We start from the raw sequence: 72,089 nt of genomic DNA, 5'->3' as shown, positions 1-72,089 counted from the left end.
TTCAGGTGCCGGCACAATTTCTATTGAAAATGCTCTCAAATTCAATCTTGTATCATTCAAATTCCAGTTTCAACAATATTATTCTTTCATGCATGTAATTGTGAGAGGATGCATCATGTACTTGGTTGTCTAAATCTACCCAAACCTTTCCATTAGCAAATGCTGCAGAGAGCCACATATATCTAAAGGCAGTATATAAAATATCTACAGGCAGAAATATGTATTTCATGTGGAAATGTCTCCAAATTGCAGTATTTTAGCATTTATTTTTCAAAATTTTCCTGGAGGGGGGGGGGGGGGGGGGGGAGGCGGCATGCCCCCAAACCCTCTTAGTTCCAGCTTTGCACACCTCCACCCAAGAGATTATTAGTACCTTGAGTTAGCCCCTCCCTTTTATAAATCCTAGATCCACCCCTGCATTCAAAGCCTTTTAAACAGCTTCTGTTTATTTGTTTTGTATCCATCCTTGCCATGCCTACTTTGACTTTGGTCAGAGATTACTGGGGTCTTTGTGGTCGCATGTGACCGAGGAAATATACATTTTATATCGGTACTTCATCGATATCTAACCTTCACTAGTATTCGGGTATTACGCAAGTTTAATATCGAGTGCCATTGGACGTCGACTCGTGGTTCTGGTCGTCAGTTACAAGCGCGTATGTTTTCCGAAGTTATGAAGCCCTGCGCTTTTAGTTCAGCGCAGGGCTTCATAATTTCGGAAAACGTAGGCGCTTGTAACTGTGACGACCAGAGCCACGAGTCACCTTCCACTGGCACTCGATATTAAACTTGCGGCGAGATATAATAACCGAATACTAGTGAAGGTCACTTTTTTTTTGGAACCATCACATTAAATATCGATGACTGAGCCGGAAACGGATTGATGACTGTGTCTGGCGAAGCAAACAAAGCAGTGAGATTGATCAGGTCATAGATAATCAGGTGAAGTGCGGAAACCTGAATGACGAGTGGCAGCAGTGTAAAACGAGAATTACGGCAAGGTGAAGAGACAGCCGAATGGCAACATATTAGGGAAGAAATAACTTGTTCAATCTGTGGAGATATATTTACTGATCCGAAGACTATCGTCCCGTGTTTACACACGTTTTGTAAGCGATGTATAGAGAACAGTATAGAATCCAATAAGAAAATGGCGGCAGTTGTTTGTTGCCCGCTATGTCGTACCCCACTTTCACAAGGCGAAATAACGTCTATTCCCTCAAACTTTACAATTTGTCGTTTGGCAGAAATATTTATACAACGCGAACAAGAAAAAAAGGAGGCGTCCGTGACCATCAGTCGTTTGGTTAAAATTTTTGGCCGACAACGAAAAGTAGGCACGACTGCGTCAGTGGAAACAACATGTGGTAATTGCGAGGAAAATTTGCCAGTAACCATGTGGTGTACGGAGTGTGAAGACCCTTTGTGCCATGACTGTAGTGAATTACACAAAAAGATAAAAGCTTACAAGTCGCACGAAGTTATACTGATTAATCAATTCCTTCGTGATCCTAAGCAATTTCTTAGAATGGCTATATCAGAAAAGGTAGACTTTTGTAAAATACATACAAATCAGATGGTAGAACATTACTGCAAAACTTGTAGTAAGTTGGTATGTCAAGAATGTGTTTCACAGAGCCGCCCTCTTGGCCATCATTATCATACTGTTAGCTCTGTTGAAGATGTACTGGATGAAAAACGAGAAAGAATAAAAGAAATCCTTGTTTCACTGAAACAGTTACTTAAGCAAATGAGAAATGGAGTAAAGAAAATTGAACGTTGTGAGGATCAGATTGACAAAGACAGTGAAGCTAGTATTGAGGAGATACAAGCTACATATGATGAGCAATACAGAATATTGAAACAACAGGAAGAAGACGCAGTTGAAAAGGTGCACATCATTCAAGATTCACTTAAAAATACCCTTGCATTACAAAAGGAAAATGTTCAGTTGATGGAAAGTCAAATGGCAAGTTGTATTGACTTTTATGAAAACATTGTAAAAATTAGTAGAACAAAAGAATTAATTCATTATAATGATTGGATTGAAAATAGAGTAGTTGAATTAAATAACAAAATAGAACATACTAGCCTTGATCCACAGTGTAAAGCAAGTCATATGGCTGTTAAATGTAAACCGGTTGTCAACGAATCATTGTGTGATGTATCTAGTGTTCCGATTTGTAAGGTGATAGAGGGTCCTGCAGTAATTGATCGTCTAATCAAACTCACTGTCACACTGAAAGATCACTCTGCAGCTGCAGTTCCTATTGTCAACCAATCAAAAGATATAGAACTTCACTGCAACAAAGAGAAGAAGTTTTTGCAGAATAAGCAAGTTGAAGAACAATTAGAAGGACAATATAAAATAAGGTATAATCCTAAAAGAATGGAGTGTCATTTATTATCCATTCATTGGAGAGGTATAGCAATGAACCATGAAAAAATCCAAGTGATAGTGAATGTCCGAGACTATAGTAGCATCGAAGAGGTGGTGATGGTCATTAAGAGTTATGGACCAATAGACATTGACCCATATGGAGGATGGCTAATGAACAGACATGTACAATTAGCAAACCCTTGCGCCTTGGCTAAAGGACCTGACAATAAACTATATGTTCGTGATGCTAATTATGATGTATTGGTAGTGTTTGATGAACAATATCAGTACTCACACATTATTGGTGGATGTGGTTGTGGATTAGGGAGGTTTTTGTGTATGACCGGAATAGCAGTAGATAAGAAAGGGTATTTGTATGTTGCAGATCGTGCATTGCACTGCATTCAGAAGTTGAATCTAAGAAGTGGAAAATTTATTTGCCAGTTTGGCAGTAAAGGTAGTGATGGTGGAAAATTCAATTGTCCTTGTGGTCTACTGTTTTCTCAGTCAGGCTTACTGTTTGTGTGTGACCTTGACAATCACAGAATTCAAGTGTTTAAAAATGAACAATTCTCTTACTGCTTTGGAAAGCGTGGTGCAGAACCCGGTGCTTTCAATCATCCTATCAATCTAACAATGAACAACAATGAAGATCAGTTGTTTATCACAGACGGTAACAATCACAGAATCCAGTTATTCACTCCAAAAGGACAATTTCTTAAAATATTCTGTAACTTTGCTGGAATTCCCTACAAGATATTCTATCCAAGTGGGATACACTATACACCAGATGGACACCTGTTAATTTGTGCTGGTATCATTAATAGTGTGTTGGTGTTTCAAGAAGATGGAAAGTTTATATCATCCATTGATGGCTTTCATCAAGATCGAAGATATTTTTTCCCTCGTGAGGTGTTGATGATGGATAATGGACAGATAGTAATTGCTAGCTCTTCTGATCACCAACTGGTTATTTTTTAATTATTTAGCTGTACTTTTTATTGGATTATTCACTTGTATATATAACCATAAACAATCGGGTTTTTTTGAAAATCATTGATTTATGTGTGCCTTTGACATTGTGATTTTTAATATTTCTATATGCAGTGGCAGATCCAGGGGGTTCCTAGGGCTCCCTGTAACCCTTATTTTGGAAGGAAAGCTGTCAACAATGTGGCTGAGGAATTCAAAACATGCATAATGCTTTACAGGCCGAATCACTCTTGTTTAATGCAAAACTACTACAGTTCCACCTCTAAATTTATTTATTGTTAATTATTCAGTCCTGTTAACCGTAACTCTTTTAAGGTAAAATTAACTTACAGTTTATCATCATCATTCAAATAGTATTTCATGATTCTCCTATTTTTTACTGCTATTTTATCATATTATAATACGTCTTGAATTATGTGAATTAATATATTGATGTTTTACACAGTAGCTAGTACATATTTCACAATATTGTATACACAGTAAAAAAATAGTAGAGAATTTCACTACTAATTAATTTTGTGCCACAATCCTCACTATTTTTGTGTAGTGACATGTTAGTGAATGTCAATGTCACTATACACAGTGGTGACATTCACTACAAGAAAAAATGTAGTGACCAAGAGTATTGTGGCAGACTTTACCACTGTTTTTTACTGCTGGACTAGCATATATAAAGAAATAGAAAAGGTGGTTATGTAGCTGAAGCTCCCAAACATGTACACATTAGATTGTACATAATATTGTTGAAATTAATACAAAAAGGTTAAATTTGAAATAATAAACAATGATATTGGCTATTGCTGACTTAAGTTATAGAGAACACAGAACAACGAAATTATAAACAATTTTGATTAAAACAGTAAACTATCTACATCTGGCAGGCTCTGGAATATTCTTTAATTAACCTTGGGCTGAGACTATATATAGAAATAGGCTGCATTATCACTGTATACTGTCTGCTGGTGAAATTGTAATGCTTTTCTTTTATTATTGCTGCTAGAATGTAATGCTGCTGTACTATTGTTGCTGTATTCTCATTAATATTATCTAATCAGCAAAGTTTGAGTAATATAGTGCTTTTGGGTAATATCATGCTCAAAAGCAGAGGATGGTTTCTGCTGAAAGTGTTTCACGTGCAACATCGGTTAGAGTCTATTTCATCGTCAGCATTCTCTGCAGTTCTGCTTTTCTTGGCCCTAGATGTCAAGGAGCTATCTACTTTCTTTTTACTACTTTGAGCCTGTTTGTGTTGTTGCTTGCTTGCCTGCATAGCTCCCTTTTTACGTTGTTTTGCTTCCTTTGTTGCAGCCGTTCGTGCCTTTTCCTCCTTCTTACATTGCACCTCCTCTTCCTTCTGTCTTTTTTTCAGTTCCCTTTCTGCTTTCCTCTTCTGTTTTCTTCTTGTGCTAACCGTTTCTGCTCTTCCTTTACTTCAAACGCTCTGATACATTCTGGGTTGGTCAGAACTCTTGCATTAGCAGTTTTAGTTCGCTTATCTTGAGTAATCCTTGGAGTATTGACCAGTTCAGCCAAGGGTGAACACCTTGGTGTTGACACGGATCCTGTTGAACTTGGTGTACCAGATGGAATTGGCTCATCTGTCAATGCTAGATGGGAAGAAGACTGTGGCACTGAACGACGAGGTATAGAACTCTCAACAACCCTGTTTTCCTGGTCAGACTGAACGAGTTGCAGATTAACATATACTGGTGTCACACTGGGGCCTTCAAGAAGACCTGTCATTAATGCCTCAGATCGTACACTTGCAGCAATAGGATGATGTATCCTTAGCCACCTCTCATATTTTGGGTCCGACAAATCATATCCATTTTCAAAATGACGAGTATACAGCTCTTCTTCTTCTGCTGAAAACCTCGCTTCTATTGAAACATTGCTGCTGAGTACATCAATTCCTTCGACTTCCTCCTGCTCATCAACCTCTAAAGTACACATATAAAGTAGGCTACTATTGATACTAAACATACCCTGAGTCATCATGGTATCACTGAATTTCTTGGCTACATGAAGCAATACTCTCATGGTCTAATTCAGGATCTGAAATTGAAGCACTAAAATAAATGATTAATACAGGTATACTGTATGTACCTTCAGTCACATTGCCATTTCCTTGAATGTTTGAAGTAGCATCACCTTGACCTTCAGAAACAACATCTGAAATAAAAATAATCAATTATTGACTATCAATATGGTAATGGACATACCTCTAGTCATCACATCCTCACCTTCTTGGCTGATAGAAGCAGCAGAAACACTTGCACATGATATGGCATGTCGATTAAGAGGATAAACACCAGTTTTTCTGAAGCTAGACACAACATTTGCTGGTGTAATAGCATTCAACCATGCATTTCGAAGTACAAAGTTGAAATTTGGCTTGCTGATGACTGTGCCAGGACTCTTACAGTAAAATTTATGGCATTCTTGTCTCCAATGATCCTTCAGTGGCTTAAATAGACTGCAATTCAGGGGCTGGCACTCATGGGTTGTATGAGGAGGCAAAAAAAATATTGTCACTTTGTGGTCTTTAGCAAACTTCTATGACATCAAGTCTGAGTGGGTGCTATGACCATCTAACATTAACAATAGTGGGTGCCGTGCAACTACATGTGCTAAAAAATGCTTTTCAAGGAAATAGAAGAATAGCTCATGGTCAATCCACCCCTTTTCACTATATGCATAGCTGGTCCTACTCACTTCATTCCTGCACCACATGTGATTTAATTTCTTCGCAGCAAAAATTACAAATGGAGGTAAGCACTGTCCAGTGGCACTAGCCAGCCAGCCAGTCACCGTTATCTGTTGCTTTTGTCCAGATGTTTGATAACGGACCTTCTTTTGCCCTTTTTTGCAACAATCTTTGGTGGACGAGGTTCTAGTGGCATGCCAGTTTCGTCCATATTGTAAATTGCTTCTGGGTGATTCCAGAAATCTCCATCATCGAAAACCTCCTTTAACTTGTCAAAATAGTTATTCATGTTTTCCTCATTTACAGCGTCCAGCCTAATTGCAGCAGTGGAATCACCTGATCGCAAGTTCAAAGATGAGTTCCTCTTCAGAAACTTCTGCCACCACCCATGAGTAACTCTGGAAGCTCATCCTCTTTTAGCTCCACATGTCTCTCAACAATAATTAAAACTTCTTTTCGAGTTTTACCGTAGCCAATATTTGCTGCATCAATTAATGCCCTGCCAGCTCTTCCTCCTCTGCTGCAGATAAATATAGCTTTGGCCCTGGTTTACTCCCATGCACAACTCGACCTCTCAGTCTATCCTTAAGAGTAGAAGGAGGTACACCATGCTTCTTAGCAGCTGCATTAGCACCGAGATGATTGCCTGTTACATCATCGATCGCAGCCTGCATTTGTTGGTCTGTCCACTGTTTACTTACTGCTTTGCCATTGTTCTGTGGCGGACTTGACGTAGTAGTGCCATTTGAATGCCGTCTGAACCCCTTTTTCCTCTTGTTTGGCATGACACACGATGAACCTGCAGAAAAAGACGCATTATATGAGCTGAGCATTACACAGTTAGCAAATACATCAGATATTAACTATTAAACCATTTAGCAACAAACCTTTTCGTGTTCTACCTAGGATAGAATAGCTTCTAGACGATTTTAAACAGCCGAAACAATAAAGATAACTAGCATGAGGAATATAGTAGTAAACTTCCGTATACTTTGCCATATATCGGGTGCCGATAATAGATGTCGCTTTAGTTGATAATAGACGTCAGTCGATTATGATTATGATTATGATTATGATTACTGAAAACACAGTTACAAACTGATATGTTCAGGTAAGGAAAAAGCATTACAAATCACATAGATGAGAGTCAGTTATAATTTATCTAAAAATACTTGTAGAGATTGGGATTCTATTGTGTCAGTTGGTAAATTGTTCCAATCGCGGATAGATTTGGGGTAATAGCTGAATTTATAATGATCTGTTCTAGCAAACGGAATCTCAAAATGGAAGGGGTGGTGGTGGCGGGTTGGATATGTGGTATTGGTGAAATAATTTGGGTAATTGATTGCTTATGCTACTTTGACTTTGGTCAGAGATTACTGGCTTTGCTTTGGTCTTTGTGACCAAGGAATTGTACATATTATATCGGTGCTTCATCGATATCTAATTAATTTGATGGTTCCAAAAAAGTGACCTTCACTAGTATTCGGTTATTACACAGGTTTAATGTCGAGTGCCATTGGACATCGACTCGCAGTTCTGGTCGTCACAGTTACAAGCGCGTATGTTTTCCGAAGTTATGAAGCCTTGCGCTTTTAGTTCAACGCAGGGCTTCATGTTTAATTTGACAGCAATAAGGCCACTTCAAATAAATTCTCTGTTTCCCTTCCTGGACTCAGGCATATTTGCATGCGGGCGGGTGGTCCATTTCCATTATTTTATTATTATTATTATTACTAGGACCGCGTCACATACAACCAAGTAGATACACCAACGTTGCAACCTACCCATTGGGATAGTATAAACAGTGCCATAGGAAACACTCAGAGCAGTGCAATGGCGGATCCAGGATGGGGCATTTGGGGCAAATGCCCCCCCCCCCCCCCCTTGTGGAGTAGCTGTAGCTAGCTACAGTTTTGATTATAATTTATGTCAGGCCAAAATCAACTTATAACTCATGAAAATATGCACATTTTACTGGAATTTATTGTTACAAATTCAACTAAAATTAAAATGAATCAGTCAAACTAGACGTAAACTTGTCACTCAGCAGCTTCGTGTGTGCTAAAGCGCCTCTAAAATAATTATCGTGTTGCTGATTTTATAAAGACATTGATAGCCTTTTAAACAGCTTTTGAGACTTCACAACCATCTTGAAAGGCCAAAATGCAAAACCAACGCTGAGATACTACTAAGAGGTGATTATTTGCAGCTTCCAACTAACAAGAGAGTCTGGCTCTTCCCAACCACTTACAACCATAGATTATAGACACCCCCTATCTATGTTACAACTTAGCCTGTCTGTGCCCCTCCCCTTGCCAGCTCCTGGATCCGCCCCTGCAGTGTGCGTGTACCTGTGGAAATGATACATATGCATACGTACACAGGCAAGGGAGTTTAACTGGCATTAGAAAACCACAATACTAAAACACAACCTACACAAAAAACCAAGTTAAGTTAGCTATATTGAAAGTAACTATATATTGTAGGTGTGACGTGTCTCTGAAGCTGACTCAGCAGTGAAGTGAGGCTATGCAGAATAAGGGATATGGTGAAGGCACAATTAGTAATTGATCCCAATCAAGCCAATATGGCACAACAGACTCTGTTGTAACTAGAGGCCACTGGTGATGTACCTGTATATCAGCGGTGTGGCATTGGCACAGTAATCACAGTGTATAATATTATGCATACAGCCATGCACAACATACAGGAGATAGTATAGTTACACATTGTTGTATATGCAGCACTGCATCGGCTTCTTGTTTAGCTATTACAGACTCACAGTAGACTAGTAGTTAAGCCGAGTGGAAAATAATTCCAGCCGCCAGCAAGCCAGATGAAGGTGCCGGTATAATGAAAATAATTTCAGCCGCTAGCAAGCCAGATGAAGGATGAAGATGTAGACCTATAATACAACTACTGGTACAAGTATTACATTACTCATTACCTTGCTGTTCCAGCTGGTTGTTTATGAGCGCATCAGCTGGTATCCCAACTGGTAGCTAATCAGCTGGTCCTTCACTGCATGACTCCTGGAGCGCATATCCTGCACACAAAATACACAGTTACAAATATTTAAACATACTTGTAATGTTGTTGCTTACCAGTAAAGTGGCGCCTGGCCTCTCCGCGGACATTTACTAATCTTCTTGTTCGAGCATGCTATGGTTCGAGCAATCTGACAAAAAACACATTAAAATTTGTCGTGCCAAACTCTATGTTAAAGGCCAAATTTATGGTGAAGTCATTAATTCAACTTTCATACCTAATCCCAGAACTGAATCGTTGAATTCTTCCAGCAACAATTCTACTATGGAAATTGGAGATGGATCCACATCCAACAATGATACACCTGCATATTATGTCCAACCATTTACTAGCAAATATCGGATGTACAGACCCTAAATGTCAAACAGTGTCAAGAATATAAACTCTTTCCTTCACTGTAAATTTATGGCACTTGGCTAATGTTTTGTAATTATGATTAATATCTGTGCGTTACAATCTTTTGTAGATTTCTGCACAGTACTTATATAATAATAATAATAATCTGTAATTGTGACTGGATTTGACAAAACAAGGCTTCGACGCACAAAGCTTTGTTAGGAGATATGGCAATTTTAAGGAATCATTGTGTAATAACTTCCCAGTGCCTACAGCTGTGCAAACAAAATTTGCACCAATTGTTCATCTGTTCACTAGCTATCACTGAGTGGGTGTATACAGTTCTGATACCCAAAATTTGCCCTGTTTTGAGCAGCTTTTTTCGAGCAGGTTATAATATCACAGATGGTAGTAATAAGGGTGGGAGGGTGGGGGTAGTAATAAGGGTGGGAGGGTGGGGGTGGACGGTGGTGCTAATATACGGGTATAAAATGGAGTAAGAAGACGATTGGAATCCAGAGGCCAAGTTTGGGCTCTCCATGGCCCTCCATGGCCCTCAAATTACTCCAAATTGACTGAGAACACTATTGGCGAGCTCTCTGTGAAGTCCCAGCTCACTACACACCATTATCACAAAGCCATGGCCATTTAATGGTGCCAATCTCACACTCGTGGCTTTGACAGGGTCGGAAGAAAGCTGCTACAGAAACCAGACTTGCCAGTGCTGAAGGAAGTACAGTGTGAAATATGGTAGTGTATTAGACCAGCAATCCATTTCTGGTAAAATCGTAAGTTTGATTTTGTGTGTGTGGAAGCCTTGTTATATGAAATCCGGTCACAATTAAACAAGGGCGTGGTGCTAATATACGGGTATAAAATGGAGTAAGAAGACGATTGGAATCCAGAGGCCAAGTTTGGGCTCTCCATGGCCCTCCATGGCCCTCAAATTACTCCACATTGACTGAGAACACTATTGGCGAGCTCTCTGTGAAGTCCCAGCTCACTACACACCATTATCACAAAGCCATGGCCATTTAATGGTGCCAATCTCACACTCGTGGCTTTGACAGGGTCGGAAGAAAGCTGCTACAGAAACCAGACTTGCCAGTGCTGAAGGAAGTACAGTGTGAAATATGATAGTGTATTAGACCAGCAATCCATTTCTGGTAAAATCGTAAGTTTGATTTTGTGTGTGTGGAAGCCTTGTTATATGAAATCCGGTCACAATTAAACAAGGGCGTGGTGCCGGGCGTTATATAGAATTACACGTACGGTAAGGTCATCAGCACGAACAGGCGTACTTATTATACGGTTGTGCCTTCATTCACAGGCGAATCTATCCCCGCTTAGTTCATGTCTCTAGGCCTCGTAGTTTTCTCAAACATTATTTATTTATTTATTTATTCATTCATTATTAATGACGTAATTTTAACCGCTTTTCGTATTATTCTTACTACTTGGTTGTATAACTAGGACCGCGTCACATACAACCAAGTACATACACCAACGTTACAACCTACCCATTGGGCAAGTATAAACAGTGCCATAGGCAGCACTCAGAGCAGTGTGCGTGTACCGGTGGAAATGATGCATATGCATACGTACACAGGCAAGGGAGTTTAACTGGCATCAGAAAACCACAATACAAAAACACAACCTACACAAAAACCAAGTTAAGTTAGATATATTGAAAGTAACTATATATTGTAGGTGTGACGTGTCTCTGAAGATGACTCAGCAGTGAAGTGAGGCTATGCAGAATAAGACCTTAAGGGATATGATGAAGGCGCACAATTAGCAATTGATCCCAATCAAGCCAATATGGCACAACAGACTCTGTTGTAACTAGAGGCCACTGGTGATGTACCAGTATATCAGCGGTGTGGCATTGGCACAGTGATTACAGTCTATAATATTATGCATACAGCCATGCACAACATACAGGAGATAGTTACACATTGTTGTATATGCAGTACTGTATCGGCTTCTTGAGCTATTACAGACTCACAGTAGAGTAGAAGTTAAGCCGAGCCGAGTGGAAAATAATTCCAGCCGCTAGCAAGCCAGATGAAGGATGAAGATGTATAATACAATTACCGGTACAAGTATTACATTACTCATTACCTTGTTGTTCCAGCTGGTTGTTTATGAACGTATCAGCTGGTATCCCAACTGGTCATCAGCTGGTTGTTCACTGCATGACGCCTGGAGCGCATATCCTACACACAAAATACACAGTTACAAACATTTAAACATACTTATAATGCTGTTGTTTACCAGTAAAGTGGCGCCTGGCCTCTCCGCAGACGTTTACTAATCTTCTCCTTCAAGCAATCTGTAATCTCCACTAGAACAACAAAAGAGCAAACAACTTCGTGCAGAACTAGCTAATCTTAACAAGGAAGGAAAATGTTATAGAATCAAGCATGGTAAGATAATTCTGAGGGAAGCAGCTACTTTCCAAAGCAACAAGTGAAGTCAGCCAACTCCAAACAACATGTACCTGTAAAACCATGTGATGAACAAAATTAACAAAATCAAAGCTTGATGTTGTGTTTCAACATCTACCACTCTGTAATTATAGAACTCATTTGTACCATTATCTGTGTTATATACTCTCTGTGAGGTTTACACAGTAATAATAATAATAATAATTAAACAAGGGCGTGGTTCCGGGCGTTATATAGAATTACACGTACGGTAAAGTCATCAGCACGAACAGGCGTAGCTACTTATTATACGGTTGTGCCTTCATTCACAGGCGAATCTATCCCCGCTTAGTTCATGTCTCTAGGCCTCGTAGTTTTCTCAAACATTATTTATTATTTATTTATTTCATTCATTATTAATGACGTAATTTTACCGCATTTCGTATTATTCTCAGTACTTGGTTGTATAATTAATGGACAAAAATTGCTTGGCAGTACAAGACTGTCAAGCTAGACCGCAGGCCTTTGAGAGTGCCCATATCTTGTTGTTCTCCATATATCATCAAGATTCTTCTTAAACAATGCCACGGTTGGTGCAGAAATAACATCTGCTGGAAGAGAATACTCTGTTGGTGAAAAAATTATGCCTCACTAGCAGCCGAGATCGAAATTTAAAGAGTTTACGGTGGTGACCTCTGGTGGTATCCGTATTACTCAAAGTGAAAAATGAGGTAGGGTTGATGTCATAGTAACCATCCAATATCTTGTAGGTCTCAATTAGATCTCCCCTTTGACGTCTACAATACAGTGAATATAAACCAAGTCTCTCTAAACGAGTTTCGTATGGTAAATCAAATAAACTAGGTAATAACTTGGTGGCACGTCTCTGTACTTTCTCTAGGAGATCAATATCTTTCGCCAAGTAAGGGCTCCAGACCTGGATGCAATACTCCAAGTGAGGTCTGACATACATTTTGTACAAAAAAGTCAACAAGTCAACAGAAAAAGGTTTGAAGGACCTTCTTAGCAAACCAAGAACTTGCATAGCTTTTGCTGCAGCCTTACGACACTGTATAGATGGTTTCAAGTCTTCAGTGCACCAAATACCAAGATCTTTTTCTTCTTGCACTTCTGTGATTTCAAAGGTTAAGTTGGTGGAACTGTCCATTATAAGATTGGCTAGCTTTTCAAGCCATTTTTTGCCTGGCACAGCCAAAAAGACTGCATAAAAGCTTGTTCCTTCCTTTGTAAGTTGCAAAAATTTTTATTTTATTAATTTATTAATGCTTTACAGCACAAGTGCTGAAGGTCTGTAGGACACCTGGTCCTACAGCCTGCTCAAAGACTTTAGCTACATTAGGTGTGTTTGAAAGTTGGAGAAGGGAGAAAAAATCCATGACTGGACCTAGGTAGCCTCAAAATGACAAACATGAAGTTTGTGCTGACTTGTTAGCGCTGCTGACATGCCGTAAGCTGACACTGTTTCAAGATAGCTTTTACTGATCCTATCGGTATGCAAGAATAACCGGAAAATAATGGAAGAATACGGAATAATGGAATATTTAGAGCTGGTAGTTAACAGATACGGGCAGTGGACGGGAAACATAGAATTTATTTGGTGTGGCCTAATGAATGACCATGCATGCGGGAAGAGAATCTGCATTTGTGCAAAGGTTATGGAACACATTATATATCATTCCATCATCAACCATTTAAACGAAAACAACATATTAATTGAAAATCAACATGGGTTCAGATCTAATCATTCATGCATAACTCAACTAATTACTCTTACAGAAGACATATCCTTTGCTCTAGACCATCAGAAACAAATAGGTATCATCCTATTGGATTTTTCTAAAGCATTCGATACAGTACCACACCAACGCTTAATGACCAAACTAAGATATTATGGAATTAATGGCAGTACTTATAACTGGATCCAAACTTGGCTTATCCAACGTACTCAGTGTGTTGTTTTAAATAGTGAATCCTTTAGTCCAGTGTCGGTAATGTCTGGGGTACCACAAGGCACAGTTCTTGGACCTCTAATGTTCCTATTGTATATAAATGACATAACTAAAGACATCAACTCACTACTCCGCCTGTTCGCTGATGATTGCTTGCTTTATAGAGTTATCAATAGTGTAGAAGACATCAACAGACTTCAAGAAGATTTAAATAAACTGTCAGAATGGGCCGATACTTGGCAACTTAAGTTCAATATTAGTAAATGTACAGTTATACGTTGCACGAGATCCTTATCACCACTTACTTATGACTACACACTTCACAGTCACATACTAGATATATCTGATCAACATATGTACCTAGGAGTCTTAATTCATAAATCACTGTCTTGGTCACCTCACATATCAAATGTTGTCAATAAAGCATCTAGAACACTCAATTTCTTAAAACGCAATCTAAACAAATGTTCAAAACAAGTTAAAGAATCAGCTTACCTAACAATGGTGAGACCACAACTAGAGTATGCATCTGCTGTCTGGGATCCCTACCACGTTGGAGATATTTCAGAGTTATAGAAAGTACAACGAAGAGCAGCGCGCTGGGTGTTGAATGACTATGGCAGATTCAGTTCAGTTTCTCTAATGTTGGATCAGCTGAAATGGCCTACATTACAAATTTGTCGGAAATTATCTAGGTTACTGTAATATACTCAGTAAATAAGGTGATACCAACGCGTACCCAGCCGATAACAACACAGTTCAATTAGATTGGAAGGATTAAAGACAACATGTACAATCACGTACAAATCATTAGTCACGGAAAAGTTCGAATCAAATCTAAATACGCATGCGTACAATTACAACATATTCTAATTAATGTTCAAGTTATGACATCTCCTCCCTCCTTAAGATGGAAGGTCATCTGGGGACCAACGATCTGGAGGATGTCGTACTCTTGTAGAGCGACGAAGTTCAACAGTGTTAGGAGCTTCAATAGTACTAGACTGATCCACCACTGGGGAACTTGCTTGGTCTCCAATTAACAGGAAATCATCAGAGTCGGAAATGTCATTGCTCGACAAGCGAATTTTGACATGGTCTACATGGCGACGCACAACTTTGTTGTTTTGTAACTGAACTAGGTATGACAAGGGACCACGACACTTCTCAATCACACCAGGTATCCAAACTGGAGTTCCACTAAAATTCTTAACATACACTGTATCACCAACATCAAACTCATGCAATCTACGTTTGCCATCATGATTAACCTTCTGCTTTTGCTGGTTAGCTTGAACTCTACTTGCTACAGTAGGCATTAGTAGATCTAGGTGTGATCTGAGTCTGCGTCCAAATAACATCTCTGCTGGGGATAACCCTGTAGTGGTCTGTGGGGTTATGCGGTACTTAAACAAGAATTGATTTAATCGAGTCTCCAGCGGACCATCTGATATTCGCTTGAGTCCATTCTTAAAAGTTTGCACAGATCTTTCGGCAAGGCCGTTTGAAGCTGGGTGGTATGGGGACGTGAGGATGTGTTCAATGCCATTCTGTTTAACAAATTCAGCAAATTCTGAGCTAGTGAAAACTGATCCATTATCAGACACTATCGTATGCGGAAGTCCATGGATAGTAAACAAACTCAACAATTTCTCAACAGTCACAGCTGTGGTGGCATTTGAAACAGGTATCACTTCCATCCACTTTGAGTGAGCGTCAATTATCACTAAGAACATTTTGTTCAAGAATGGTCCAGCATAGTCTATGTGAATACGAGACCACGGTCACTCCGGCCATTGCCAGGGATGAAGTGGGGCCTTGGCAGGTGTTGACTGTACTACTTGACACTTCTCACAACAACTTACAGTATTCTCTAACTGAATGTTCAGGTTTGGCCACCACACATAACCTCTTGCCAATTGCTTCATCCTAGTGCTACCTGGATGGCCCTCGTGGAGAATCTTGAGAACAGTCTCTTGGGCTTGTGGAGGAACAATCACTCTGGATCCCCATAGCAGACAACCATCAAAATGGCTTAACTCATTTCTTCTTGTGTAATAGGGTCTCAATTCTTCCTCGACTTTGGTTTGTGGCCAACCATGTAACACAAAATGTAAAACTTTGGATAAAACTTGATCTTTTTCTGTCATAACTTTAATCTCTTTGGCGGTAACAGGTGACGATGACAACTGTTCAGTTAATAACAAAATGTCTCCTGGAATAGGAACAATCTTGGGGCAATCTGGTAATGGTAGCCTACTAAGTGCATCACAGTTACCTTGGTCTTTGCCTCGTCTGTATCTTAGTTCGTACTCATATGAGCTAAGTGTAAGGGCCCATCTCTGGATTCTCCCTGATGCCATAGGCGGTACAGCCTTGGTTTCACTAAACAGACGTCTCAGGGGCTGATGATCTGAAAATATAAGGAAATGGCGACCATACAAGTATTGGTGGAAACGTTTTACACCAAACACAATAGCTAACCCTTCCTTTTCAAGCTGAGAGTAGTTTTTCTCCGCAGCTGATAAAGATCTTGATGCAAACGCCACTGGTCTTTCACAGCCATCTTCTTGACATTGTGACAATACTGCACCGACACCGTATGGTGAGGCATCACATGCTAGAATCAACTGCTTGGCAGGGTCATAATGCACTAAGAGAGCTGATGACTGTAACAAGTTTTTGGCTCTCTCAAAAGCTGCTTGCTGAGCACCAGTCCAGTTCCACTTACGGCCTTTCTGTAACAGTTCATTTAATGGTGCCAACACTGATGACAGATCCGGAAGAAATTTCCGGTAATAGTTGATTAGTCCAAGAAAGGATTTCAACTTAGTGACATCAGTGGGGACAGGTGCCTCTTTCACTGCTTGTACCTTGGCCTGTGTGGGGTGAAGGCCTTGATCATCAATACGATGGCCCAAATATTCTACTGAAACTGACATGAATGAACATTTTGACATCTTCAAACGTAAACCTGCCTCATCCAGTTTCGTCAAAACTCTTTCTAGATTTTGTAAATGCTCTTCATCATTTCTTCCTGTGATCAGAATGTCGTCAAGATAAGCAACTACATTAGGAATACCTTGTAACAATGAATCGACAATTCTCTGAAAAATTGCTGGTGCTGTTGAAACACCAAAAGGTAAACGATTGTAAATGAACAGGCCACGATGTGTGTTAATAGTCGTAAGATGTTTGGAAGCTTCGTCAAGACAAACTTGCTGATATGCATGGGCAAGGTCAAGTTTACTGAACTTGGTTCCTCCTGCCAGTGACGCGAACAACTCTTCTGCTTTTGGCAACGGGTACTTGTCTACTCTTGCTGCCTGGTTGACTGTCAGTTTATAGTCACCGCATATTCTGATGTTGCCGTCACTTTTGACAATGGGAACAATTGGTGCTGCCCATGAAGAAAATTGTACAGGAGTGATAACACCTTCAGTATGTAGCCGGTCAAGTTCAGTTTCAACTTTGGCTTTGAGTGTAAACGGTAAGGATCGAGGTTTGTAAAAACGTGGCTGAACATTAGAGTCTATAACAATACTAGCTTGGGTGCCCTTCAACTCACCCAGTTCATCACAGAAAACTGTTTGGTGGCGATTCAAAACTTCTTGGAGTGGGGTGGGCACGGACACAGCACATACCTGAGCCCAATTCAACTTTATGTGTTTCAGCCAATCTCTACCCATCAAATTGGGTCCAGTACCACTCACAACAATCACTGGTAAGTTAAATGACTGATTACCATATTGTACACTGACATTGATCTGCCCTAGGACTGTGAGCTTCTCTCCGGTGTAAGTATGTAACTGTAAATTGGAAACTTGCAATGGAGGCTGTTGTAAAAGAACTGTCTTGTAAGTCTGTTCACTAATTACAGAGATTGCTGCACCAGTGTCTAGCTCCATTCTCACTTGGCAACTGTTAATTGTTAAGTCGACAGTGATTGGTGGATGATTCTGGTTGTCAATATGAAACAATGTGTAGGGTGTTTCTGCTGATTCTGTGACAGAAGGGCTGCTTTCAGCTTGTAGAGAATGTTGTGGTTTGGAGGTTTTGGAACTCTTGCTCTGAGGGTTAGTAGGTGGTGTTGACTTTGAAGTCCTGCAAGCTTTCAGGATGTGGCCTTTCTTACCACACCCATGACAAGTACTGTCCTTGAAAGGGCAACTATTAGGGTTATGCTGGCCCTTACAGCGGTAGCAAGTCTTCTGAAATGTATCTTTTTGTACACTGTGCACAGGAAGCTGTCCCGTACCTGTTGCTGCTGCCAGGTCCTTTGTGTCCTTGTCTGCCATTTCTATAGCCTGTGCTATTTCGTAGGCCTTTTTGAAGGTTAGCTCAGGTTCTGACAACAGTCTTCGCTGAATTCGGGGGTCGTTCACACCACAAACTAGCTGATCACGAAGCATGTCTTCGAGGGTCGCGTCGTACCCACAGTGTTGAGCAATGTTTCGAAGTTCCGCTACAAACTTAGCGATGCCTTCTCCCTGCTGACGTCATCGCGAATTGAACTTAAACCGTTGCACTATCATCGACGGTTTAGGACTGAAATATTTCGCCAAATGTTGGGTGATGTCCTCAAACTTACATTCTGCCGGTTTCTTTGGTGCCACAAGGTTGCGAATCACTTTGTAAGTCTGTTGTCCGCACGCACTCAAGAAAATTGCACGGCGTTTGTCGGCATCTTCCACGCCATTGGCTACGAAATACTGTTGAAGTCTCTCTTCGTAAGATTCCCAGTCTTCGTGTCGAGAATTAAACTCTTCCAACTTGCCATGTGCTGCCATCAGTAACGAAAATCGTCTTTATCCTCGTCGCCAATATGTAATATACTCAGTAAATAAGGTGATACCAACGCGTACCCAGCCGATAACAACACAGTTCAATTAGATTGGAAGGATTAAAGACAACATGTACAATCACGTACAAATCATTAGTCACGGAAAAGTTCGAATCAAATCTAAATACGCATGCGTACAATTACAACATATTCTAATTAATGTTCAAGTTATGACAGTTACAAATATTGCATAAGATACACTACCAACAGTTATCACTCCAAATTCCTCATTATTACTTACCAAAAACACGACCAACAAGACAATACCACCATCTTCACTATATTTTACCTACTTCATCCACCACAGCATACCAAAACAGCTATTTCTCAAGAACAATAAACGAGTGGAACATACTACGTACCAACTGATACAATTGAAATTGCAGATACTGATCTATTTACAGCTAGACTCCAATCATATTATTGTACCTAATGTATTTGTTTATGTGATTCCTGAGCACGCCAGCAGGGCTGACTGCTCAGTAAACAGTAATAATAATTATAATAATAATCTGCATGCGGGCGGGAAATGGGATTGGGAAAATGTAGGCGCTTGTAACTGTGCTAAAAGCAACAGCAGGGCTTCATAACTTCGGAAAACATACGCACTTGTAACTGTGACGACCAGAACCACGAGTCACCTTCCACTGGCACTCGATATTAAACTTGTGGCGAGATATACCGTACGCAAGGAAATTTTGACGTCAAAAAATTTGACGAATTCAAACTTCAGCAGATTTGACGAATAAAATGTTGACGAAAATCAAGAAATTGTAGGCAAAACCTGTATTTTTAAGGGCGCTTATAAACATTTGACGAATTTAAATTTGACGAATTATTTTTTTGACGTCAAAATTTCCTTGCGTACGGTAATAACCGAATACTAGTGAAGGTCACTTTTTTTGGAACCATCAAATTAGATATTGATGACTGAGCCGGAAACGGATTGATGACTGTGTCTGGCGAAGCAAACAAAGCAGTGAGATTGATCAGGTCATAGATAATCGCGGAAACCTGAATGGCGAGTGGCAGCAGGGTAAAACGAGATTTACAGCAAGGTGAAGAGACAGCCGAATGGCAACATTTTAGGGAAGAAATAACTTGTTCAATCTGTGGAGATATATTTCCTGATCCGAAGACTATCATCCCGTGTTTACACACGTTTTGTAAGCGATGTATAGAGAACAGTATAGAATCCAATAAGAAAATGGCGGCAGTTGTTTGTTGCCCGTTATGTCGTACCCCACTTTCACAAGGTGAAATAACGTCTATTCCCTCAAACTTTACAATTAGTCGTTTGGTAGAAATATTTATGCAACGCGAACAAGAAAAAGGGGAGGTGTCCGTGACCATCAGTCGTTTGGTTGAAATTTTTGGCCAACAACAAAAAGTAGGCACGACTGCGTCAGTGGAAACAACATGTGGTAATTGCGAGGAAAATTTGCCAGTAACCATGTGGTGTACGGAGTGTGAAGACCCTTTGTGCCATGACTGTAGTGAATTACACAAAAAGATAAAAGCTTACAAGGCGCACGAAGTTATACTGATTAATCAATTCCTTAGTGATCCTAAGCAAGTTCTTAGAATAGCTATATCAGAAAAGGTAGACTTTTGTAAAACACATATAAATCAGATGGTAGACCATTACTGCAAAACTTGTAGTAAGTTGGTATGTCAAGAATGTGTTTCACAGGGTCGCCCTCTTGGTCATCGTTATCATTCTGTTAGCTCTGTTGAAGATGTACTGGATGAAAAACGAGAAAGAATAAAAGAAATCCTTGTGCCACTGAAACAGTTACTTAGACAAATGAGAAATGGAGTAAAGAAAATTGAACGTTGTGAGGATCAGATTGACAAAGACAGTGAAGCCAGTATTGAGGAGATACAAGCTACATATGATGAGCAATACAGAATATTGAAACAACAAGAAGAAGATGCAGTTGAAAAGGTGCACATCATTCAAGATTCACTTAAAAATACCCTTGCATTACAAAAGGAAAATGTTCAGTTGATGGAAAGCCAAATGGCAAGTTGTATTGACTTTTATGAAAACATTGTAAAAATTAGTAGAGCAAAAGAATTAATTCATTATAATGATTGGATTGAAAATAGAGTAGTTGAATTAAATAACAGAATAGAACATACTAGCCTTGATCCACAGTGTAAAGCAAGTCATATGGCTGTTAAATGTAAACCGGTTGTCAACGAATCATTGTGTGATGTATCTAGTGTTCCGATTTGTAAGGTGATGGAGGGTCCTGCAGTAATTGATCGTCTAATCAAACTCACTGTCACACTGAAAGATCACTCTGCAGCTGCAGTTCCTATTGTCAACCAATCAAAAGATATAGAAATTCACTGCAACAAAGAGAAGAAGTTTTTACAGAAGAAACAAGTTAAAGAACAATTAGAAGGACAATATGAAATAAGGTATAATCCTAAAAGAATGGAGTGTCATTTATTATGCATTCGTTGGAGAGGTATAGCAATGAACCATGAGAAAATCCAGGTGTTAGTGAATGTCCGAGACTATAGTAGCATCAAAGAGGTGGTGATGGTCATTAATAGTTATGGACCAATAGACATTGACCCATATGGAGGAGGGCTAATGAACAGACAGTTAGCAAACCCTTGCTTCTTGGCTAAAGGACCTGACAATAAACTATATGTTCGTGATTCTAATTGTGATGTATTGGTAGTGTTTGATGAACAGTATCAGTACTCACACATTATTGGTGGACATGGTCGTGGATTAGGGAGGTTTTTGTGTATGACCGGAATAGCAGTAGATAAGAAAGGGTATTTGTATATTGCAGATCGTGAATTGCACTGCATTCAGAAGTTGAATCAAAGAAGTGGAAATTTATTTGCCAGATTGGCAGTAAAGGTAGTGCTGATGGAAAATTCAATTGTCCTAGTGGTCTACTGTTTGCATCAGGCTTACTGTTTGTGTGTGACCTTGAAAATCACAGAATTCAAGTGTTTAAAAATGAACAATTCTTTTACTGCTTTGGAAAGTGTGGTGCAGAACCCGGTACTTTCAATCATCCTATCAATCTAACAATGAACAACAATGAAGATCAGTTGTTTATCACAGACCTTAACAATCACAGAATCCAGTTGTTCACTCCAAAAGGACAATTTCTCAAAATATTCTGTAACTTTGTTGGAATTCCCTACAAGATATTCTATCCAAGTGGGATACACTATACACCAGATGGACACCTGTTAATTTGTGCTGGTACCGTCAATAGTGTGTTGGTGTTTCAAGAAGATGGAAAGTTTATATCATCCATTGATGGTTTTCATCAAGATCGAAGGTATTTTTTCCCTTGTGGGGTGTTGATGATGGATAATGGACAGATAGTAATTGCTAGCTCTTCTGATCACCAACTGGTTATTTTTAAATTATTTAGCTGTACTTTTTATTGGATTATTCACTTGTATATATAACCATAAACAATCAAGTTTTTTTGAAAATCATTGATTTATGTGTGCTTTTGACATGGTGATTTTTAATATTTCTATATGCAGTGGTGGATCCAGGGGGTTCCAAGGGCTCCCTGTAACCCTTATTTTGGAAGGAAAGCTGTCAACAATTTGGCTGAAGAATTCAAAACATGCACAATACTTTACAGGCCGAAACACTCAAATAGCTTTGTTTAATGCAAACTATCTACTGTGTAAAACATTAATATATTAATCCACATAATTCAAGACGTATTATAATAATTATGATAAAATAGCAGTAAAAAATAGGAAAATGATGAAATACTATTTGAATGATGACAATAAACTGTGAGTTAATTTTCCTGGCTTAAAAGAGCTATGGTTAGCAGGACTGAATAATTTACAATAAATAAATTTATAGGTGGAACTGTAGAAGTAGTTACACATTTTACAGTACTGTATGCACAGTACAAAATTAGTAGAGAATTTCACTACTAATTAATTTTGTGCCACAATCCTGTGTAGTGACGTGTTAGTGAATGTCAATGTCACTATATACACAGTGGTGACATTCATTACAAGAAAAAAATGTAGTGATCAAGAGTATTGTGGCAGACTTCACCACTCTTTTTTACTATAAAGGAATAGATAAGGTGGTTATGTTGCTGAAGCTGTCTCAGTCCAAGGTTAATTAAAGAATATTCCAGAGCCTGCTAGTTGTAGATAGTTACTGTTTTAATCAAAATTGTTTATAATTTCGTTGTTCTGTGTTCTCTATAACTTAAGTCAGCAATAGCCAATATCATTGTTCATTATTTCAAATCTAACCTTTTTGTATTAATTTCAACCTATATAACATTATGTACAATCTAATGTGTACATGCTTGGGTATATAGAAATAGGCTGCATCATCACTGTATACTATCTTATGGTGAAATTGTAATGCTGTTCTTTTATTATTGCTGGTAATGCTGCTGTACTATTGTTGCTGTATTTTGATTAATATTATCTAATCAGCAAAGTTTGAATAATATAGTGCTTTTGGGTAATATCATGCTCAAAAGCAGAGGATGGTTTCTGCTGAAAGTGAAGGAGTGGAGGCAAAGCTGCTTGGAAAATCCCAGTCTTGGGGACAGTATTGTAGAGTAAACAACTCATATGATCAAGGCTAGGTCAAAGTCAATTTTATTTTACTAAACTAAGGCATTGTTTGTTGGTATCTCTTCAAAACAAACAGTAGATGTTGAGAGTACCTGGATAGTGTGGTAGAAGTCTCAGGCTTGGAGATAATGACTAGCCCAGTACTTGGTTGTATAATTATTAAAGCTTTATAGTGTCTTCTTGCTGGTATGCTGGTGTTTTTCTAGATATATTTTATAGTGTAATCATATTCTATTTGTACTTATTTTAACGTTACCCTTAGCTACTATCCTTCTGCACCTTACATTTCTCACCTAAGAATAATTAAGACACTTGTGAAGTGCAGATACTCTACAGCAAGTTGGAGATGTATGAATAATTGGTAACATACTACAAAGTAGGTGTATGTTTTTATAAAAGTGATGAGTAACACTGAAATAGAATAAGTGTACATACAACTTTTCATGAATCAGTGTTTGATGCACTTCATTGGGTCTAAGTTTTGGTGTCCGAGTTATGACTCCTTCCATGTCCAGCTTTTTGTGGGCCTACAGTTGGATAGTGTACTATCGTATGACTATAACTTCTTACTCTGCCCCATGTATACAAAACAAGCTGCCATCCACTAGTCAATTATGGAGGAGATATACAGTATGAACAACTTGAAGTTTAGTCATGGAGCAGTGCAATGGGCTACCAGTAGTTAACAGTGCATGGAAATTATACCAAAAACATTATTTAAATTTTTGTGCATTTGTATTATAAAGGCAATAACAATTTTGTGTCATGATTGTACTTGCTGTCATCACACACTACAAACACACAGGCACATTAATATATATATTCATCCACGCATTATGTCATGCAGTCATGACGTGACCAGCTTGCGTGTCATTACTGCACAACCAATGAGCACAATGGACATGTGCACAATTCTGTGAAGACGATGGCCAGCAAGCACAGGAAGGAAATGGAGAAGATGATTGAACCAGTTGAAGAAATGATCAACAAGTTAATTACATCACATCAGTAGGTGGTAGCTGCTGGGAAGAAGATTACATCACAGGCCAGTGAAGTTGATCAACAGATTGACTTATATTATGCCGACAATTACAACAACAAAGAGAAGAGCTAAAGAACAAGTTACGAGAGTTATCAACAAAAAAAAGAAAAAGGCAATCTCACCACAACTGGAACAAATAGATTTCATAAAAGCACAACTGTTGAGTGTGAATGAGCTGAATGATGCAGTGAACAGTGAATCAGACCAGGAAGCATTGTTCATAAAGAAACAATTTAACGTGAAGAGACATGTTATTCCAGTGGAAGTAAAGGATAACAATGATGGGAGTGTATCTTGTGTAGTCAAACAGGTTGGAGGCTTAAATTTGTTAATTAACATTGAAGGGAATCATATTAAAGGAAGCTCCTACACTGTTATGGTTCAGCCCCAATACTATGAAACTGTCAACAAGCCCAGGAAGATTGTTAATGATGATGGCAACATGGGTAAACCATGGGGTATTGTGTTTGGTAAGGATGGAGTGTGGGCAATGACAGACTCTAGCAACCACTGTGTATACATGTTTGACAGTCAAGACATGCAGGTTGATTAGAAAACTTGGACCAAATGGGACTAGCAATAGTGAATTTAAAGATCCACGAGGAATACTGTTTGATGCCAATAATCACTTGTATTTGGTTGATGGTGATAACAACAGGGTACAAAAAATTGATGTCAATGGGAAATACTAGCTGCAGTTTGAACACTGTGGATCTGGCAATGGTAAACAGTAGGTATTTTAGTCCACAATGAAGAAGTCTTTGCTGCTGAAGGTAGCAATCGTTGTGTCTCAGTATTTCTCCTCAATGGTCAGTTCAGTCACATTATTGGATCAGGACAACTTAGTAACCCCTGGGGTGTAGCAGTGACTAGTAATGATCAATTACTTGTTGCTAATTTTAACAGTGGCATCTTCAGGTTTACACTTGATGGCACATATGTGGACAAGTTTGGTAATGGCCTGAGCTGGGCTAATGCACTTACCACTGATATCCATGGTTTTATCCTTGTGGGGGGAACAGCGTAGTCATTGTGTATCAGTTTTTGACAAAGATGGAGTGTTTGTACACAGGTTTGGGTCTTATGGTTCTGCTGAAGGTCAATTTTCTTGTCTACGTGGAATAGCTGTTAGTCCCAACAATGATGCGTATATTACTGACCATTACAAAAGGGTTCAGATTTTTTAGAGACTTAGCTATTTTGTTATTAAGAGTACAATGCCTCAGGGAAATACAGAAATGGTGAATTTCAGTTTTAACATGGCTGCAAAAGGTCACCAAAGATCAAATCTGCAGTGGCACTATATCAAAAAATATCAATGTCACAAGGACTGTAATTTGTGTGGAAAGTTTCATAATAGCATCACAAATTGCACAAATGCCCATTTTTTCTACTGATATGCCACTCTACTGTATGGCTATAGTCACTAATCTGTATATGTTTGGTAGCAAAAATCATTCGCAGTATGAAAAATGGCAAAGCAGGTCACAGGACTAGCTAAGAGAGTTGCATTCTGAATTAGACATAATCAAAAAATCAATTCAAAAAACCTGGGTGAAAAAAGTTGTGAAATCAAAGGTGATGATGTTATAAAGTTTAATAATGTACAAAGCCATTTTTAAAATTTATAATCATCAACATCATTGCAACCATTTAATGGCCACCGCCTTTGATTTCACAACCTTTTCACCCTGGCTTTTTATGCTTGCTGTTTTGTGTGGATAATCAATTTATGTGAAAAGGAAGCATTTGTTGTATAGTTTATACAAGATCTAGATATACCAGAATGATAATAATTTACACCATTAGAAAACACAATGTACTACAGTGTGTTCCACAAAGGACATGTTGGTGGTGGATTATCCACAACATGTTCACAGATGTAATTGTGTAGAAAGATCGAGCTGATCCCAATCAATGTTATCCCAGTAGTGACTGCTACACTGGTGACACCCATTATAAACTCTGTGTGTTCATCTGATACCTGTATGGGTATTGGACCTGATAGCAACAAAAATAATTATTACTCATGGCACCTGTCCACAGTCCCATTTGTGTTAGTGTACACACATTTAGACCCCTGAAATCAAGACACCTCACTGACACTTCAACATAGTCACAAGGTGTTCACAATGGATACATGGATTTGGTTCCTCACTACAATACATGGTACATATTCCACTCACTAATGATGAGAGCTGGTGCCTGGTAGAAGGTGTAGATGCCTCCTCCAAGTAGTTACAATATAGTGTATACTATATTGTTCATTGATAAAGAGTAGAGTTATGTAGATATACTACCATAAAAAGTATAATATATTATTATAATAAAGCTTGATATATAATAGTAAAACAGAATATTGCTGTATTAAAGTATTAAGGTGGCGTAGATAAGCAAAAAAAAGAAAAAAAGAAAATATGGGAAAGTTTGAAGGAAAAGTTATGACATTTTCATTCATAGCTATATTCAATTGCATAATGGCTACATACGTTGCTCACAGAAAGTTTTGTGGCTAGGAGTAATCTATGAAACTTTTCCATGCATCCATCACAAAACGTTTGCAATATATATCCAGAAGAATCTCAAATTGAAGAAAGGTGTCTTACATAATAATAGACTTTATGGAAAAACGTATTACTTAGTACTATAGTTGTCATTGCAGAAACAATCAAGTTATGTAGAGCAAACTGCAATAAAGTTATAGCATTGCATCATCTACTGAGATGTTACTTATAAAGTATAGAGAAATTCATACAACTTTGTATCCCATAAATACCTATCAGAGGAGGTCGGAATTATAAATTGCCTTATTTCACATCAGCCTCTACAAAACTAAGAACAGCAGGATTTGTTGAACGCTCAGATTGCACTTCACATAAGTTTCAAGGAAATATAATATTATTTTGTTTGTAAACATCTTTTCTTTTTGAGTGCAATACAGTTTTGTGCATTTAATTTCATTAAATTAGTCACATATATATATTGTAAGCAGAACGATGATATGTATTACTTAAACGGATTTAAGTTTAGTGGGGTTTAACATGTGTCCAACTTTCTCTAAATACATGCAGATGCATGAGCATACCATCTATAGTGAGTGCATTGGTTTAGTAATGACTGTTCTATTGGAGTATTTTGTCAACAGATTTGTATTATGCTCTGTTAAAATAGAATTCCAATTGACTGTTTGACTACTTTTCAGTAATATACACGAACAATCCTTCCTCCATGTTAGTTCAGATATAATCAACTCTCCTTGTATTATTTGGGTGATAGGTTAAGAATACTGTATGGAAATTGATTAAATTTTGTCCAACTCCAAGACGCAGCTTTTGCCACATACAGAGGATTTTGAAACCTTGCAACAAGGGGCTGGAATGCAAACACTATACAATGTCTTGTATACTGACATGTGAACTACAGTGTAACTACTCTGTTGTGGACCATTTATTGTTAATAATTTTTGGCTCACATTTGCTACAATAATGACTATCATACGTGTGTAGGTAAAATTCACGAAGCCAGATTTTTTGGGACCAAAATGTTTTGTCCATACTATGGAGGGTTTATTCTTAGTTCGGAGAAAATAGCCTCCAGTGTATCTATTATAGTGTATGTCAATATCACATTTGATATAGAAACAGCAAAAATTTAATCTTTATAAAATTTCAGTCATATAGTACTATACACACATGTATACTGGGAATGCTGGCTGAGACACAGTCTTCCAATCTTAGTGTTCTCATAGTACAGTTGTTCATACTGATGGGATAGTGTAATAGGATGGACTAGATGATATCTCTTACTTGGTTGATGAGACACTCCGCTGAGTACATGTAAGGGCAACTGGGGTAGGAATTGAGTGGAAAGAGAAGCCGTATACAAAATCATGAAATGAAATGTACTACACACAGTATTATAAACACATACGAGGTGGAATAGAGACTAATTCATACAGGCATGTAAACACATGGCCAATGTCAATATTAGCAGGCATACACCTTTCAGGGCCAATGAAACTTTAATGACAGGCCAAGCCAAGTAACCGCTGTGATCAAGGATACTACTAATGAAGTGTGCAAAGCACACACAATTACATGCAAGGATAAGAGGGGGCATGTCTTTCCTCAAATGGTAGCACTGTGTTGCATCTGGAAATTTTTTCAGACAGCTATTGAAGTGTTTCAAGCTCTTTCAGCTTTATTCAACAATAGTGGTGGTCACTGTTATATTAGAGTATGTTGATCTATAGTTTTCAATTAACAAAAACTAGCTTGTTATGGTTACCATCATAGTGGCTGTGACACATTTCCACAGCTGATTGTTACCTTACAAACTTACTCACAAAAGTACCATATGCATCTGCCTGCTTCTAATCTGCAATAGTCTACAGAGATTCACTGTTATCTTGAGATATCGATAATACAAAATTCATTTTCTTTATGATGATCATGACATAGGTATCATGATAAACATGCAGCCCTAACTGACATCCAGTAGCTTGCACTACACTGGGTGTCAGTGTACATTGTACTACTCCTAAAATTTCTGTCTCTTGTCCTCCACTCAGGAGCTGGAACCCTACTTCAAGCTTGTAAAGCTCATAAAGATTACAAACTATACCTCTAAAGGATGATAGCCTGATATTTAACCTCCATGACACTTCAATAGTTTCAAGATACTAATGTCGATGATTTTAAATGTTTGAAGTCATTGATAGCAATAGTTACGCTTATGTTAAGTGGAAGGATTCGGCTTCAATGGCGGATCAGCGTTAGCTGGCATTTCACTTGTGTTATTACTAATTAACTCTCTCATATGCATGTGCAAACATTATGCTATAACACTCTCCCTACAAAGCTCTCTCCCAGCATTTTGTACATATACAAAAAGGAAGGTAACTAATGAAATATAGAGGGAATACAAGTACAACGAGTTAACTCAGAAATTGAACATATTAAAGGCAGAGACAATTTAATGGTACATACTTGCTGCAGTTGGATCTCGTAGTTGTCAACTGAATGGTCCAGTAGGTATTGTAGTCCACAATGATAAAGTGTTTGTTGCTGATAGTGACAATTAATTGTCGTGTTGCAGTATTTCACCTCAAAAGTCAGTTCAGTCACGTTATTGGATCCAGACAATTTGATAATCCCTGGAGTGTAGTAGTGACTAGTAATGATCAACTTCTTGTTGCTGATTATGACAATGATTACATCTTCAGGTTTACATTTGATGGCACATATGTGGACAGGTTTGGTAATGATTACTTGAGCCTCCCTACTGCACTTACCTGTGATTTGAGTGACTTTGTCCTTGTGAGTGATGAGGATCATAATTCAGTATCAGTTTTTGACAAAGATGGAGTGTTCTTACACAGATTTGGGTCCCATATGGTTCAGCTAAAGGTAAATTTACATCTCCATATGGAATAGCTGTTAGTCCCAACAATGATGTGTATGTTACTGACTACAGCAATAAGAGGATTCAGATTTTTTAGAGACTTTTAGTATATAGAATTCTTCAGTTATATACTTTAGTCTACTTTTATTATTTGTTGTATCTGCCGAAGAGTTGTAACAGTTTATTTGAGTATTTTGTATCATTTTAGTATTTAAGCATATGCATATGTTAACAGCATTGTAGAACAAACCTACATTTGATAGATGGGTCAAATCACAATGAAATTTTATTTGTTTGGCTGCTTGCAGCTTGTTTCATGAGTGTCAACAACTGTGATTATATTCTGGTCAAGTGGAACAAATACATGTATGTTATATGTAGTTGCAGGGTATAACAGGTACCTGAGCAGAAGTTAAACATTCTATATAGCTATAATTCCAAGCAATCGTGGGCGGGAGGTCATTTATTGTTTCAGTATTAAAGAAAATACTCCAAGTCAAGCTGTCTGCAGCTGCTGCTACTACAAGGGACAAATTTTAGTCAAAAAATAGTCACCAAATCCAATCTCAGAAAGTTGATTTTTCAAAATTTCTTTGAGGAAATTAACTTCATACTATGCTAGCTAATTCTGTTTTCTAGCTCAGTATGTACTATGTAGCTACTATTAACATTTTATACTTCCAGTGTTGAATTATCAACAAATTTCAGTCAAAATAACAATCTCAGAATGTTGTTAATTTTTCAAACATTTCTGGGCATCTCCTAGAAAGCTCATGCTTTGCATTTCATGGAGTGTGCTCACACACTGTGGAGTCAGTGTTCCCCCTTCCCCTTAGCAAAATCCTGGATCCACCCCTGAAATGGCTGTGTGCATTGTTAAAATCTATTAACATCATTACAGCCATTTCTTGGCTGCCACCTTTGATTTCACAACTTTTTTTTTTTTTACGTTTTTTAAGGCCGCACCATTTTTACACAGCTTAGCTGTTTTGTGTAGCTTATGGTTTCTTGTTTCTATAAAAGATTTTTGCTGTTCCATACATGGGTTACATGGTATGTATACACAGAGTTACTAGTGAGTTGTGGTATAAGGTCTCTGGAAGAATGGTAGAGCATATAGCCTGTATAACTGCTGCTCAAGCCAAAGAGTACCATTCAAGAAGGGTAAAAGATCAACAAACTTTAATATAGACAGAGACATATCCACCAAAGTGGTTTCCTGATTTGGTAGTGAGTATAAGTGTCTTCTGCCCCCATTGGCTGACAGATTTTGAACATTAAACTGCTTCAAAATTTACAACACATGCATGATTCATGGTAGAAGCTATAATTGTATTTTCAGTATATGTTTGGTTCCTTTCAAGTCCTAAATTACTTGACAGAGTGTCTCATCAACCAGGGCTTGGTAAAGAGACATCATCTATAGTCTATCCTATTACACTATCCCATCAGTATGAGCAACTGTACTATTAGTACAGTTGTTGAAGGTTAAAAAATGACCATACCCGGGAAAAATGGTATAAAGATAAGGCCATTAAGTAAGTTAAAGGCCATTTTTGTGATTTGCATAAGGTTTCTAGTTTCCCATACTTCAAAATTTTTTGGATATGTTTCTGGAAGAAGATAAACATGTATTGGTCTGGGTGTTGAAGGATGATATCCAGCATAATGATATCAAGATAAATTTAGTGTCATTAGCTGTAGAGAATGACATACCAAAATCCTCTGAAATCCTTTTAGAGAATTTTTTCTACAGTCATTTGATTTTTAATAAAAAATAGCTATCAAACAGTACAGTCGTACCATTTAAGTAGGGATCGTGGTGAATGTTTCGCGCGCCACTAATTTATAGGAGCATGAATCAGTTGAGTTTACAAAAAATAGCTATTTAAACACTCTAACCTTAACCTTATATGTACATAAAGTTTACACAAAGTCATTTTACTACTTTTAGGTAATTCAGGACTGTGTAGCTGCATGGTTGTTTTGTTACAGTTTGTATATACATATATAATTATCATTTTCAATGTAAATAGCTACGCATGAGTAGAGCCATGCTTTCTCAGTAACAATTTCTTTAGCAATAATCTTTCAGCCTTTTACAATGTTCTCCTGTAAGTCCACGATTGACTGACTACTGTTATGACATAATCCTTTTTGAAACTGCCACATGTACACCATAATTACGACAGTTGGCATTTAGATTAAACTGTGCTCATGTCTATTATTACAAATGCCTTAAAGCATGGCACAGCTTAGTAAGCATTTATGAACTCATTCCAGTGTGTAACCTGCAAGTGAACCTGTAATTTAAATACCTCAATATCAATACTTTCATGCTTTCCACCCTAATACTATTTAGTGAGACCCCAGCATCCAGCCTATATACGGCTACCTTTAGGGCTTATACTTCTTTGTGAGGCTGATCACAAGTTAACATACACAAGGTGAAATTTTCATTTATTGTAGTTGATTTTCAACAAAGATCAATATAAACATGCTTTATCAGATTTATTATTGAGAGAAAAATAATTTAAAATATTGGAGTAGTATTATTAGGCCATGTATGCATTACTTGGTAATTTTCTGTTTTTCATCAGAAAATGGACATGTGGGTCAATATGGCTATAATATATTGCTATAGGCTTATTTTCATAGCCCAACTCTCTGTATCACTGTTATTTATACTTACAGTAACTGATCTTAAAGCAGCACAAGACCACAATGTTATAGTCTACTTCAGATGTAGCTACATACAGTTGTCCTTTGTGATTGCAGAATTTTACTAACATAAATGTTAGAAGGTTCACTGCACAATCTTTAAGGATTTCGTGACTACAGTTGACAAGGTAGCTGGTATATAAGTACAGTAATCTCAAACACTGAACTGCACATGCTCAATCTTTTTGATATACAGAAAAATAATGGTTTGCTACATCTTTAATAATGGGAAAATATATGTGGCAAAGAAAATACAAGTGGATGCTGATGAGAAACAGAAAATCGCTATTTGAAATGGGCTACTGGCTATGACTTGTTGGGCTTAATGAGAGTTTTCATCTAGCACAAAATTATTATCAAACTCAAAACTAGCTATTATACGTCAAACTAGATATGAAAAAAACTAAACCATAAATTAATATACAAATCACGAGATAATTGTGGTTGTTGTCATGGAAATCTGTGTACAAATAAGTACATAATTATAATTATAACCATGTACACAAAAATATGTGGTGTACATCTCAAGTTATAATCAGAAACATGAAATTTACAATTTTGGATGTTAATGCCTTGTCGCACTATATTAGCATAAAACTTCAAACGTTCATAACTTTTTTCCCCAAAGAGGATTTTAGAGGATTTTGGATATGTTGTCTCCAAATTCTGCATCTAATTATACTAAATATTATTTATTTTATACCATTTTTTTTCAAGTATACACCCTTCAACAACCAGACTATATGAGAACACTGAGGACTATGTCTCAACCATGTGTGATGGTATGTGTAATCAATTGGAATTTAAAGAATTACATTTTAGTGTGAAAAGTTTGTTATTAAATATAGCAGGTGCTATTCTTTATGTATTGAAATCTACATGGATCCTTGAAAACGATTTTGCATATGAAAAAAAATCCCTAAACGTCACTTTTGCAGTATGTGATGTTGTAACATACACCAATGTGTATTACACAGTGAGATGTAGTGAAGATATTTTCAAAAAGCAATAGAGACAGCTTGCATAGTAAGATTTCTGTCCTAGTTAATCTGGTTTCATGCATTTTACCAAATATAACTAACAATTATTAGACCCGCAAATCATTCACGATAGAGACGTTGCACTGTAGTTAACACATGACACTATACAAACATTGTGTAGTGTTTGTAAAATTTGTGAAGAGATAAAACGCGTTCTATTTATACTTTAACTGTTTGTTGCAAATTAAAGTTTGTACTGTATGTAGCAAACGTTTTGGATTCAGTTGGGCATGTTACAAGCAAAATCAGAAATCAACATGACACCCTTGAATTGTTTTGTTTGCTTATCACACAAAAATGTGCAATACAGTGGAGATCTTAACTAATAATAATAATTATGGGATAATAGTATTCATATAATTGAAAGTTCATCCATTTTTACACTGCTCAAATAGTCTAATAGAACACACACTGGTTAACAAAAGAACAGTCACTGTGGCATTCAGTTAATTGATGTTTACATTGTTCAGATAATCAACTCTCCACTGTACAATATATGGAACAGCAAAACATCTTGCTTGTTATAGGGACAAGAAACCACATGCTATAGCTAGCTATAATATTATGTAAATCTACGCTTTCTAAACAAAAGTCCAAAATCTTAAGTTTCAGCAACATGCAGCAGCTACAGCTGCTAAAGCCAACTGTATTTGGACTTATTAGCAAATGTTTTGAATATCTTGATTTTGATTTGTTTTGAATATCTTGATTTTGATTTGTTTTGAATATCTTGATTGCCAATAATATAAGACCCTTGCATGTCCTATTCTGGAAAATGCAAATGCTGTCTGGGGGTCGCATTATATCACCAATCAGAAACTGCTTGAAAAAGTTCAGAAGAGAGCTACTAGACTTGTACTTTCTTTAATAGGAGGGAATTGTCATATACTGAGTGCTTATTACTTCTCAAATTACCGTCTCTGTACTACAGGAGGAAGAGAGAGGTTATATGATAGTAGTGTACCAAATGTACATGGCTTACTTAATGTTGATGCATGTTTCTTCTTGACTCCAACTGCCTACACATCTACTAGAGGTCACAATTTCAAATTAGCTAAAGAACATTTTCCACAAAACGTAAGGTCTTACATGTTAGTAGTCAACAACTGGAACAGTTTACCAGATTATATTGTAAATGCCAATTCAGTATCAAGCTTTTAGATGAACATTGGATTGATTAATATATCATTATTTTTATAATGATTGACTTGTATAATTATATGTATGTGTATAGGATGCAGGCTGTGCCTTTTTCCTGATTATTAATTCTAATTCTAAAAACTTGATATCCTATACTGAAAGCTAATATTTTGCATCTTTTATAGGTGAGACCAACTTACTGCAGTATCACTACATGTAGCTATGTGTAATTTCAGGGTTGTCTATATAATCTGCAGCTATACTTACATACACTAGTAACTTATTTTAGCAATGAAATTGTCATGAATAATTAAATTCTGAATTTTATGAATTACACATGAATTTACCCCGAAAATAAACTCATGCTATACGCCATTATTCTCAAAACTTACATTTCACTCCTTGAGTTATATAGATGAAGGCCAGGATAATATCCCATAAATCACAGGCCACAAAAGGTAAGTATTATATAGTTTATCACCCACACCTGCTTTGTCATCTTTTCATATGGCATCAACAAGTTTTGTTACCACTGGTGGCTAAATGCAAGTTATAGATGCAAAGAACGTGATAGAAACATTATAGCAGAAGGAAGAGAAGAGAGTCACGTGGCCATGGAAAACCAAGAAGCTATATAAACTACTGTAACTTTTGGCATTGTATACAAATAATATACATATTATCGATCTGAAGGACGTACATGTTGGTGATGGATTATCCATGACATGTTCACAGATGTAATTGTGTAGAATTAATGTTATCCCAGTACAGTCTGCTACACTGGTGGCACCTATTGTAAACTCTCTCTATGTTCATCTGATACTTGTATGGGTGTGACTGTAAATTTATACTTCAGGTATATACAAGTAACATAAATAACACTGCATGACCTGCTAAAATTATTTTTAAAATCTTTTTGTTCAAATATCTGACATAATATTAATATTTTATGGCTAATCAAAGTTTTCACCATACATTTCCTATGGGGAAGCCATAAAGTACAATGTCCATTATAGCCCTTTCCCAGACTTGTGATGGAGCCAAACCACACATTGACACCTTTGCTATCACCACTAATCATCTGGTTGGCTGAAATGCTAACTATCTTGAGAAAAAATCCACTAATAATTTTTAGCTGTTTTTCAGGATCCAGCTCAACTTGTACATACTATAATATGGACATTAAATTGGGATACCTTACTAATAGGGACACCTTGATAATCCAAACACTTCTCCATGGTCCCATCTGTACAATAATACTATCTCACACACATTTAGACTGTAATACCAGGACACCTTACTAAGCAAAACAATGGATACACGAAGCTGGTTCCCCACTATACACTATACATGTTACATGTTCCATTTACTGATGATGAGAGCTGGTAGAAGGTAGCTACTGATGTAGATGCAGCCTCTCCCACAAGATGATAAAGAATGTTGTCTAAGGGATATAAACGTGTAGATTACCTCATAGAACAACAATAACAGAAAAGTCATTATTTGTAATAAGAGACATGAGCTATCTACATACACTGTTGATGCCATCTTGAAGAATGCTAAATGTATGTGCTCACATCTACTGTATGTACTATGTACCAACGTATACCATAGATCAATAATTATTGTACATTAATTTGTACAGAGAAAATGTTAAGCTTATAAGTACAAGTATAAGAAAAAATTAGGACTTTTAAATTAGAGTAGGGACAGTGTATAGTGCTACAATATAAAGTACTGAAACAAGCTGGATCAGAGTAGTTCATAATATCCAAATACTGTAAAAGAATAAGAAGTGAATATCCCTCTGTGCTACACTCAATGCACAGTAAGGATATTCACTTCTTATTGTTTTACAGTATTAAGACATTAAGTATTACTCCGATCCAGCTTATTTCAGTACTTTTTATTGCAGCACTACACACTGTTCCTACTCTAGTTTAAAATTCCTAATTTTTTCTTATACTTGTTTGTGAAGTTTTTTTGCAAGCTCATGACCACTAGATAGCCTGCTTTTCACAAAACCAGTCACAATATTTTAAAAGAGTTAATCACAGCATTATTATACTACATTATGACTCATACAATAACAACTGATCAGTGGGCGTGGCTCTACATAAGCCTGCAGACAATAATGGACATGGATTCGTGCATACCTACAGACTGATGAATGGGCGTTGCTACCATATGTCTAGACAGTAATTTACATAAGTGGTCGTTGCTCACAAAAGAAGCAGGGCTACGCTATGATGTGTAGTAACACATCCACATTTAATTTAGCATGTGGGTTCAGACCCGAATAATCTGTAAAGTGGGACCTGACTCGATTTAACATTGTTACTAAATAAACTATATCTATTTACTTACACATTACTATATAGTTCGCCACGAGTTGCTCTCACTAATCAATATCAACTGCGAATCACGTACATGTGACCGACAACCACGTGTATTCAACTAGTTTGATGCAATAATACACTGGTAGAAGGAAGCCATACTGTAGTCTATTAACACTCAGTGGTAGAACCTTGACTGATGACCATAGTAAAGAAGGATAAAAGGTAAGACAATAGCGCAAGCATTGTATGTTTATCAATATACCAAAGGTTTCTTCTTAAGTGAACTAGAAATTGGGATGTTTCTGCGAAAGAATTAGGGCTATAGCCAGTTTTGCAGGCAGGCAGGCAGGCAGGCAGGCAGGCAGGCAGGCAGGCAGGCAGGCAGGCAGGCAGGCAGGCAGGCAGGCAGGCAGGCAGGCAGGCAGGCAGGCAGGCAGGCAGGCAGGCAGGCAGGCAGGCAGGCAGGCAGGCAGGCAGGCAGGCAGGCAGGCAGGCAGGCAGGCAGGCAGGCAGGCAGGCAGGCAGGCAGGCAGGCAGGCAGGCAGGCAGGCAGGCAGGCAGGCAGGCAGGCAGGCAGGCAGGCAGGCAGGCAGGCAGGCAGGCAGGCAGGCAGGCAGGCAGGCAGGCAGGCAGGCAGGCAGGCAGGCAGGCAGGCAGGCAGGCAGGCAGGCAGGCAGGCAGGCAGGCAGGCAGGCAGGCAGGCAGGCAGGCAGGCAGGCAGGCAGGCAGGCAGGCAGGCAGGCAGGCAGGCAGGCAGGCAGGCAGGCAGGCAGGCAGGCAGGCAGGCAGGCAGGCAGGCAGGCAGGCAGGCAGGCAGGCAGGCAGGCAGGCAGGCAGGCAGGCAGGCAGGCAGGCAGGCAGGCAGGCAGGCAGGCAGGCAGGCAGGCAGGCAGGCAGGCAGGCAGGCAGGCAGGCAGGCAGGCAGGCAGGCAGGCAGGCAGGCAGGCAGGCAGGCAGGCAGGCAGGCAGGCAGGCAGGCAGGCAGGCAGGCAGGCAGGCAGGCAGGCAGGCAGTAGAAAATTCCGTTGAATAATTTTTTAAACAAATTCTGTAGCAACTTGATGGAAACGTTTCGGGTCGATCTGAAGACACTTTTGGGCTTGGTTTTATGCAACCAATACTGTCATGACGTTGTGAGGAAAAATCGTGGCAGGTTTTTGGGTTATATTATATCACGGATCGCCCCCACACCTTCGATGTCCCTACTATACAGTACTATCGTACTGTATGATATATTTAATAAAATTATTGGATGGGACCATACTGCATGAACAGTTGAACACTATTAATTTCACCCAAACTTTACTGAACCTTCCATACACAAGTGTAAGGAAAAATTGGGAATTTTAAGTTCGATTAGGAATCATAGTAAAAAAAGTAGGGAAACAATGGAGGTCGCAGATATAGTGAACATTTAATCCCTAATTCAGTCTATACCCAAGATAAATACTGAACTAGGGATTAGATGTTCACTACATGTATCTTCAGGAGGTGTAGGCGGCCTCCTTGTTTCCCTATACTTTTTTTTTCTATGATCCCTAATCGAACTTAAAATTCCTAATTTTTTACACTTGCTTGTTGTAACATTATTATGACTGGTGAACCCATGCATACCGCATCAAAAGAAAGGATGGCGCCAGAATTAATGTTTCGTCTGAACGCGCGCCCCAGTTATCGAATACTGCTTCGAGAATGCAGTGGCCATTATGCTTCGCTTTCAGCTATGTTCAGCCCGTTACACAACGCTACAAACGAAAAACAGTAGAAGTGCCTCTGCAATCAATCAATCAATCCAATCCAGTCATCATTTGTCCAGCCCGGTCCAGTGGGACTGGTTTGTCTATACCGAGGCATATACAGGACACAGTGGACTAGCTATGACGTAACAAGCATCGTTTGTATATATATATTCCACAAATTTACGCTTTTTCAATTTACACGGTACGATTTTTTTTTAAATTCTTCTTTTGAAAGGGGGGTTCGTCCGAACCATCCGAACCCCCCTTGAACCCCCCCTTGAACTAGCCAAATTATTGGGGGTGGGGGACCCACAGCCATCCCGCTTCCTACGCCTATGATCTACAATTGGTGGCCTTGATTTATTTCTTGCAAATTCTTTTTGTAAAACTTGAGAATCCGTCCTTGCGCGTCACCAAATTTAAAACCATAGATACAGTTTATTTCCGGTTGGTTGACTATAGAGAAACAAGTGTTAAAAGTCACGTGCTTGAAAGTAGCCAATGAGATCAGCAGCCTTCAGTTTAAACTAGCGCCGTCCGCCTGGTGTGAAATTTCATTGGTTATTTCTATTCACGTGATATTATTGCATTTGGCTTACGTGGACAACCAACCTATATCGTGGATTGCGCATCCGTTGTCATTATTTTTGTTTGGATTTGATCAAGTAGTCAATCAAATGTGAGGACTTCCATTCAAATTTCGTTCTCATTGGCTCATTTTCACGTGACACCATAGACACTGGTGACCACGGATGTGCAATCCGCGATATACGGTAATACAGACAAGTACCCGGGACTGGAATCATCTCACGTGAGCCCATTCAATACAAACGCGTTCGCAAGTTCACCCTACCCGTTACTTTCACATCGTTTGATGCCCTACGTAAAATTACGTAACAACACTGCGCTATAGGCGCTTTTATAAAATAATAATTATTAAGCACACTGACACGCTTTATCAAACCTCGATTCTGGGGAGAGGTGACAGCAGCCAGTGACCTGTGATGACGTGCTACTAAGGGTCTGCCAGGATAACAGAAGTGAGTTATGTATGCATGAGTATGTATCACATCACCACCAAGATCACCACTGTTTGCCTGGTTGTAATGTTTTATGCTACAATGCTATGAACAGAATTCTTAACATAGACATGGTGATAATTCCTTTAGTCCAGATATATTTCAACATGCCTTGGTCAATTATAGTAGAGGGGCAGAGGCTTAGATTGTCCCATGCAGTTGCAGTGGTGTTGATGGTTTATTATTATTTAATTTTGCTGTGAAAACTTCACAAACAGAAGAATATACATAGATATAATATAAATAATGTTAGTTATTGGTTGCAAAATAATAGTTACGTAGCAGAGATTTGAATATGTCAGTGTTTTCCGCTTCAAAGGATGTAGCGAGGTAGTACGTTCCATTGCCTTGATGTTGATGGTATAAAGGAGTATTTGTAGGTGTCAGTGTTACAAAATGGTTCGATGAGTCTGAACATATGGCATGATCTGGTCTGTAGCTGGTACTGTGATGTCTGTAGATGAAACTCAGGTATGTATTCAGGTGGTAAATAGACATTTTGTTTAAGAATGTTGTATAGCATAGTTAAGCTGTTCTCTTCGAGACTCTAGTGATTCCCACTTAAGTTCGTTAACCATCTGTGTTACACTAGCATGATAGGAGTATATACCTTTGACATATCGTGCAGTACGCCTCTGAACTTTTTCTAAAGCGATCTTGTCAGTTGTTAAATGAGGGTTCCAGACTGTAGTTGCATATTCAAGTTTAGGGCGTACTAGGCTAAGGTAGGCTCTCTCTCTAAGGTGAATAGATGATGTCCTCAAGTTACACTTTAGCAGACCAAGCATCTGATTTGCTTTGGGGTGATAGATTGGATATGTAGGTGCCACTTCAAATCACTCTGAATAATGATGCCTAAATATTTGTAATGTTCAACAGGTGAGAGGAGATGATTGTGTAGTCTGTAGGGAGTAATGATTTTATTTCTTCTAGGATGTAAAACAGTCATGGTAAAGCACTTTGATACAGTTAGTCTCATCAGCCATCTCTGCTGCCATTCTTGTAATGCACATAAATCTTCTTGTAACCTCTTAGCATCTTCAGGGGTACGGATAGCCCTATATATTATACAGTCATCAGCGAAAAGTTTAATAGAACTATATAAAATGGATTCCAGTAGATCATTGATATAGATGGAGAAAAGAGTAGGGCCAAGGACTGTGCTTTGAGGGACACCAGACAGTACTGGGCATCTGGGAGATGAAATACCATCTAGCACAACACACTGCGTTCGATGATTCAAAAATGAGGAGATCCAGTTTTGCAGTGTTGGTAGTTGAACTAGACCTACAGAACCCCCCCCCCCCCCCCCCCCCCCCTTCCCCTTAGAATTGCCTGTGAGCCTAACTACGTAGCTAATGGATAATACTATAGTACAATTTCTGAAACAATATTAACTGTAAATTTACAACAGGAAAATTTTTACAAAAGTAAAATTTGACAAATTGGTTAATTTGTCCAATAAGCACCTCAAAAGTCAGTGTTTAGATCTGTTATTTTTTGCTTTTCATCAAATTTTATTTCGTCAAAGCTGATTAATAATATTGTGAATTCTTCAAATTTTTCTTTCATCAGTACTTCCTTTTGTATCTGTAAAACTTTGTTAAATATCTGCATACCTAATCATCTGTGCAGCGCTGTCTGCCTTTCATTTGTGACAGTTAGCTATAGTGTGTGAGCCATGCCATTCTACAAGTGTATGTTATATATTACTCCACCATTACTGAAGCTCAAAGCAGCCACTGAAATCAATTTATTGTCATGCACAGTGCTGTATAGGTTGAGTAGCTGTATTGGATGATTAAACACCTTAAATAAATTTTTAATATTTCATTGAATTAGTTAATGCAGAAATATTGGCATTAAATTACATTTGCAATCTTTGCTGATAGTACAGTCTCTTGCAAGGTTTTGTATCCTGCCCCATGTTGTGCATGCAGATAACCTTTGTTATTTTATACAATTAGGCACGAGCAGCTGTTACTTCATAACATAAACACAATGGGCTGCTTATGTTGGAACTGGTGGGATACAGGGAATTGGGGGATTCACCCATTCACCATAGGGACCTGCAATATATTAGTACAGACTGTCCCAATATTAAGTAAACTCAAGAGGGTTATCATTTCTGCCATTTGTTATCCAGCGTGTGCAAGTTCAACTCTTGTTCGTGATTAGATATAATTGAATCACTCCAGTCTAACAGTTAAATTTCAAGTACATTTATTGCAAAATGGTGTTACACTGCACACAATCAGTAGAGTCTGAGTTAAAAGACAAACCAAGTGAGTCGCCTCAGTTGGTAGGCATCAAATCATCCTCCATAATCAGTAGCAAACAAATTAAGGTACAGCAACATGTGTGTGCCTTCAAAATACCAACTATACTGTTACAGTATGTACTAAATTGAAATTGTTTACAAGAACTTTGTCCTGTACACTGTCATTGTAAGGCATACCCACAGAATGTGGACCATGTCAGCGTGTCCAAGTGTGAAGTAATTTATTTAGCTGGTCTGCACTATATTGAACAGCGACAATTCAGCACGTGCACTATTCTCTTTCCCTACATCAGGACCCTTTCCCCCTTCACTAAAGGCTTAAAACATGCTATTACTATGTAAAGCTGCTCCTGTACAACTGTAACTATTGTATTTATTAGACTGAAATGTTGTTTAAAAATCCATTGCTTTCGTATCATGTATAGCACAGCGTGTTTTGCACTGCTAGGGACATTAAGTACGTATAGGCTTCAGATGAAGTGATTCAATTCATGTATGGTAACCCAGGGGTTTAAATCAAAGGTAAAGTGCAGTTGTGATTCTGTGTACAGTGAATATGTATGGGGTTTGTTGGAGAGTCAACTACGGAAAGGTTGTGAATAATACTTAATGGTGAAATCGTACTTAGAACAAGTAATGATCCCTCTGTTGGAGAAGCGACAAGTTCCTGGTGATAACAATCTGACTGAGTGTACAAATGATAATTATGAAGTTGTAGATAATGACACTCTTGAACTGTCTAAACTTACATGAACATTATTGTTAGTGTCTCTATTGATTATGCATTCCCCCTCCCCCCACTGGATGCATCAATAATTACAGACTGTCCAGTATAATAAATAAAGAAATAATGGAGTGGTTCCAAATTCAGAAAAGAAGACCAAATGGTGTGTTTCTTAGTACATATAAAACAGTGAAATTGTCAGACCACATAGGACATTTGAAATAAAAGCTTCAGGGTGTAGCAGGTCAAGCATTACTACAAATAAGCCACATTCCATTCATAAATTATTAGGGCTACCATCTGAATGTAATAGAGGTAACATACTGTACATGTTCTGTTACAGAAAGAAGTTACGGTAATATTGGATCTACTATAAAGATGTGATAACAAAGGGTTAGTTATTTGTAAATAAAAAGATGTGATATTTAAACAACAATAATATGATCAGTTACAGCATGTACATAAAACTTGGAACAATAAGTTATTGAGCGATGTACCACAGTCTAGCATCACACTATTGCAAATGCTACAGCTCTTCAGCAAAAAAAGTCACCCTCGATGATAGAGTTCTATGTACAGTATGAGGAGATACTGGCCAATTTCACCTGCTGTGCGAGTAGTCATGACTGACCCACAATTAGACGATGACATCATTGCTACCTGCATTAACAAAAACAAACAAAACAATTACTATTGTATTTCATTTTACAGAGTATGTCTAAAAAAAACTTTGCAAAATGACATTTGTATTAGGAGAACGGCAGAATTCTACATGGAAAGTCACTACTGTCATCAAAATGAAGAAGTGAACACATACATAGCTACAGAAAGAAACTCAGTCATTACTGATGTGCGTAACATGCGTATGTGGGTAAAACCCAGTGGGTTTTTCCCTGAATCATCTTGGTGCTGGATGGTTCAAAATTTTTACGTTTTGATTTCTTGTTGCTAGCCCTCACTCTCCATTGTTGTATTTAGTCTTTCATTATATTCTATTCACTTATGAATGTACGTTTTCAGGTAGTCGTGCTCCTGGACTTACGTATGGTTATTGTCTTGTATCTATGGTTACTAAGTATGTTGTTGGTTGTTTGGTAACAATGATAGATAGCCTGCTACAGTTGCTAGTGGTGCAAAACCCAGATGTTATAGATTACAATGGGCAAACAGGGTGTGGGTTATTTGGAGTATGGTGGAGGGGGTTAGACTGTGACTTCAGAATACCTGTTTAATTGTAGTGCTAGGCTTATAAAACAAAACACTAGGGGTATCACGTATCACTTACTAAGTCAATCTCAATCTGTGATTGTGGTCAAACTCACAGTCAACAGTCAAGACTACAAAATATCACTACAGTAGGAGATGGGAAGAAGTGTTAAAACTCAGAGTTACCTATAAATAAATATTAAAACTTACGAGATAGAAAAACTTAAAATGTTTCAAAGCTCTGTAACAATTTCACTGTGATTTCAATGATGTATCTTTCACAGTTGTAGATCAGAGGGGTAAGACAAGATCACGTGCACTACAAAGCACTAACAAAAATGTTTTATTAAACCATAGTCATACTACTTGTTGAAAGTAATAGATCATACAACAACGATTGTATTGTAATCATTGATGCTTACTGTTACTGTTGACGTGAAAGTCATGAGACAAAGTGGCAGTAAAGAGGGATTTCTAGGGGTCTGGGCATATTCCCCAAGAATTTTGAAACATAAGTGTGCTATGATTGAACCTGGAAATGATTTTAGAGAATGAGTGAGATCTGGAAATAGTTAGCAAGCTGAAGGGACAAAATAACTATGTATATAATTATGTGCATGAAAGCATTGATTTGATGAATGTGTTGATTTTCAGTTTATAGTGAACTGTAGGAAAGAAATTAAAACTAGTAAGGTAATTTTTAATCAGAGTAGTAGACCATGAAATAGAAAATTTTTGAAAATGGCTATCTCAAGATGTATCTTTAGACTTTTAGTCAAATCCCTGTGGTAAATTGTAAAAGAGTTAAGAGGTACAATACGTAAGTATACTTTCCTGTGGTAAACCTGGCTATTTTGTCTAAATTTTAGAACTAGCCCAATCACCATTTGCAACTAGCCAAAAGTCATTTACAACTAGCTTTTTGGCCACAACTATCCCCCCTTTTAGCCCTTGCCATAACAGCAGCATCTTTCCAATCATGAATCACACCATTGCAAGCAACAAACTAAATAGAGCAAAATATGTATCAAGCCCCTTCCTCTACTTTTTGTACAGGGTCTATTCAGTTCACATGAAATACTTTAAGTACTTGTGCAACATTATTACGCATTCACGTGGTCTTGTCCTACTCCCCTGGTTATTATATAGGTAGCATGTATTAAGAAATTTCTATAGACTGTTGGAAGCACAGGACTGGTGTGTATTGGTAAATGGATATAATAAACCTAAATAGCTTCAACACTTAAAGTAACGATGAAGGTGTACGGATTTATATCTAGCTGGCTCACATGTCCCAGACAGCAGCTTTCTTGGTTTACTATAGCTAGTTATACTAACTTTTAAAAATGCTAAATGGCCACATTGGATGTGGCCAGGGATGAAAGCCTAACAATTAAGCCTAAAACAGCAGACAAAATTTCAGGAAGATGCATTCAAGTCAGGTCAAAAGCTGTAAGCCAAAGGCTAAGGTAAATTTTGTCTTTGACGCAGATCATCCAATAGTGAGTGCTTGTGTGACACCCCAGTGAAACAAACGTACACTAGGTCCCTATTAAAAGATGGTCACCAGTAGGTTGAAATATCCCTGAAGTAAATTATCACCATGCTTGTGCTAAGAATTCTGTTCATAGCATTTTTAAAACAGTACACTCAAGGATAATGGAAGGTAACAGAGGTGATACATAATGCATACATACCTCTGTTATCCTGGCAGACCAATTAGTCGCACATCATCTTCAGTCATCACAAGACTGGCTGCTGTCACCTATTGAGTTTGACGTGTCTCAGTGCTTTATCAATGTGCCTATAATGTAGTGTTGTTACATAATGGTATGTAGAGGTGCATCAAACAATGTGAAAGTAACAAAAACTGTTTCAGAAATTGTAAGATTATGTGAGTTTCAGACCCTTGGGAAAGAGGCTACACTATTATCCATTAGCTACAGTTATGCTATTCCTCTAGTAAAGAATACTTCAACTACGAACACTGCTGCAAAACCATCAACACCACTGCAACTGCATGGGACAATCTGAGCCTCTGGCCTTACTATAATTGACCAAGGCAGGTTGAAATATATCTGGAGTGAAGGAAATTGTTACCATGTCTGTGTTAAGAGTTCTGTTCATAGCATTAATAGCGGTATTGCAGCATAAAACATTACAACCAGGCATATTAAAGTGATCTTGGTGGTGATGTGATACATACTGCTGCATACATTACTTACCTCTGTTATTCTGGCAGACAGACCCCTTAGTCACAGAACACTAGCTGGCTGCTGTTACCTCTCCCCATTAGATTCTATGTATCTGGTTTGATCATAGATAAAGCGTGTCCTTGCGTGTCTCAGTCAGTGCTTAATAATTATTTTATTAAAGCGCCTCAAACGCAGTGTTGTTACGTAATTTTACGTGGGGCATCAAACGATGTGAAAGTAATCAATCTCGTTATGTACAGACTTGCTCAACCACAAAATTGCGTAATACCGGAAACAAAAATAATATCACGTGACGGTGGTTGTAACACCGGTAATGCGAGAGACCTTTTATCGATAAGGCGATTCTAATGGATTCAGGAGTCATAAAGGAGTTCACCCTCAGGCTCAAGCTTACCGTTTCTTCGTGTTCCAGCATATGTGTTGTACTGTGGCCGCTACTGAAGGTTGCCACCCGTGGTGCAGATGACCGGTGAGCTCTTGAAGGTACAACTAGTGTTCTGTGTTCAAATAGTCTTTATAGCCTTTTCACCTGTTCAGCCTATCATGTTAAACTTGCACCCAGAAATAGTGCTATGTTATGGGTGTAACATGACCAAATTTCAGCTTATTCACAAGTCAAGTTAGGCCAGGCAAAAACTTAATTGTTTTGCATCCCCTCCTGCATCCCTTTTACCCACTGCCTCTAATTTCATTATTGCTGTTATCAATCACAAGCAACACTGTTTCCTCTTCTATAACCAGTTGCAATTACACCAGGTGTGTGTACATACTTCAAGTAAGCTGGGCTAATAATGAGCAAAGACAAGTGTGAATTCAACAAGTCAGAAATTAAATTTCTAGGCCAACCAGTTAATCACGTACATCCTGATCCTGACAAAATACGTGTTATCAGAGACATGAAAGCAAGCACCAACTAATATTCGTCAGTTTTTAGGTATGATCAATCAATTGATCAAATTTTCATACATACGTCTGTGTATATAATGTGTGTAGGTCTGTACTGTCTGTATAATATTGCACATTTATGAATTACCATTCAGAGTTTGGCTGGAGATGCTACAGAAGAACCTCAAAGGCTGTAAGAAGGAGATTAAGAGTCTCTCATTGATTGAGAATGCTGTTAGTAACTGTGATGTTACTTGTTACTTAGTTACCTGATCACCTAGGTGACACATGTAGCCTTCCTCAAGGCCAACTACAAGTGCTCTATTGTAAAAGTGTCAAGCTGTTAACCTCAGCTCCAAAGCTACCATCACTGGCTGACGCTGGTCGCTTCAACAATCTTGGTTGTCTACACTATCGCATGGGCAAGTACAGTTTGGCATCTTACTACTTCAGCTCTATGATGCCCTCAATGACTTCCCACCATATCATTGGAGAAAGGTAGGTGAGTGGGTGGGTGTGTCCTGTGTTGTCATGTGATCTGTTGTTGTAGCAGCACTGTCAGGTCGTCCATTGCCAGTACTGGGGGTAAATGGTCGTCGAGTGTTGTTATATAATCTTGGACTGCAACAACTATATGCTGGTCAACCAACTGTTGCATTCACTTCTTTTTTGGAAGCTGTACAAGTGTTTCAATCCACACTTGTGGCTTCAGCTGGCTGAGACTTCAATAGTGGATTACAATAAGGTTGTTATGGTGACCGTTACCATGGTACGTAATTGTTATAATATTCGCAGGCACAGATGGTCTATGCAAAGCAGCAGTATTACCATAGTCAAACTGTAGTTGGAGCTGGTTTCCATCAAGTTTTGTTGTCATGCCGATGGAGGTAGGTCACTTATCACATGACGGATCATCATCAGCCATATATGCCAACCCCATCACTTTACTTTGCTAACATCTGTCTGTGTAATGCTCTCTACTTGCTACCTCCACTGCCACAGCAACCAATGAGACTATGTTATATCTGAGTTGCCATGTCCACCACTCCATGGTGATGCTATGATGCCATAAGGGCGTCCATTCTGGCAAACAGTCCTTATATTTTGTTATGTCAAGGTGACCCGGTGTCTTCACTACACTACAGTAAACAACTTCTTACCATCCCTTCACCTTCATTTCCACTGATGTAAGTGTCATATTGACAAGAAAGCTATGGGCTATGTAGTTAGTGTTGTTACATGGACATAACTTTTAACCTCACAGTTGTGAATGTAGCTTAGACAACCACTTCAGTCAACTCACCAATGGTAATGAATATAGATATGAATGTTTCATAAATTTGTTGTACCATGTTGTCTTGAGTTATGGCCCAGGTGTGTTTAACTTTAAGCGGCTTTTCACCCCGGCCAGTAAACAAGTCCGGTGACTATACAAGATTATCATTTCTATACAAGTTCAACATTCTCATATTTCTTTTAATAACTTCAGTGTTTTACTCTAGTCTCCTTGATGTGTTCCTCCGTGTAAGGTAGTTTACTGTATGAAATATTCTTTTACTTCATCCTTCAAGATGCTACACAGAATTGTTAGAAATTATAACTACACTAAATGTTCAGTTGAGACCTGATATTTATTCAAACTTCTTTTTATACCCTACTTACTAAGAAGGCTGGCTATCATTTTACAGCACAGCAAATGGCACTTGGACGGTGGCAAAACTTAAGTACTAGTTCTTAAAAGGCTTTTATTTGGCTAACCTTTATAGTAATAGATAGCTTGATTTGGAGTATTTCATGACCTCCTGCTCACATGGAAATCCAAATTTTTGTAGATGAGAAACAAGTAATCAAGTTTGCCTTATCTTTACAGTTCTTGTTAAATTGCTGCCATGATTTTCATACATTAGCGTTTTACCCTTAATGGGTTTTGCTAATCAATCAATTAATAAGAGTGGGTGCCAGGTACATGTAATTGAAAATGTTGTAAGACACCCTTTTGCAGATCCAGTCACATATAATGTCAGGGTTGAGTATGTAGTATCATATCCATCACTTAAGGCAAATAAATAATTCTTACCCTATGACTTATGAATCCTGGATTTAGAGGGCAGTGAAAACTCACTGGAAATATTCTTTGTAAGACTTCACCACTATTTAGAATATTAACTTACATTGTTTTAAGCTGTTACATACATTGTATCATTTACTACAACATTTTAAAAAAACCTTCTGTTAATATCTTGGGTGATGTATTACATGCTTGGCCCTGTCCATCATCAGGTGTCTCCTATTCAAAGTTTCCATTAGTGCATCACTAATGCAGGTTTAGACTAGCAATTGATGTTATTATGAAGTATGTTCCTCTCCATATTAGGTGTTTACAGCAAGCAGGTACTCTTCCACTGGAGTCTATACTACTGAGGTAATAATCCTGTTAGTATAATGGCATCATCTGTTTGGAACGAGAAGGTACACATACTAGACTGGGCTACTGGAATGGACTACTGAACTGGGATTTTTTTGCTTCATGATTCATTTTTCAACACTTTTTGTTAAGCACATTGGCTATTACACCTTCTTCAATACAACTGCCCGCTTGTTTTCATTGGCATGTCCCAAAACTGTGGTGTATTGTATGGGCAATATATTATATAGTATTTCTTAGAAATGCCAAATGTGCAAACATACAATGATGCTAAGCCAATTAATGCGTACATAAACACAGTAGTTGACTAGTGGCTGTAGTAGTGGTACATCACACAGTACACATTATTACAACTTGCTACTATACTGCACAATGCAGCAGCTACCATGTACGGATGTAATTAGATTATAATGCATAGCTAGATCATTTCATCCCAAGCTCCTGAAAATATTTATCTTTGTGCAAATGCAGTTAATCTAGAATATCTAATTTTTTTGTATGGTTTACACTAGGAAAAGGCATTAAAATGTTTGCTATCAATGTACACATTCAACTTTATAAGCAAGTCATGCTATGCTATGTAAGTGGTCTATAGGGTGCATTGTTGGAGTACATAGGCATTTCTGAGGAATATGTTTTCATTAACACAACAACTAACAGCACATTCCTGTACCCTGACAATTAAAGACAAAAAGTGAATCACCAGTCCAATGAAATTAAAAACCAAAAATCAGTAGTCCATTCCAGTGATCCAGTCCACTGTTTGTACCTTCCCAAGTGGCATGCTAACAGCTGGCCTGTGTGTGGGTGTGCAGTTGGCCGTAGGTTTACGTGAAGTTGGCATGGGAAAATTGTTTACGTATGTGCGTTTGTCCACACTCACTTGAGCAAAATATTTTGAAACTGAAAGAATGACGGAAGGCACTGGATAGTTACAGTAGCAATATATTTAAATGTGGCCAATCAATTTTATTGACTATGAACACCAGGAGCTTTAAAAAGTTTATGGTGATGTATAAGACTACCAAGAGTGTTTTAGCCTGTATAATAAATGATTATGTGAAGTACGTAACACAGATATTCAAGTAATTTTTTATTTTGGGTTGCCTTTACTAGTTGGTGTATTTAGCCATTTCAGCCAGTTGGGTTGCCTTTACTAGTTGGTGTATTTAGCCATTTCAGCCAGTATACCAAGTGAAAATATTTTCAAATTACTATTTTCAAAATCAATGAAATATCCATGCTATTTCATACAATCATTCATTAAGGGCCAACACATCAATCAATAACTCCGCAATACTATTATTTACTCTTGGGTGATATATTCCGGTATAATCACCCACCCATTTGATTATTTCTTACCATTTATTCTGTGATGTGTGAACACAATGTCAACCATCAAACACATTCCATCCACTTATTCATAATGATCACCCACAGGGTAACAGAGTTACTACCTCAAATTGATTACACTAGTACAGTATGGTGAGGCTCCTGCACACGAAACACCAGATGTCATATACTAGCTATGGAGATGTTATGGAGCAGTGAAGACTGATGAGAACATGTCAGCTACTGACACTTGGATTGGCTGGCTAGCTTTTACTCTAATGTGATTAAATACATGTACGTAAACATTGTTCATGTTTGTATGGTGATGTCTCATCCATAGTTGCATGGTGTACACAGCATAAGAGGACACATCTGTTTCTATTCTGTTTAGTGTTGCACAGATAATTGGATCGGTTATCAGAAAAACCATATATTGACTGTGTTTTTGTACGTATAATGGTATCGGATCGGTGCCAAGATGAAAAAAAGCAGCATACACAGATATGTGTATTTATTTAAAACATGCTAATAATATGCATCAAATGATGTTTACAAATGCATTAAGTTGCATTTTCAATATTGCTTTTACCGCTTCCATGTACTGTCAGCTGTTGTTGTAGCAATGCTACCACTGTAAACAAGCTAAATCGGTCCTTCACAATCAAACTTCTAATAAAAATTGCTACAAAATAGACATGTTGTGCAATATCAGATTGGCTACATTTATCAGCTTGAAAATATCCATTATCAGTTATCGGCAAAATCTTATATCAGTGCAACACTACTTTTGTTTCTACCGGTCAAGGGATGAGCTGCGATGACATGTTCATGATTGTAACCCGCAGGTACAATGTATCTGACCTGTCACAGTACCCATCAGACTCGTACATTTCTGACAAGTACAGTGTAAGCTATTTTTCTCTTCCTCATCCTAAACTGTCTCAAAATACTTGTGTTGTAGCTCTATTATCAAGACAATGACCAGTACAAGCACATTGTTAATATAGTGCTGCCTGACATGAGGTACACCTTAGGCTCAAGGTCATGAAGTACACCTTAGCTTTGTTTAGGACCTACTTGACATGGTCACTATAATGAGGTGGTCTATTAATGAGGTCATGAAGTATACTTTAGCTGTGTTTGGGACCTACTTGACATGGTCACTATAATGAGGTGGTCTATTAATGAGGTCGTGAAGTATACCTTAGCTGTGTTTGGGACCTACTTGACATGGTCACTATAATGAGGTGGTCTATTAATGAGGTCGTGAAGTATACCTTAGCTGTGTTTGGGACTTACTTGACATGGTCACTATAATGAGGTGGTCTATTAATGAGGTCATGAAGTATACCTGGCTTTGTTTAGGACTTACTTGACATGGTCATTATAATGAGGTGGTCTTATTAATGAGGTCATGAAGTACACCTTAGCTTTATTTGGGACCTACTTGACATGGTCACTATAATGAGGTGGTCTTACTAATGAGGTCATGAAGTACACCTTAGCTATGTTTGGGACCTACTCGACATGGTCACTATAATGATGTGGTCTTATTAATGAGGTCATGAAGTACACCTGGCTTTGTTTAGGACCTACTTGACATGGTCACCATAATGAGGTGGTCTTAATAATGAGGTCATGAAGTACACTATAATTATGTTTGGGACCTACTTGACATGGTCAATATAATGAGGTCATGAACAGTGTTGGGAGTAACGCGTTTTACTTCTGTGGTAACTAAGTAATATAACAAAATACGCTATAAAAATGGGTAATATAACTCATTGACAAGTTACTTTGCTTACAAATGTAATGCGTTACCTAAGTAATATAGTTACTGTAACGAGTATAATATTATGTAATATCATTACTACAAGTAACGAAGTTACTAATCTCGTTAGTTATCCTCTGAGTAACGCCTAGCTACAACGCAGTAACGAAGCCTACTGAATGAAGCTTATTCACCAGCTTCTTACTTATAACCAAGATTTGCACATTGTCCAACAACACAATCATGTCATGTTATAAAGTGGTAGTTTCACACGTGACAGCTTAAGGCTGTGGACACAAAGTAATATAATATGTAATATTATTATAGTTACTTTATTTTATGAATAATATGTAACTGTAACTAAATAGTTCAGTTGCATGTAATATGTAACTAGTTACTTTTACTAAGTAACTTGCCCAACACTGGTCATGAAGTGTACCTTAACTATGTTAGGGAGACCTACCGTATAATCTAAATATTTCAAGGAGGAAATTTTCTGTGGTTTTGGGGGTTATCAGCGAAATTTTCAACCTTGAAATATTTAGACCTCCATATAGTCCAATACATTTGGGAAGTGTTTGCAAATCCGCTAAATTTTTATTTTTAGCAACATTGCTCAACCTTGAAATATTTGTCCCTCAAAATATTTAGGCTATACAGTACTTGACATGGTCACTATAATGAGGTGTTCTTATTACTGAGGTCATAAAATACATCTACACTATGTGTGATATGTATTTAACATAGTTGGAGTCCTAAATGGCCACGTATAGTTAAGGGTTCAACTTCCCAAGGTTTTACCTTCTAATCATCTAATTCTTGCTCATTCTTTCCATTCAACGTATCATCCATGAGCTCCACATCTTAGCACCCACCCTGGCAAACCTTTACTATAATCCTCACTGCAACAAAGGAACAAGCAACTGATCCTAACGCTTTGACTAACCAACATTAACAATAATCAGTTCTACTCTATGTAATATAATTAATACCACATTGGATGATTTACTGTCTGTCCTAGACTTCATGCTCCACATATTGGTCAGTCTAATAGTTAAGTACATGCCCACACACTATATATACAACCTACTTTAAGATCTGCAAGCATTAACCAAACTGGTGCCAGCAATTAAAATGCTCTGTTGACAGTCAGCTTGGATACTACAAGCAGCCCTTGATGAGTTGTGGTACAGTTATCTACCATTGACATCATTGAGGCAAACGGCACAAGACTATGACACAGCACACAAGTGCTCCACCTTACAATCAACTGCTAGCATCTCCCACCAGGCCTACACATGCTAGTAATAATCTCAATAATGTCACCATTGACCTTCACAAGGTCCCCTGGTACACAACACCACTGTAATGTGACTGGTACACTGATATACAATCAAAATAGACAGTCCTTCTTATGAAGAAATAAATTATTTCTAAATGAAAAGTGACTTATAAGGCCACAAACTTTCTCATCCTGTACTCAAAATAGCAGTGCAGGAGGGTAGATTTTTATTGTATTTTTTACTAACTAGATAGTTTTTACTTAGCTAGCTAAAATGACTCAAAATGTAAATTTCTTAGACTTCTCTAGCAAGGTACAAACTATAAAAGGTGCTAATTGGCATCCCTTAGCCACCAGTGGTACAAAAAATCCTTGATAAGGTAAGTAAAACGGCGATGTAGGTGGGGATGATAAACTAATATGTGGCCTAATGAATCAATGTTTGAACATCCGGCTACTACACTGACCACACAATCCGTTTGTGTGAGTGTGGCAGATGGGTGACATCAGTTTATGCCTATCACTGGTTACAGAGCTATACTAGAAGCTTGAAATTATAATCCTATTGGTATACATACCTGTCATTAGGAATAATTCCCACCATATGACTCTGCACTTAGAATATTTGTTTTAAATTACATACTGAACAACACCCGGATAAGTGCATAAAAGATTAGCTGGTTAAACTGTTCCAGTGATCATGCCTAAGTGTAATGATAAAAGTGTGCATATACAATGTTAATGTTATTATCTGCTTTACCAGTTAAGCACTGAACACACTGATAGAACACTAGTCTCCTACTTCCTTGTTGTAGAATAGCTTACCGGTCATCAGCACCACGTGTGCCAACCTTCCACAGTACAACACATATGCTGGAACACGAAGAAACGGTAAGCTTGAGCCTGAGGGTGAAGTGAACTCCTTTATGACTCAGTCCTGAATCCATTAGAATCGCCGTATCGATAAAGTCCGCTCTCGCATTACCGGTCTTACAATCGTCACGTGATATTATTGTTTCCGGTATTACGTAATTTTGTGGTTGAGCAAGTCTGTACATAACGAGATTGGAAAGCAATGAAACCCTGGTCGAAATATTGTGCGCGTGATGTCGCTTTCTATAATTGTTGTGCACGTGACCGTGGAGTGACGCCCAACAAGTATTTAAATCGAGCTAATAGTCCCTTCCCGTGGTGCTACTTCGTTTGCAATAAAAAATAAGGTAAGCAATAGGGTTTTTTGTATATATTTTTATTACTTAAAACACCTCGATGTGTACGAAAAAATGCATAGGGGGCGTGTCAACAATGTTTTCCTTAGTTTCGTGCCCATCCCGGTTTTACCTCACCCCCATTTTTGTGCACACACGCATAGCGGTGTTCAAGCGGAAAATGCATAGGGGCGTGTCGACAATACCTGAAGCAAGTCGCCCTTGGCCTCGCGGCGTGGCCAGCCCTCTTTTTCCTGCAGACAGGAAAAAAGGGGCTGAGACTAAGTCGCTCTTAGTTTCGCCCCAAGACTACGACAACCACAAAAGAAACTTGCATGGGCATGGCAAGGAAGGTGTGCTTTCAAAACATGAACTTTATAAAATACAGTCAATTATAAAGTAAGGTTGGCTGAGTCCACCCACTCTTTGCATGTTCTTGCTAAGAAAATTCTCTGAGGAAGAAATACTTTACAGGCAGCAGCATCCAGCATCTTCCTGACAAGCGACTTGGAGGTAGTTGTGCTAGGGCAAGAAAAATTAATTAAATTCAACAGATTGTTCACAGAGGCTGGCTGGTAGTGACCAAGCACTGTAATTTCAACTGTCGCATAGTAACTTGGTATTTTTAAACGATCACAGTTGAAAGACTAGAGCTATGATGCATCGTAGAACCATCATTATGTACCATGAAGCCACCTAACTGTAAAGGCATATTTCAGGGTTAATATCTTATAAACCCTGGCTGGCCATGGTCCATGTCTTATATAACCTTATAAGTTAAACCATGGCTGGAGCAGTATTGCCAATTTATAAACCTAAGCCAAAATTGGTTGTAGGAATTTATATTGGTCACGTGGTGAAAATCATGTGTCCGATTTTGCATCCTATTCATTGGATTTTAATGGCAGTGATTTTGCAGTTCTATACTATATACGGCACTACCATACTGTATTGATATACACAGTACTGTATAGAAAATGTAGCACACTTTAGCACTTTGTTCTGCCCATGCAGTATGTAGTTCATTTTAATTTATTTTGTTTTCTGTAGATAATTTCAAATGCTTGATTTGTTGTCACAAAATAGCCACTGAGCAAATGGAAAAGGTAGCAAGTCTCCTAAATTGTCCAGTGTGTTACGAAGTGTACAAGAGGCCCAAATACCTCCCTTGTCATCATTCATACTGTGAAGGATGTATGGAGAAGCTACAGAGTTGTTCTAACATCATCTGCCCAGAGTGTAGAGAAATGAGTGTGGTGCCTGCAGGAGGTGTGAAGGAATTGCCAAACAATTTCTTCATTAATCGTCTACTAGATGAAGTTGATTTGAAGTGTAAAGTTGAGAGAGAGGATGAAGCAAAATGTGACGTATGTGTTGATGAAGGAAAAGCAGTATCATTATGTCTTGATTGCATCGCCTTTCTATGTGAGCATTGCCATGAGTCCCACAAAAAGATGAAAAGAAATCAAAACCACAACATTACTGAGCTGGTTGAATTACAGTCAAAGAAGAATAAAGTTGATGTCCGACCCAAAGCGAAGTCCATGTTATGTCCCAACCATGATCTGGAGATGAATTTCTTCTGTGAGACATGTGACCAGTTTGTGTGTCATTACTGCACAACCAATGAGCACAATGGACATGTACATAATTCTGTAAAGAAGATGGCCAACAAACACAGGAAGGAAATGGAGAAGATGATTGAACCAGTTGAGGAAATGATCAACAAGTTGTCTATGTCACGTCAGAAGGTGGTAGGTGTTGGGGAGAAGATTACATCACAGACCAGTGAAGTTGATCGACGGATTGACTTGTATTATGATGAACTACACCAACAATTACAACAACAAAGAGAAGAGCTAAAGAACAAGTTACGAGAGTTGTCAACAAAAAAGAAAAAGGCAATCTCACTACAGTTGGAACAAATAGATCTCATGGAAGTACAACTGTTGAGTGTGAAAGAGTTGGATGATATGGTGAAGAATGGATCAGACCAGGAAGAATTGTTCATGAAGAAACAAGTTGGAGATGATTTGAAGAGACTAACTGTTTCCTACAGCAAGTTGGAGACTGAGCCAGTTGAGTTATCTACAATGGGGTTTGCTCCTACGAAGAATTACAAAGAGTCATTTCCCAAGTTTGGCCAATTGCATGATGATGCTACTTTACCAGATAATTGTAAAGTTTCTGGTATTCCTGCTCAGCCACTTGCAGCAGGAAGCAAAATTGATTTTATTATCGTCACCAAGGATCGCTATAATAGACAATGCTCCAAAGGAGGTAGCCACATTGTTGTACAGGCACAATCAAGCAGGGGAGAAGATGTTGTTCCTGTAGACCTGAAGGATAACAATGATGGAAGCTATTCTGTATCATTTGTAGCCAAACAAGTTGGAGAAGTGAAGTTGTCGATTACCATTGAAGGGGATCATATTAAAGGAAGCCCCTCCACTATTATGGTCCAGCCTCGAGATTGCCAATCTGTGAACAAACCCAGGAAGATTGTGAATAATGATGGCAAGATGGGTAGTCCATGGGGTATTGCATTTGGTAAGGATGGAGTGTGGGCAGTGACAGACAATAGCAACCACTGTGTATACATATTTGACAGTCAAGACAGGTTGATTAGAAAAATTGGGCAAAGTGAAACTAGCAGTGGTCAATTTAAAGATTCACGAGGATTATCATTTGATGCCAATAATCACTTGTATGTGGCTGAATATGGCAACAACATGGTACAGAAATTTGATGTCAATGGTACATACTTGCTGCAGTTTGGACAATATGGAACTGGCAATGGTCAACTGCATGGTCCAATAGGTATTGTAGTACACAATGATAAAGTGTTTGTTGCTGAAGGTAGCAATCGTCGTGTCTCAGTATTTCACCTCAATGGTCAGTTCAGTCACATTATTAGATCACGACGGCTTAAAAAACCCTGGGGTGTAGCAGTGACCAGTAGTGGTCAACTACTTGTTGCTGATTATAACAACAATTGCATCTTCAGGTTTACACTTGATGGCACATATGTGGACAAGTTTGGTAAAGATCACTTGAATAACCCTACTGCACTTACCATTGATATGAGTAGTGGTTTAATCTTTGTGATTAATCATCGTGTATCAGTTTTTGACAAGGATGGAGTGTTCGTACACAGGTTTGGGTCCTATGGTTCTGCTGTAGGTCAATTTTTTTCTCCATATGGAATAGCTGTTAGTCCCAACAATGATGTGTATGTTGCTGACTATGGCAACAGGAGGGTTCAGATAATTTAGAAACTTATTCTTTTAGCTGCCTTTATTATTTGATGTATACCTTAAAGAGTTGTAATAATCTTGTTGTAGCGATTAGACATATTCACAGCTTTGTATCTATACTTGACATACAGTAGATAGACAGCTTTTTATATGTATAGAAGTGTACAAGGAATAAGTTAATGCATGCATGGTTATAATCATATATACCAAAGTAAGAATTAGTTTGTAGGTAAGTAGCTGAACAACAGGCATCACTGTTAGCAGCTGCAGTATAATTATGTTGTATTTTAGTCTTTCCGGATTCACCAAAGTATAACATGCACATATCATTTCAATAGACTGCACAGAAAGGCTAGGCTTTATATGTATAATACGGGCTGGGGCTGCATGCTCACAATAGTTACAAATGCATGTTATTATGGTTTGGGCTGTTGCAAGTACAGTGTAATTCTTAGGAGCTGAGACTAGCTATATGCACAATTGTGGATATTAGAAGCTTGTATGAGTAGACATTGATATCAAGTTTACATAGCTTGACTGAAACTAAAGTACTGGATATTATACACTGCTTGAAGTATCTTAGTTTACTACAGTGGTATATCCCCAGTATATGGAACAGTTAATTGTTTGTTATTTTAGTAGTTTTTCAGTAAACCCGCATCACTGATGTTTTACTGAGAGTTTAAAACTTAGTAAAATAATTATGTTCCATATACTTAAGTTTACTGACACTTTACTATCAGTATAACTACAGTAAGGCATCTTAACAAATTAGTAAACTAAGAACCTTCAAGCAGTGATAATAAGCAATTATTACAAAATCTACTGCCTACCTATTGTAATTTGCAAGCTGCACAAAATTTATCACCCTCAATCTGCTGTACCAAGCTTTGTTACCATTGATGGCTAAATGCAGCCATCAAGCAACTTTAGTGACTAACTATAGCTAAGAAGTTGTATTCTGAGTCATGTGAGCTATGTAGTTAATAGAAATAAAATTCGTCTGATAAGTAATTATTAAATTTATGTGATTAGATGCTCAGAATTATCTACATATTGGTAAGTAATAAAGTTAGTTAATTATGGCATTGCATATCAGTACACAAATAATATAGCTAGCGACATAAAACCTCAGTTATCCGGACCCCACTTATCCAGATTCTCGGTTAACCAAACTATGGAGATGACTGCTCTATTAAAGTAGTGACTGTTCTATTAGGGTAGTTGATAATAATCATGATATTTAGCACAAAAGGAAAAAAGGCTGGTCTGGCTATGCGAGACTAGATTTAGTCATGTTATTGTGTCTTAGTGAAAAGCTATGTAGCCATTGCTACAGTATTACCTAAAGGAATTAAGCCACACAGTATGTAGTCATGCAAATAATTTTCCTGTAAGAAATTTTTGTATGACAGCCACTAAGCTGGTTTAAACTACTACAAATCTCATTTGATCAAGTTTGGAATGCTACCTTTAATGTATGCATATGAACTTGCTGACAACTTGTTTTTATTATAAATCACTTGAGTTCGCTAACAATAGTTTTAACATACTCAATTTCATATCATTTAGTAACAATCCTACCAGATCATGTGGCTCTAAACTTGATTACAAGAAGTTTTCTTCCACCAACTTAATCAATAACTCCTACTTTTACAGATTACCCAGATTATGGAATTCTCTCCCTGTGATTGATACCTCTCTCCCTATCCAGCAAATCAAAATGCAATTAAATTTATGGATCATTATTATTATTTATCTGATTTGTCAAAAGACATGTGGCAGAGCCTGTACAAGGGTGTTTCCCTAGAAGATACAAAACTAAAAATGGAAGGGACAAATACAGAGAATCATTTTGTCAACAATTTTAATGTAAACAACAATTGTACCCTCCATTACTTGTGTCCCTGTCGTAATTATATAAGTGCTCTAAACTCTCCTGTCCTGTAAATTTTGATCATTATAATTTTATGCACCTAAGTATGTCTTTTTGTATGTTGTCTACATGTACTGTAGTTTGGGCAGTTGGCACATGTTGCCATCTGACCCTCAAACACCACCACACTATTTTCTGTAATCGCACATCTGATGTTGTAAAGCAATAAAAAATAAATAGGAACAAAAAGCATAGCTAGGGACCCGCCGATTATGCTCATAATTTTACCTATTATGCTATGCTGCACTGCTCAAAAATTCACCTATTATACTTAAATTAATTATTAATGCTCAATATTTACCTATTATGCTTGATTATGCTCAATGTTCATGCCTTAGTTCATATGCTTTGCTACTAGTTTAACACTGTATAGAAAGAAAAAAAATGAGTGGCTGGAACACAAATAATAAATTCTTGCTGCATGTAAGAGAAAAGATCGATATACTCTAATAGAACAGTCAGTTTGATGATTGTTCTATTAGAGTTACTGACTGCTCTATTAGAGTATATCGATCTTATTTTGCAATTGTCATTTTTCCAGCATGAATTTATACTATCGTACAAATATTTAACCTATTATGCTGGCATTATGCTCAATGCTTTTAGGTACCTATTATGCTCAAAATTATGCCAGCATAATCGGCGGGCCCCTAAGCATAGCTAATTTTGCATATATGAAAATTAGTAAGCGATCATGGTATGTTATTGCAGCATTTCCTCGAGTATATTACCCTTGCTCAGCTGTATGGTCAGTTCCTTAAGAGGCAATGTTACACATTGGTTTTAAATCTATAATAGTTATGTGGCTGCTGGCCTTATTAACAAAGTAGTCCCTTCTAAATTCAATTTGATGTGGACTTGCTACACCTTAGAGCAAGCCCTATAATTTTTTCATTGTATACAAATTAGTGAAATCTCAGTTTGTGGCTACCTCTTTAATATGATCACCTCATCATAGTTACCACTAAGGTGTATATACCCTATGGCATCAGTTATATCTTGTTGAGACTAATCTAATCAAAAACAGCCAAGCTGTAAAAAAAGGAGTGCGGCCCTTGGAAAGGCTATGGTGAAAAAAGATGTGAAATCCAAGGTGGCGGCCAAGAAATGGCTGTGATGGTAGGTTAATGGTAAAACTTTTAATAACAACAATTCAGGTGAATTTGGTGCCGCTTGGTCAATTGGCACAAAATTCACCTGAATTGTCATTATTAAAATTTTTACCATTAACCTACCATCACAGCCATTTCTTGGCCGCCACCTTGGATTTCACATCTTTTTTCACCATAGCCTTTTCAAGGGCCGCACTCCTTTTTTTACAGCTTGGCTGTTTTTGATTAGATTTCACTTCTTTTTGTATTTGTATACCCCAAAGATGGCCTATGGCCAGCTTTGGGGCTTTTTAACCTATATATTTTTCTTTACCACAGGAAAAAGAAAAAGATGAAGCAGATTTTATAAACACTTTAACTCATTCTGATTTTATCAGTAAATGTACAAATTATATATATAATGCATATATCAAGAGTTCATAATATAAAAAGAGAGCATATATTTATTACATGTCAATTAATCCCCACAGGATAATTTGCAGCTGATCTCTCTACTGGGTGACTTGAAATGTAGCTGAAATCTCTACAGGGTGATCTGCTTGTACGTAGATGAACTCTTTACAGGATTCTCTCTACAGGGTGACTTGACTCTAACTGAACTCTCTGCAGGGTTATCTGTTTGTAGTTGAATTCTCTACAGGATGATTTGTTTGCAGTTGAACTCTCTACAAGGTAACTTCTTCTAGCTGATCTGTCTACAAGGTGACTTGTTTCTAGCTGGTCTCTCTACAGGACGATTTGTTTGTAGCTGAATTCTCTACAGGGTGATGTGTTTGCAGCTGAAGTCTCTACATGGTGGTTGCTTTGTAGCTGAACTCTCTAAAAGGTGACTTCTCGTAGCTGAACTTTCTACAGTGTGATCTTTTCATAGCTGAACTCTCTACAGGATGATTTGTTTGCAGCTGAACTCTCTACATGATGATTTCTTTGTAGCTGAACTCTCTACAGGGTGATTTCTTTGTAGCTGAACTCCCTACAAGGTAACTTCTTCTAGCTGATCTATCTACAGGGCGATTTGTTTGTAGCTGAACTCTCTACAGGTGATTTGTTTGTAGCTGAACTCTCTACAAGGTGATACTTCTAGGTGATCTCTCTACAGGATGACTTGTTTCTAACTGAACTCTCAACAGGGTGATCTGTTCATAGCTGAACTTTCTATTGGGTGATTTGTTTGCAGCTAAACTCTCTACATGGTGGTTTCTTTGTAGCTGAACTCTCTACAAGGTAACTTATACTACCTGATCTCTCTACAATGCGAGTTGTTTCCAACTGATCTGTGATTTGTTTGTATCTGAACTCTGTACAGGCTGATTTGTTTGCAGCTGAACTCTCTACATGGCGGTTTCTTTGTAGCTGAACTCTCTACATGGTGACTTCTTCTAGATGATCTCTCTACAGGGTGACTTGTTTCTAGCTGAACTCTCTACAGGTGATTTGTTTGCAGCTGAACTCTCTACATGGTGGTTTCTTTGTAGCTGAACTCTCTACAAGGTAACTTCTTCTAGCTGATCTTGCTACAGGGTGATTTGTTTGTAGCTGAATTCTCTACAGGGTGATTTATTTGCAGCTGAACTCTCTACAAGGTGACTTCTTCTAGCTGAACTCTCTACAGAGTGATTGATTTTTTTTGCAGCTGAACTCTCTACATGGTGGTTGCTTTGTAGCTGAACTCTCTAATAGGTGACTTCTTCTAGCTGAACTGTCTACAGGGTGATATTGTCATAGCTGAACTCTCTACAGGATGATTTGTTTGCAGCTGAACTCTCTACATGATGATTTCTTTGTAGCTGAACTCCCTACAAGGTAACTTCTTCTAGCTGATCTATCTACAGGGCGATTTGTTTGTAGCTGAGTTCTCTACAGGGTGTTTGTTTGCAGCTGAACTCTCTACATGGTAGTTTCTTTGTAGCTGAACTCTCTACAATGTGACTTCTTCTAGCTGAACTCTCTACAGGGTGACTTGTTTCTAGCTGATCTCTCTACAAGGTGACTTGTTTCTAGCTGAACTCTCTACAGGTGATTTGTTTGCAGCTGAACACACTACATGGTGGTTGCTTTGTAGCTGAACTCTCTAATAGGTGACTTCTTCTAGCTGAACTGTCTACAGGGTGATATTTTCATAGCTGAACTCTCTACAGGGTGATTTATTTGCAGCTGAACTCTCTACAAGGTGACTTCTTCTAGCTGAACTCTCTACAGAGTGATTGATTTTTTTGCAGCTGAACTCTCTACATGGTGGTTTCTTTGTAACTGAACTCTCTACAGGGTGATTTGTTTGTAGCTGAACTCTCTACAGGGTGATCTGTTCGTAGCTGAACTCCCTACATAGTAACTTCTTCTAGCTGATCTTTCTACAGGGCGATTTGTTCGTAGCTGAGTTCTCTACAGGGTGATTTGTTTGCAGCTGAACTCTCTACATGATAATTTCTTTGTAGCCGAACTCTCTACAATGTGACTTCTTCTAGCTGAACTCTCTACAGGATGACTTGTTTCTAGCTGATCTCTCTACAGGGTGACTTGTTTCTAGCTGAACTCTCTACAGGGGATTTGTTTGCAGCTGAACTTTCTACATGGTGGTTTCTTTATAGCTGAACTCTCTACAAGGTGACTTCTTCTAGCTGATCTCTCTGCAGGGTGATTTGTTTGTAGCTGAACCACTGCTTGAAGGTTCTTAGTTTACTAATTTGTTAAGATGCCTTACTGTAGTTATACTGATAGTAAAATGTCAGTAACTTTAAGTATATGGAACATAATTATTTTACTAAGTTTTAAACTCTCAGTAAAACATCAGTGAATGCAGGTTTACTGAAAAACTACTAAAATAACAAACAATTAACTGTTCCATATACTGGGGATATACCACTCTAGTAAACTAAGATACTTCAAGTAGTGAACTCTCTACAGATGATTTGTTTGTAGCTGAACTTTCTACAAGGTGATACTTCTAGCTGATCTCTCTACAGGATTACTTTTTCCTAACTGAACTCTCAACAGGGTGATCTGTTCATAGCTGAACTTTCTACTGGGTGATTTGTTTGCAGCTTAACTCTCTACATGGTGATTTCTTTGTAGCTGAACTCTCTACAAGGTAACTTCTTCTAGCTGATCTTTTTACAGGGCATGTTTGTTTGTAGCTGAGTTGTGATTGGTTTGCAGCTGAACTCTCTACATGATGGTTTCTTTGTAACTGAACTCTCTACAAGGTGACTTCTTCTAGCTGATACAGGGTGACTTGTTTCTAGATGAACTCTCTACAGGGTGACTTGCATGTAGCTGAATTGTCTATCAGATTAACTGTTTGTAGCTGAATTCCGTACAGAATATCCTGCAATGTAATATAATTCTGTAATGGAGTAAGTTATAAACGTAGCTGAATGCTCTATTAGGGTGACTGTTCTATTAGAGTATCTCGATCTCGCATTTGCTACACGTAGTTGCCTTTCGAATTATAACTCAGTGGTTTGTAATCCGATTCTTCTGTACTACTGCAAGGACTTTCTATGATGATTATTCCAGCTACACACTGATTTTCAGCTCATTGCTCTAAGCGGTTTGCCTGATAGACACGAAAACTAATAGTATTTTTATTCATAAAAATCGTTCGCGTAATTTTGACACAGGTCGGGTTTTGTGTCATATCTCCGTGGTCTTTATCCCGATTCCTTTCAAACCACAAAAAGGCACTCCTACGATGGTTGCTCCATCTACATAGCAATTTTCAACTGATTCCTCAAAGGAGTTTACCCTGTAGGCGTGACAGACCTTCGACCTTATTTTACGCAAATAATCGGTCATAACTCCGTGAATGTTCATCGGATTCCTACCAAAGTTGGTACAGAGATCCGCCTTAATGAGCCCTTTAAGTGTGCCAAATTTCAGTCCGATCCGAGCACGAATTCGTGTTTTATGGCGGATTTTGCGAAATGTGCGAAATGAAGAAGTAGAAGAAGAAAAAAACGAAGAAATTAAAACGAAATTTTGTTTGCTCGTATCTCGGAAATGGCTGGAGCGATTTTCTTCAAATTTGGTCTGTAGACTCCCCTTGCTGGCCGGCACCTCTCTAGCAAATTTGGTTCCAATCGGATAAGGGATCACAGAGCTACATAGGTGTGAAAATTGCGTTTTCTTTCTTCCTGTTAATATACTCACGGGTGGCACGCCGGCTTCTTGGGCCGCACGACACACTACCGTGTGTCTTGATCCCATAGTATCTCTACAGGTGGACCTGTTAATTGTCCACCACATGTACGATACACACATACAGACTACCCAATAAGGAATAGCAGACATAAACCATGCAGCTGTTGCCTTTATGATTCAGTAGTCTAAGTAAAAATAATGTCAGCCAGTAGAATGACCTAAGTAAGTTAGATACAACAGCATAAACACAGAGACATACACAGTTATAGCTTACAAGTAATCAACTACATTACACACAGTATAACTAACTACACATATTGCTACAAAGCTGGACTTTACTTTCAAAGATTATCAGATAAGTGGCCAGGTGAAATATGTGCTACTTACTGACCTAGGTACAGCACGGCATGCTATATGGTTCAAAATAAATGTAATGAACTTTTATTACTTTCATAATAATTGTAATTATTATGTATGACATCATTAATGGTTACCACTTGTAGTAACGGTTGCCGTAGGCGGACATGTTTCGGGACAACTTTCTATGGAGCATATTGGGTTAGAATGAAGGTAACAAGATTTATTCACTAAGCGCTGGGTATAGTGGCACTGGGAAGCCGGGGGCTGGTTTCAAAATAGAAGATCTTTATTTTATTTATTGTTAATCAGCAGGACCCTCCAGGGATATAATGCTGATGTGCAATTACATGTGTACAATTTCAATTACTTAACTAGCTATATAAGTATGTACAATTACGACAAGTTACTTAATTATATACATATGTACAACTATAAAAATATATACAATTACGATAAGTTACTTAAGGCCAATGAAACTTGATTAGCAGTTTCGCGTCATCGCCCGCACGGTTTTTATATACCCGCATGGAATTTTATTAATGGTAATTCAGATCGAAATACTCTTAATAGAGCAGTCAGCTATATTCTAAATGGAAAAAATCGCTTGTTTAGGAGTAACAGAAATAGCTGAATATTCTTATATGGATTAGTAACGTACTTTAGCTATTTAATGCAAGAGTAATCAATGTAGATCTCATTGTTTTTGGCAGAAATCTTCATGTTTGGGATGTTTGTTGTGGTTTTGGAAAATAATGAATAATAACTGCCCGCCCGCATCAAATTTTCAAAAATCTGAGCGAGAAACTGGTAATCAAGTTTCATTGGCCTAACTATATACACAGAAGGGGCTATAGTCTCGCGAGGCCAGACCGCTTTTTCTCTTTGTCATTGGGTAGGGAGAAAAAAGGGTCTGGAACAGTTCGAATCCCACACTCGTCTTGGCACTCCCCAGATTGGGGGTGTTAACCAAAGAAACGTGATGTGTTTTCAAAATAGTAGCCACTTGCGTCAATCAATTGCAAGCGCGTATTTATAAACCGATCAGCATTGAGGCGATAATATATTGAATCGATTGTTAGTTCTTAAGTAAGTTAAATCTTTGTTTATTGTTGTGCTGTGGCATTCTTGTTACAATGGAGTTTAAGCGCATGGGTTGCATACTTATGACATAGACTCGTGACGTGTCAAGACGATTGTGGGATTCAAATTGTTCCAGACCCTTTTTTCTCCCTACCCAATGACAAAGAGAAAAAAGCGGTCTGTCCACGCGAGTTTAAGGGGCTAATTTTTGCTCAAATTAAATTCTTTAACACAGTCAGTCTCAATAATCTCATCATCTAATCTATTCCATTCTGGTACAGTTCTTGGAAGGAAGGAAAATTTATATACATCAATTCTTGGTTGGTAAGGTACTAGTTTTAATCTTATCATTGGCTTTGTGAAATAGGTGGCTAATTAAATTTCGATACATTACTCACCAATTTTAACTTCTTCGCCTTTTTAAACGAGCTGGGTGGTATTTACAACACAACTCAACACTGATTTGCTTTATTACAGCCTGTACCAAATCCTGAGAAAGCGCTTTTCAGCCACAACGCTGTCCCGAAACATGGTTGACAGCTACGGTTGCTTAGCAATTACGATGATTTACGTCACGCTGCAAGTCCTCTATATGGTGTCATTGGTGTGTTATCAGTTATATTAAACTTTAAATGTTACTATATATTAAGACTTATTATCGTGTGTTGTAAGTCAAAGGACTTGTCTATATTGGAGGGTACATTACAGAGGCGATGAAGATAAACTGTTACAACTGCGCAAACTGTGGAAATTATCACAACTCATGGTAAACTCTCAGCATTTAATCCTGTTAAGGAGGGGTGGAAATGCTTGTATGTTTTGTACCAATGAATGTTATTTTTGCAAGAAAGTTGGGCACATATATTATATAACTAACTTAAGTGAAAACAGAAAATTAAAAATGCTAACAATTTTACCCAAAAACAAACTATTATGTGGAAGACAAGGTAACCATGCACTGCTCTTATAGAACACAGCAAGAGTCCAGACACCTCATATGGGCATGTTTACACAGCTTAAACCCTAAGAGTTGACATCAACCAAGTCCAAGTTTCAGTAGAGATGGAAGTTGACACTGGTGCATCATTATCGCTTATCATCAAAGCAACCTATGATAGAATCTGCAGCAGAAGCCACACTCAAGCTTTACAGAAAACATATGTGCATTTCAAAACATGATTATGCAGAAGAGACTCTGTGTATCCTGGGAACAGCCAAAATAAAGGTCAGTTATAGTGAGTTACAGCTAGCTGCAGGTGTATGTTGTGGTCCAACTCTCATGGGAAGAGACTGGTTGAGAAGTTATCAGGTTATGTAACCCCAACATGGTATATCACCTGTTACCTGTATAGGGCAGCACAGATGTGCAGCTAGAGTATAGTGGAGAGTTGATCATCTGAAAGCCATGGTGACTGTTCTATTAGAGTATTTGTCTACAGGTGTATGTTCTATTAGAGTAAATGAACATGGTTGCTTGGTCAGTTGTACATAACACACCTCCCCATACTTGTACTTTGGATAATGGACTCTCCACTGTATTGCACATTTTTAAAACAGTTCTCAATTGATTTATAACTCTCCGACTTGTGGTTGTTGGTGTTGAAACATGTCACACTTCCTGCACGGTAAGTATTGCTTGAGTGAAAGTGTGTAAATTGGCTTTGTAGCATTAGTGTGGACATTTGAAGACACCTACATAATTCAAAAAGGTCCATAAGCTGACCTGGAAACCTTGATAATCAGGATGCTTTAAGTTGGTTCCAAGCTATTCATAGTATACAGATTCCATCAATGATCCATAGTACGTTTGGTTGACTTGTGGTTGCTGTTGTGAACCAGCAGTTTAACGCTGCCATCCTCTGGTGAAATCAGTGAATCATAGAAATCTTATCCCTTCTAGTAGGGATGTCAAAACCCCACTACAAAATGTTTTCTCCCATATTTCATTAAAAAGTGGCACACTGAGTTGCTCATCCTGTAGAAAGTTTAGGCATTAGATTTGTTGGTTTCATAGTGATTACGTAGTTACGGCAATGCTCTTCTGGTAAGTTTCCTCATATAATCAGCTTAGCAAGGCATGCATTTAATCCCCAACATAAGATCTTTGGAAAATCAGGACAACTTGATCACAAGTTCCATCAATAATACTTTTCATCACTGTTGTAAACCAGCAGCTGTCTAGCCACTGCCTGCCCATTTGCTAGGTCTGGAGGGTGCTGTAAAAAAATCTTCAGTATGGTGTCTAATTTGATTGATTTATATTTTATTATTATTATTTGTTAAGGATGTAAAGGCAATGCCTGTGTATCCTGCATGAGTGTGTGCGTTGTGTGAATTTACAACAATCATGCATATTATCAAGAGTTCCCTCCCTACTATTATTAACTCTTGATATTATCATGCCAATAATTATCTAGTCTGTTCTTAAAGGTATTTAGTGATTCAGAATTTACTACTATACTTGATAGGGTAAATTGTTCCAATTATTGATCACTGAAGAACAATTTCTTCGGCTGAGTATACTTTTGAAAATGGTTTGTATAATTTAAAGTTGTGGCCCCTATGTTGCTGGATGGAGAAGGGTGGATAGTGATGGAACAATTCTAGTAGCTCATCTCTGGACACTTTCAACTCTCTTGATATCCTGGTTATAAAAGAGTCCCCAGACAAGATTAGCATATTAAATGAGAGGCCGAACTAGTGACTTATATAAAACTGGTAGCGTGTCCGTGGTAATATACTCAAAAGACTTATTTATGACAGGACTCTGTTTGCTTTTTGTACAACTATTGATGTTTGTTGATGGAATTTTAGTTGTGTGTCCATTTGAATGCCAAGATCTCTAACACTATCAATATTTTTGATAATTGTACCATTCAATGTGTAGGGATCTGATAGTGGTGTGAACCAATATGGAGGACCTTAAACTTGGAATGTCGAATGATAAAAGCCATTGCTTGGACCAGCAGAAGAGAGCATCTATGTCCTTTTGCAGTTCTCTAACATCTTTGGGAGACTTAATACATCAAAAAAGTTTGGTATAGTCAGTAAATAACACAAGTGAACTCTTAACTATAGTAGGGAGGTCATTTACATAAATGGCAAACAATAGGGGTCCCAAGACGGAGCCTTGGGGAACTCCACTGTCACGTAATAAGGTGGTAGTTTCACACGTGACAGCTTAAGGCTGTGGACACAAAGTAATATAATATATAATATTATTATAGTTACTTTATTTTATGGGTAATATGTAACTGTAACTAAATAGTTCAGTTGTAAGTAATATGTAACTAGTTACTTTTACAAAGTAACTGTCCCAACACTGTTGATCTACATATCAAAACTAGTGTCAAATTTTATAAGTTACGGATTCTTATGTCAGTGCAGCTGCCCATACATTTTACATGGAAAATGGCATTTTTAAAGGTTCAAACGTCCACACTCTTTGCCTCATGAAAATTTCCCAAATAAAACGCCTTAAAAACGCTAAAGCAGAACCTACTCTACACAATCATACCAATCTTACAGTAAAAACGTACCGAATAGTTGATTCTCTGTCCCGAAATGCATCTGCCTGTCAAATACTTTCTAGTACATTGCGTATTGGAGAATTATTGTTATTACAAATACCCACGTGTTTTAATCAGTAAGGAAGGGGATTTCCCAAAAAAACGGGCGGAATTAAATAGAGCATTCCAGCTGCTATCGTTTGATGTGTGTTTCGTGGAAATTGGAGTACGGGAACCCACTGCTCTGATGTCTCAAAGTTATATGATTAATAAGTAAGTTTCAGAAGCATGAAATGTGTACTTAATGTCTTGGATAAAATGGTCACAGTTATAAAGTGCTATTTTTATTTGTAGTTTTTATTTGTGGAGTATATCACACCCTGGAAAGAATGGTATGCCAACATTTGACTTAGCAAATGATGAACAGTGTTCTACTATTGATTCAACATGCTTCACTCCTCTTCAGCTAAGATATGAAAGGGTTATTGTGAAAACTTTTTTGCACTATTCTATTCCATTGGATATAACAGATGCTATCAGACAGGTTTTTAAATCAAAGTTGAGAAGAATGGGAATGCAACTTAAAGGATGTGGTAGTAAGAGTCGTATGAATAAGCTGAGTAAATGGAAAGATGGAACAGAATCAACATGGTATTTCACTTTTGACAAATCTAGATCTATAGTAAACCAACAACTGTTAAAGCAAAAGCTAGAAGTAGAAGCCAAGCTGAATGAGGAAATTGTCAAAAGGAAAAGATGTGAAGAAGAGATTCTTAAACTAGAGAAAAGAAATGAACAGCAGTTGGCTAAAAAACACCATGTTCGAAAACCTCTTGCTGAAGTCAGCAGGCAACAGCAATACAATAGAAAAAAAAAGGTAGTCAGTTCAGTCCAAAATTCTTTAAAGTGTTGTGAAATGGAAGACTTTCAACCTTGTTTGCTTGAGCTGAAGGAAAATGATAGTGGCGATAGCATGATCGTAGATGTTCATAATGGGACCTTTACTCCCAAACTTGATAAAGTTGATACTACCATTGCAAGCAGAACTCATTCTACATTGTATGTAAAGGACAAATATGCAATTTCGAATGATGCATACCATGAATTGAGTGTGATCTCTGATTTGCCAACTTTCCATGAAATCAGAAAGTTGAGCACCTCGTTGAATTCAAAATGCGAAATTAGAAACTGCCCTAATGGTGTATGTGGTGTTCAACAAAGCATTAAAAAAAGACTTGTACAACGTCTCACAACGTTTGTACGAATTGCAAATCAAGAGGGTATTCTTGTTCCGTCAACACTGAGAATTAAGCTAACAGGTGACGGTACAAGAATAGCTAGATGTTACAACATTGTAAACATTGCATTCACAATCCTTGATGAGGGGAATAAGGCATATTCTGTATTGGGAAACTACACTGTTGCTATTTTAAGAACATCAGAAGAATATGACAAACTAGTACTGGGACTAGAAGACATCTGTAACGAAGCCAAGGACATTGAAATGCTCACAATTGAAGGCACTGTTTACAGAATTTTGTT

The 72,089-nt window shown here is 38.0% G+C and overlaps 5 protein-coding genes, 2 long non-coding RNA genes and 1 pseudogene across 7 annotated transcripts; 6 read left to right on the top strand and 2 right to left on the bottom strand.

The window, feature by feature from the left end:
* The first annotated feature begins 961 nt into the window (after positions 1 to 961).
* On the top strand, positions 962 to 3,361 carry LOC136253892 (E3 ubiquitin-protein ligase TRIM71-like). Its single transcript, XM_066046551.1, has one exon. It carries the CDS (start codon positions 962 to 964, stop codon positions 3,359 to 3,361), a length of 2,400 nt encoding a protein of 799 aa, XP_065902623.1.
* A 705-nt stretch (positions 3,362 to 4,066) lies between these two features.
* On the bottom strand, positions 4,067 to 6,163 carry LOC136254183 (uncharacterized). The gene is made up of 4 exons (XM_066046857.1): positions 5,596 to 6,163; positions 5,480 to 5,545; positions 5,359 to 5,428; positions 4,067 to 5,313 (listed from the first exon to the last, which is right to left on the bottom strand). The coding sequence occupies exons 3-4, from the start codon at positions 5,411 to 5,413 to the stop codon at positions 4,739 to 4,741; spliced, it is 630 nt and encodes a 209-aa protein (XP_065902929.1). The 5' UTR covers positions 5,414 to 5,428; positions 5,480 to 5,545; positions 5,596 to 6,163; the 3' UTR covers positions 4,067 to 4,738.
* Positions 6,164 to 6,247: 84 nt separating this feature from the next.
* On the bottom strand, positions 6,248 to 9,613 carry LOC136254182 (uncharacterized). Its single transcript, XR_010700348.1, has 3 exons — positions 9,188 to 9,613; positions 9,031 to 9,129; positions 6,248 to 6,879 (listed from the first exon to the last, which is right to left on the bottom strand). It is a non-coding gene; the product is annotated as an uncharacterized lncRNA (long non-coding RNA).
* A 10,114-nt stretch (positions 9,614 to 19,727) lies between these two features.
* LOC136253891 (E3 ubiquitin-protein ligase TRIM71-like) lies at positions 19,728 to 21,770 on the top strand. The gene has a single exon (XM_066046550.1). It carries the CDS (start codon positions 19,728 to 19,730, stop codon positions 21,768 to 21,770), a length of 2,043 nt encoding a protein of 680 aa, XP_065902622.1.
* Positions 21,771 to 24,399: 2,629 nt separating this feature from the next.
* LOC136253890 (E3 ubiquitin-protein ligase TRIM71-like) lies at positions 24,400 to 29,843 on the top strand. Its single transcript, XM_066046549.1, has 5 exons — positions 24,400 to 24,832; positions 24,894 to 25,021; positions 25,177 to 25,315; positions 29,460 to 29,770; positions 29,838 to 29,843. Exons 1-5 carry the CDS (start codon positions 24,400 to 24,402, stop codon positions 29,841 to 29,843), a joined length of 1,017 nt encoding a protein of 338 aa, XP_065902621.1.
* A 17,198-nt stretch (positions 29,844 to 47,041) lies between these two features.
* On the top strand, positions 47,042 to 51,094 carry LOC136253889 (CCR4-NOT transcription complex subunit 10-like; annotated as a pseudogene).
* Positions 51,095 to 55,075: 3,981 nt separating this feature from the next.
* Positions 55,076 to 58,713, top strand: LOC136252309 (tripartite motif-containing protein 2-like). The gene is made up of 2 exons (XM_066044720.1): positions 55,076 to 55,165; positions 56,204 to 58,713. Exon 2 carries the CDS (start codon positions 56,251 to 56,253, stop codon positions 58,426 to 58,428), a length of 2,178 nt encoding a protein of 725 aa, XP_065900792.1. The 5' UTR covers positions 55,076 to 55,165; positions 56,204 to 56,250; the 3' UTR covers positions 58,429 to 58,713.
* Positions 58,714 to 66,939: 8,226 nt separating this feature from the next.
* Positions 66,940 to 70,089, top strand: LOC136254181 (uncharacterized). The gene is made up of 3 exons (XR_010700347.1): positions 66,940 to 67,044; positions 68,009 to 68,263; positions 69,926 to 70,089. It is a non-coding gene; the product is annotated as an uncharacterized lncRNA (long non-coding RNA).
* The last annotated feature ends 2,000 nt before the right edge of the window (positions 70,090 to 72,089 follow it).

The sequence above is a fragment of the Dysidea avara genome, chromosome 4, assembly GCF_963678975.1.
Source record: "Dysidea avara chromosome 4, odDysAvar1.4, whole genome shotgun sequence".
In the NCBI taxonomy this organism is placed as follows: Eukaryota; Metazoa; Porifera; class Demospongiae; order Dictyoceratida; family Dysideidae; genus Dysidea; species Dysidea avara.
The sequence above is the reverse complement of the archived record's forward strand: the minus strand, read 5'-3'. Positions and strand labels throughout refer to the sequence as shown.

Excerpts from the sequence above, each read along its gene's own strand:
- LOC136253890 (XM_066046549.1), top strand. The coding sequence starts at position 24,400 with ATGCCGACAATTACAACAACAAAGAGAAGAGCTAAAGAACAAGTTACG. Across the intron at positions 25,022-25,176 it reads TTGATGGTGATAACAACAGG|TTCAGTCACATTATTGGATC; the intron begins GTACAAAAAATT and ends CTCAATGGTCAG. Across the intron at positions 25,316-29,459 it reads CACATATGTGGACAAGTTTG|TATTTCACCTCAAAAGTCAG; the intron begins GTAATGGCCTGA and ends GTCGTGTTGCAG.
- LOC136253891 (XM_066046550.1), top strand. The coding sequence starts at position 19,728 with ATGGCGAGTGGCAGCAGGGTAAAACGAGATTTACAGCAAGGTGAAGAG.
- LOC136253892 (XM_066046551.1), top strand. The coding sequence starts at position 962 with ATGACGAGTGGCAGCAGTGTAAAACGAGAATTACGGCAAGGTGAAGAG.
- LOC136252309 (XM_066044720.1), top strand. The coding sequence starts at position 56,251 with ATGGAAAAGGTAGCAAGTCTCCTAAATTGTCCAGTGTGTTACGAAGTG.
- LOC136254183 (XM_066046857.1), bottom strand. The coding sequence starts at position 5,413 with ATGAGAGTATTGCTTCATGTAGCCAAGAAATTCAGTGATACCATGATG. Across the intron at positions 5,314-5,358 it reads TGATACCATGATGACTCAGG|AGGTTGATGAGCAGGAGGAA; the intron begins GTATGTTTAGTA and ends TGTGTACTTTAG.